The 60,948-nt window shown below is 49.1% G+C and overlaps 1 protein-coding gene across 1 annotated transcript; it reads right to left on the bottom strand.

The window, feature by feature from the left end:
* Positions 1–12,879: 12,879 nt before the first annotated feature.
* Positions 12,880–53,006, bottom strand: eve (homeobox protein even-skipped). The gene is made up of 3 exons (XM_077627207.1): positions 52,606–53,006; positions 17,868–18,082; positions 12,880–14,662 (listed from the first exon to the last, which is right to left on the bottom strand). Exons 1-3 carry the CDS (start codon positions 52,856–52,858, stop codon positions 14,144–14,146), a joined length of 987 nt encoding a protein of 328 aa, XP_077483333.1. The 5' UTR covers positions 52,859–53,006; the 3' UTR covers positions 12,880–14,143.
* Between the last annotated feature and the right edge of the window lie 7,942 nt (positions 53,007–60,948).

The raw sequence follows: 60,948 nt of genomic DNA, 5'->3' as shown, positions 1-60,948 counted from the left end.
CGCATTTCTTTCCGCGCGACTGGAAGCGGGCACCGATCTTGGGTCAAAAAAAAAAAAAAGGAGCTGTAATAGCGAAACGATGCAATAAACAGAAATTTATAAGAAGAGGGTGAACGATTTCGCTTTCAGTGTCTACGGGCATCCGGCGGACGTTCGATCTCCCATCGCTCAACGCCACAACCGTAAGCGACGGCGGAATTCTGCGATGCACTTCTGCGAAAACGCCGCCGTGTATGGGAGCCTGACTGTGCAGCGTTGAAAAAGCTACGAACAAGCGGTTTGTGCTCAGCCGCAGAGAACGTCGACAGGATGCTCTATACATGCATCGTGATTCAGAGTGAAATTGAAAGGCTTGGAGTTGTTCATAGCGCAGATTGAAAAATGCGGCTCAATCTTTCTAAAGGGCTTTCTATTTCACATTTATAGCACTTGTGTGCACTCGTGCATGTATAGTAGACTATACCAACGACGCACCGGTCCGCTGACGTCTTCTCTTAAACTTCTTCACTATTGATAAAGTGCTCTTGATATATGAGTAAGAATTTGCATTTTCTCCGTGTCTGGCGAGCTTCTTAAAGGAGCTTGCGCAACCGTCTGAATATATCACAAGGAGTCTCCGCGGTGGCGTATACTGGTTATGGCGCTCGGCTGCTGACCCGAAAGACGCGGGTTCGATCCCGGCCACGGCGGTCGATTTTCGATGGAGGCGAAATTCTAGAGGCCCGTGTACTGTGCGATGTCAGTGCACGTTAAAGAACCCCAGGTGGTCGAAATTTCCGGAGCCCTTCACTACGGCCTCCCTCATAGCCTGAGTCGCTTTGGGACGTTAAGCCCCCACAAATCAAATCATAAATCAAATCAATATATCACAAGGAAGAAAGCATGGACCCAAACGGGCGTATAGGCAAGTAAGGAAGGAAGAGTTAATTCCAACAGTAAAAACGACTCGAAACAAGTAATTTCTACTTCATTCAATGAACATGGCAAGTGCATATTCATTGTCTCGTGAAAAATGTTCATAAAACAGACGAAGCAGGGTCCAAAGAGAGCTACCCAGTTTCCGCTTTCTATAGCTTGTGAAGACTGGCCTAATCCTGCTATCAATAGGAACTCTCTTTATCGAACAGCAGAAGTTAGAAGGAACTAAGACAGATACTAGGGTAAGTCCCTGAGGGACAAACTGGGTTTCTATAACAACTAGTCGCTCATAAAGAAGCCGTTACGCCACTGCAGTTTAATTGCAAATCGACAATCAGTCACAGTTAGTGTCCCCACGAATAACCGTTCCTCGCCAGCGCAAAGTAATGCAATCAACCTCATTTTGTCATAGGCTTTTTTGTTTTTTTTTAGGACGAGACACATATAAGAGGCATCGGCTTGCAAGTATATATTTTTCCGCATACCTTAACGCATCCACTGCTAACGTTATTCCCGCTTCTCTGTTAAACCCGCAAACGACGTTCAATTTATACTGAACGCGCTTCTCTCCAGGCATGAGACAAGCCCGCATCTCAAGCCGCAAAAGCGCTGTAAGGAGATGCAGGCAGGTACATAACCCGCGCTGAGTGCCGCAACGCGTACGTGTATAGCGCATCGCATCTGTATGCATGGGAACAGCGAGACGCGCTGACCGCTCGGCAGTGGCTGCGGTCCATAACGACTCCGATGAGCGCCTCAGCTGGGCCCCGGGGGTCAAGCGCGCGGGGTCGGGCCGTTTCGACGCCACCGGTAGCCACCCTACATAGATGGATGCGCACACTGGTGCGCGCGCGAAGCCGCGTATGCGCCGTCTACCGGCGGCGCCGGTAGTGCACGCGGAGCACTCACGTGCCACTTTTATGCGCGCGCTCGTAAAAGCGAGCGCCGAAAGCTGCCGCTGCGGCTGCTGCTGCCACCGCGTGGTCAAATCGCCGCCGCCGCCTCCCGAAGGAGTCGGCGGTGCTTTTATTATCATTCCACGGTCGGGTTTAAGGGTGTGTTGAACTTGACCGAGGACGGGGGCCAACGGGGCTATGCTCGGGAACGGCGGCAGCTGCGGCGGCGCGCTCTGTGGCTCTCTGAGACGGCCCGGTCAATGATGCATCGGTCGAGAATCGGAACAATGCGCGGCTGGCGCGCCTTTTGTTCCAAGAAAGGCGCGTCCTCGCAGGAAAAAAGCCAACCTTGGGCGGAGGCGTCTATATTTTGTTGGAAGAGTGCCGAGACACGCGTTGTGGAAAGTATTTCCGCCGCTGTCTCATTCACGTTCGCACACCGTCTCGATGACTTGTAAGAGAGGAAGTCCGTAAACCGCTTTGTGCAACCCGCCGCTGTGGCTCAGTGGTTACGGCGCTCGGCTGCTGACCCGAAAGACGCGGGTTCGATCCTGGCCGTGGCGGCTGAATTTCGATGGAGGCGAAATTCTAGAGGCCCGTGTGCTGTGCGATGTCAGTGCACGTTAAAGAACCCCAGGTGGACGAAATTTCCGGAGCCTTTCACTACGGCGTCTCTCATAGCCTGAGTCGCTTTGGGACGTTAAGCCCCCATAAAACAAACCATAAAAAAAATTCTTTTTTCCGTCTAAAGCAATGCATTTACCCGTATAATGAATGCACGTTTCAGATCTATGCCCCGCCGCGGTGGCTCAGTGGTTAGGGCGCTCGACTACTGATCCGGAGTTCCCGGGTTCGAACCCGACCGCGGCGGCTGCGTTTTTATGGAGGAAAAACGCTAAGGCGCCCGTGTGCTGTGCGATGTAAGTGCACGTTAAAGATCCCCAGGTGGTCGAAATTATTCCGGAGCCCTCCACTACGGCACCTCTTCTTCCTTTCTTCTTTCACTCCCTCCTTTATCCCTTCCCTTATGGCGCGGTTCAGGTGTCCAAAGATACATGAGACAGATACTGCGCCATTTCCTTTCCCCAAAAAACCAATTATTATTATTATTTCAGATCTGTGGAAATATAAAGGATGCGTTCATTTCGCGGAGTAAAATATTCAGGAAAATTGAAAGCCCTAAAATCGGACAAAAATCGTCTGGCGAAATAAACGCTTCATCCGTCAAGGTTCACCTAAATAAAAAAAAACACTGCTAAGCATTTTTTCTGTGTTCGAGAACATTGTCAGCAACATTACTCTTAAATACACATGTATAACTGGTGTAGTGACCTAGCTATAACACTTTCCGCTGAGAGCACACGTAAAGTTCATCATCATCCAGAGCAGGACACAGGCCTCTCCCATATCTCTCCAATTAGCCCTCTCCTGTGCCAGCTGTGGCAACCTTATCCCCGTAGAGTTCATTTTAGCACAATTAGCAGCATTCCCGAGCGAATCCCAGCAGCAACAAAATCCTCAGTATGGCAAATCGAACATAGAACACTTAGTGCCAGGCGCGGTTTCTATTTGTTCTCGGATTCTGCACAGAAAATTCATCTTATAGCTCATCGTACGGTGAGGCCGCCGCGGTGGCTCAGTGGGCTGCTGACCCAAAAGACGCGGGTTCGATTCCGACCGCGGCGGTCGAATTTTGATGGAGGCGAAATTCTAGAGGCCCGTGTACTGTGCGATTTCAGTGCACGTTAAAGAACCCCAGGTGGTCGAAATTTCCGGAGCCCTTCACTACGGCGTCTCTCATAGCCTGAGTCGCTTTGGGACGTTAAGCCCCCATAAAACATAAACCATCTTCCTACGGTGAAGTATTGCGGTAAATGGTAACACTAGTCTTTACATTTAACAGATAACACTTTACACTATATATACTGCGCTCTTCTTTTGGCGTTCAATATAATCATAAGAAGATATATGCGCCAAGGGAGAGGGGTGCGTTCATTTTGCTATTGCGCCTATTACGTGAGTAAACTAGGTAACATCGCTATGCATCTGCGCTGCACCCGCCTGCCTCATCCTGTAAAATGCAAAACACTGCGAAAAAATTACTTCCACATCACAGCCGCCGTTATATAAAGACTAGGGTGTTAAGAGTACGGTGCTGTTAGTATGGGCAGCGCTTGGCACAGTGATGCCACTAAGATGTCACATCAATAACAGCCTTCTGCATGCTCTCTTCGACAGCCATTATCCAGGGGTATTACAGGCAGGGTCGTAATGCGTTAGGCCTCCACCCACTACCCACCCACCTTAGCCCACCACTCAAAAACATACCCTCATCATCCAGAGGCTTCACCCACCCTCACCCTCCAGATGGCCTCCACCTACTACCTAACCACCTTTGCCCCACCCACGTCCACCGTATAGAAGCTGTCACCCTAGACCAACCAACCCACCTCTACACTACAGAAGCTCACGCACTACTAACCACCCACCACCCATCCACTCATCCACCCTCCAGACGCTGTCAATCACAAGAAGCCCACGGAGCACTAACGAAAAGCGACGAGCGTACTATAGTTCGAACACGCAACGGAAAGGCGATCACTGTAGATGCAAAAATGAACAACCATTACTGCGAACGGAACCTTGGTCGCATCACATCATTTCGCCTATGCATTTTTTCTTAACATACCACTAGATGAAGTCATGCTATGTTAACAGGCTTTAAATATTGTTTAAAACCATCTGTAATTAATTTAAAATACTAGCTCTTTACAATAGAATCTAGACATCCTATAGTTTCCGTGAGCTGTCCATAGCGTTTCGCTCTGGTAAAGTACATTTTCTCCGAGTCGTGTTTTCGGGTTGAAATCGGGTTTAACCCAATTCTCACAAAATCTGCTCGGAGTTTAGGAGTCACTTTAATTCGGGTTTTACCGAAAACAAATGACTATAAATACGCACACGGTACCGGGAATCTACGGACCGACTTCGACTACGTGGTGTCTTTCGACGTGAACCAAAATCTCATTACACAGGCGTTTTTGAATTTCGCTCTCATTGAAATGCGACCGCCGTGTTAGGTATGAAACGCTCAAGATTGGGCATGTGCATTTGTGCTAAATCCGGTGGAGTATTTGGCAAGCGTTTTGACCGACATCTCAAGCGCGAATGGTTGACGAATACGCTAAGGCCTTGGACGTAAGTCGGGTGCACCTTTATTAGGTGGTTTTGCTGTTGCATTCTCTACTCGATTACCATGCAACCAAATATCACAGTGCTCATATTTAACATCGTTGTGAAGCTAGTCATTCGAAAATTGATCTTTGTCTTATGTAAAAGAGGCATTCGCCGGTAATACATACCTAAAAAGAACTAAGTTGCTCACGCAATCTTTTCCTGAAACGTGCGGCCCATATAGGTCGTTCAACCCTTTGAAATTCACACAGTGCGAAATATTGTCCACGCGCCTAGTCCTCGTGTTGTAAGGCTATGTTATACGAGCTGTCATCAAACCGTAATTTGCGAAGTAAAATGATTGTCTCATGTTGCAGATCAGCTTCTCATTTTATTTCTCAAGTTGTGTATGCAGTCGTGCCTCGTTAATATGGACGACTCGAATTATGGACAATTTTTCTGGGGACCAAACTTTTTCACTGCATTTCCGCCTCGTTAATATGAAAACTCGCTGTCCGGACAATGGACAGGAGGAAAATGCACAGTGCTCATGGGGTCCATGTATTTTTGTCTCGGTTAAATGGACGGAGATGAGAACAATATTTCTACTTCCCCGACAAGGTGCTTCGGTTCTGCATTTTGGGAGTAGGACATCAGAGGAATGCCATTAATGAAAAAGTGCGGATGGCTGACTGATGGCCCTTTTCTTTGGTCGTGGCTTCATATTTTACAGTGCAAAGCTGCCCAATTGACGCGCCTCGCTATTTTCTGTATTGTAGGAATGACTGCGATGAAAACGCTCTCTCCAGCTTGTATGCCGTAGAAAGCTGCATTCAGCAGTCGGCGGCCGACTGTGTACTGATATATAGTAGCGGTTCGTGAGATGTGAGCAGTCGTAGTAGTAGTTGGGTCATGCAGCCACGAGACGCCTTCAAGGATATCATATAGACCACTAGGCGCGTAATATTCACGACATTATTTCAAGCACAATGGCGACCAGGATAATAAGTCTGCAGATCTGGTTCAACTTCACTGGACACCAGTATGCACGGAAGCAGGCCTTAATCAAAACATGTTTTGCTGGAAATAACAGCGCGTAGACGAGGGACAAAGAAAGAAGACGACAGGACCGGCGCTGACTAACAACTGAAAGTTTATTAGAAAAAACACGCAAAATATACTCATTTGACAACCACGGGCGCGTGCGCAACACCAAAAGCCACAGTGATAAATCAATCACGTAAATCCAGATACATTAGTTCACAGTCATGAACTGTTACAGAGGGGGAGCTCACGCATGAGTCAATGTTTTTATGAATATGAAACGCTTCACTGATTTCTCTTGTTAGTTTATCTTTGTGTTTGTACAGGATTCTAGTTTTATTAAAGATGGGTGTACATGATTTTTCAGAAGAATCAGGCTGGTTATTCCGGGGACAGTTCCTATAATGTAAAGCCAGATTTGAGGACGGAGCCCCTTTCAGAGAAGTGTTGTGGTCTCGTAGGCGGGTATTTAAGCACCTTCCTGTTTGACCTATGTAGGTCTTCCCGCACGTGAACGGCACGTCATACACATCCCCTTCAGCACAAGGGACAAACCTCAGGCCATGCTTTATCTGGCACCCTCTTTTTGTTTTTCTTCGTTTCTTTTCCTCTTCCCTGGCCTTTCTATCTACAATGGCACACAATTTATTTTCGGATATCTTAGAGAGTGCAGCGGTTGTCTAACGCAAGCAATTCTACGTTCCCCGTTTATTTGTATGGGAAAACCTTGTATCGAGCCCGGATACAGCTAACCAGAATGTATCGAATTATTAACGCGATAGCGCTAAAGGCGCCGTTCACCAGAAAATTCGGTGTCGGCGTTATCGATGTCGGCTTTGTGAGCGAAAAATCAGGAGCATGGCTCTGGCAAGTGGTCCCCATAGAGAAACCTAGGAGGCAGGTGTGACGTCTAGGTCACGTGACCTTGCAGCGTCATCGCATCCTGCCCACCGGACAGTGAGCAAACTTCCCGCCATGGCCGTGACGAGTTGAGTACGGAGCATTTGAGAGTGACATGTGCTCTCTTGCACTTATTTTCCACGCCACACCGCAGACATGCGGTGAAGCCAACCTAACTAAGCCCTTGCGGCGGCCCTCATCTGGTATGCTTCGCTGCCAAAGTCGTTGATGAAATCAACCGTACACTAGTTTTAATGAGATTATTTATAGCTTACCAGTAGCAGGATCAAACATCTCATGATAGGGAGGGGCTGGTACCAAATCATTTTCTACTGCAGATTTGGTGCGAAGCAGAACAGGCGTAGAAATGGCTAGCGAGCTGCGCGCTGCCAGCGCCCCATTTCAGACAGACAGGCGGGCAGCACGTCGAGCGCCTCAAGCGTAGGTGCAATGTATTCTTGCTTCCAGGTTAGACAAAAGACTTTCTATTACCATTTTTATATATCGAATTACCGATATATCGAACTATTTTGCGATCTCCTTCGAGTTCGATACATCCGGGTTCGACTATGATGTACTTTTTGTCCGAGCTTTATCTAAAGTAGCTTACTTCCTCCAATGCGCGTTCGCTGTATGCTCTCTTAACTTTTTTGCTCTGTTCATATTTTTATTCTCTTAAAACCTTTCATCGAGCAGAACAAACGGTATCAGCTCGGCTTGACGTTAGAGTTTTTCTTGCCCTAGTTGCAATAGCTTGGTAAATCCATTTTTGTTTCCTTTCATTACATTTTATTGTTTCTATCCAAGCTCTTCTATGGCGCTCAGCCTGCGAGGGAGACCAGCAAAAGCAGAGAGCTACCCCTTTTAGGAAGACCAGTTACAAAGGTAGATGACTGTTATCTGCTGCTGGCTGCGCTTTCAGAAGTGCATAAACTTTTTCAGGGCAAGGTGCCGAGGTCAAATATTTCTGCCATACGGCAAAAGCTACACGCGAGAGCTTTCAATTAGGAGCCTATACGTAGACACGAACAAAGATGCCTCTGTTCGGGCTCCTTTGCTGCCTCGGCGGTTTATTCTGATGGCAAATGGAAGGTTTAGTAAGGTGTGGGATTGGGCTAGTTAGTAATTCATTTTTCGATATCTGTGCCCCAACCACGTGGCAACCTTGTTTTTCGTCCCGATCATGCTCCTATATATTTCGGCCAAAGTTTCGAATGAAATTCAGTTGAACGTTAGGGCTTGTCTTTTCTGCACGCTTTGTTGACAACAAATGTGATGGGTTCGGGGGTCAGTTGATTATGCCGCATTGTCTGTGAGAGGGTAAGCATGATTAACACCGCGCCTGGGCCGCCATGCATATAGTTCGATATTTCTCTCATATATACGGGCATCCGTGTGGGGAAGGATTGCAATTCATGGAATTATTGATAACACAAAACAAAACGATAAAGAGTCGAGGGGGTGGGGATGAAGAGGGATTTTGGTCTGTTAGCCAGCGGTTCGACGACAGGACTTGTCTTCGACTGTTGTATTGAAAGCTGCATACACCTATCAAAGTCCTCTCGTCGAAACGTTAGCTAACAGACCAAGATTCCCCCCCCCCCTCGACTCTTATTCATTTTGTTTTGTGCACATTGCCGCAGTACGTCGTTTGTCGTGCGAGTTCATGATGTAAACGGGGCCGCAATCTTTCCCATTGCAAGTGTATCGCTGCTATTCTCGCGCTGTCCTCCATGTGGCTGACTTTTTCGTCTGAAAATGAAGAGGTCCAATAACTACTGTCATCGAAAAACGAAAAAAAAAAGAGACCTTTAGAACAGGGGGACCCTATCAGTAAAGAGGATAGGGGAATCGCGGGGTGTCATTGCGCAGTTGCAGACAATCACGCCTTCGGGTTATTGCTCTGCGCATGCGCACTGGCACCCCACACAACGGACCGCTCGCCTGCGGCCCGCGCATTACGCGTTCGTGCGTCACCAAATCGAGAGGCGTGCCGTCGGCCCGCGGACTGGACAACCAAGGAAGTTCCAGTGCCTCGCCCCTCGCGGGAATTAGCGGCGGCCCGCGAAGATGCGCGCGCCAGCTCTGGCAACCACCGCTCTTGCCAATATTTCGGCTGCCGCATTTTTTCCGAGTGGCGTTGAGCTGGCGCGCTGTTTTGACAAGCTGCACTGCGTTCTCTACCATGACGAAGTGATCGACTCGGCTAGCAAGACGGCCCAGGCCATTGAGGAATTGGACAAAGGGCCGCACCTGCACCATTCAATTGCAGTCATGGGTCGGGAGGAAAAGCCAGTTTGACCAGCGTTGCCAAACGCTTCAAAATAATCTGGCAACAGTGGTACACCCAGCGCGTCGTCTGCTGTTTTGGTCCGTCGCATCCGCTGACGTCATCGGATCACAGACCAATTTTTAGTGGCGCATGAACACGTGATGCGCGGGCCGCGGGCGAACGGACCGTCGTGTGAATCGGCCATAACCGGCAGGGTCCCCCATTCTAAATGTCCCTAATGGGTAGAAGGCGATGCTCTTGCAGCAGAACCCCGGTGCATCGGAAGGCATCCGCACCTACAAAACGCCTACGCAATAAAAATGACCATGCATCGAAACAGTCGGGCACCATGCAGGCAAACTGCATCAAGATATATGTCACTGTGCAAGACATTTCCGAAGTGCAAGCAGAATGCTCCTGGGCTTCAAAAAAAAAAAATTTTTTTTCTGACATGACGGACACAATGCAGACAAAAACGTATACACAAAGATCAGCGGAAGAAAGAAAACTCCATCTTTCTCTCTTTCTGCCATTATCATTTTTTTTCTGCCTAGAAAGCCACCGAACGACCAACGTGACCAATCTTGTTAAGTGCTTTACCGCCGCCGACTCGAACCCTGGAACTCCGCTCGTCTTTTTCCCAGGCTCCCTCCTCGGGGGCGGAAGAGCGCCATAGCCTTGCTCGGTTCCCTGCTTTCCTTTGTCGTCCGCTGCCTGGAAAGAATGGTCCGGACGGGGAGAAGGCGCCTCTTCGTCCCTCAGACCGCCGCCGCCGCCAATTTCGCGGTCGTAGGCAGACCGCGACACGACGCGTCCAGTCGACGGGACTTCTAACTGGACGACCCCTCAACTTTTCTTCCCATGGATAATGACAGACCGTTTCGAAACAAACACGCCGTGGCTGGCAGGCGCGGGTGCCGTGAGTACCGAGAGGGGGGGATTTTTTGAGCACCGAAGCTGTCCCGTGAAATTGTGTGACAAAGCATTTCAGCTGAGTCGTTGCTACGTGCGCGGTGCTGAAATATGTCGGTGCTTCCTTGACTACGCGCTGGCCCATCGAGGCACCCTATCCTTGACAGCGACGCCGCGCTTGGAAAAGAAACTTGAGAAAGCTGGTTTCTGGGAGGCAAAAAAGACGGCAATTGTGCTTAGAGCTTGCTTGCTTCCACTTCCCTCCTGTAGTTTTTTTTTTCTTTTGCGCGCTGTGTTGTCAGCACTTTACCTGTTTTGCTCCTAAGAAAGGGACGGGGACAGGAAGCGTCCTCGGTCACGGTAGTAATGAAAATGCGCTCCAAGTTAGGCGAGAAACTACGACCTACACACCGGTTTGAGTCGGTGTTTGCAAAAAAAAGGTGGTCTTTGGGGAGCCCTTTAAGTACTTTTAACCACCTGCGACTGTGCTTCCAGAAAGCCCCAGCGCTAGAAGCAAGAGCCGCTCATGCCCTATAGCTTCGGTTGACTGACGGTACTATTGTACTGGAAACCGAAGCTAACCCGCGCAGGAGGCTTCTACTGGAGTAGTGGCACATCCCACGGACACGGGAGAATGTTAATCGCTCCCTGGGGACACTTTTCTCTTCTTACATCCATGGTTTGCGGCCACTGACCCGGAGGTCTTCCACACGAGGGCTTAAAAAAAGCCAAGCTGCGCCTCGCCCGTAGTCGCAACATGAAGAAGGGACCGAGCCGGTCCCGAAACGTCGTGTTTTTTCTGCAAAATTAACTTGGTTGGCGTCAGTCATCTTTCTCCTAAATTGAATTTCCCAGACAGACAGACTTCTGTCAAATGTTTTCTTTTAAGTTTCGGCAACTTACTTTTTGCTCTGCAGTTACTGCATCAAATAGTTGTAGTTGCTGCAGCTGCTTTGTAGTTGTTATAGCTGCTGTATTATCATGTACAGTCGATTTCACTATTCGCGCCTGAATTTCATCGAAACTAAGTTACGTCATCGCACCACGAAAACAACCCTTACCTTACCTTATCAGATGGAGCATCCTCTTCTGCGGCTTTCTTTTCTCGATGTTAAGCCTTACTGTCCCTTAAGATGCAATAATCCAAGGCTTAATGGCGATGCCTTTAAGCTAAACGCTGCGCGAAGTTGACATTTTCCACTGTATTCAGGTGGTTATGCTTGCACGTACGCAGAGCTAGCATTACAGAAGCATAGTACTTAAAACGAAAGCCGTCCACATGCTTCGCCACGTCTACTTCGGCAACAAATGAAACGTGATAACACGAGTGCGTGGTCTTCGGAACACTCATATAGGGTGCCCCAGCTAACTTAAGCTCACTGCAGATGCCCGCGAAACACAAAAAGGTACCACGTGACATGGCCGCTTGGGCGCCACGAATTACTCTCAAAACGTTCCGCCTACAAACCAACATATCATTTAGCCGGATGTGCTGTGACAGGGCATCGACGCAGACGCTGACTGCGATTTACGCCAGTGCCAGCGATAAGGGTCGCCTCTTGCCTGTTGCTATCATGATCCACCGCGAGGGGAGCATACCGCTGGCGTAACTGCGTCGCTGCCCAGTCGCCTTTGAAGCGGCAGCACATCCGGCTAAATGATCTGTACGTTTGTGCGCGGAAAGTGAGATAGCTGCAATGTCACGCGGTAATTTTTTTGTATTTCGCGGGCATCTGCAGTGCGCGGGAAAATACTAGTACGGAACAGATGGATAGTTACAAACTGTTCAGTCGGACTTTTAGCGGAGCGCTAAAATTTTCTGATTGGAATTTTTTCGCCTAACTTTGTTGCTTGCGAAGTTGGTTAATTAATCTTCACTATTTAGCCAATTAAGCAGAATACAAAAAATAGTGCGACTTGCTCCATACAGTAGCCAGCAACATCTATTTGCGCGCGTCGTCTTATACCCCGGTCACACGGGCTCTCTAAAGGCACTTTGAACTAATGCTCCTTTACGCTCCCAAAGGAGCACTACTTCAAGGGAGTTCGTCCGTGCTACACGGTCGCGGAACGACCTTCGCAAGAAGTTTTTAGCGCCCTCATCGGCGAAAAGCGTTATTAAAATTGCAAACCTCACTGCACATGTAAATACAGAAATGTCACATTTTTTTAGTAAATTAGTTTTATAACCGTATTATGTTAAAGCAACGCAATTTTAACTGCAATAATGACATGATTTTCCAAGTACGGAGCATAACATCAAAGTGCTGGCCACACTGAGCCGTGGCTACCGTGACGCTCGTATATCTGGAACGAGAGTATGGTGTGGTGAGACTGCCACAAAACAAATGATCTTATATTTTAAAACACCACTAATCTTATGAAGTGAATTTATAAAATTAAAATTGAACGTTTCTTTTCTCAATTTATTTATGCTGTTAACTCGCTGGGAGAGAGAGTACTCCCTTGAAGCCTCAAAGGACGAACTCGAGCTGCCTTGTTTCGAAGCTCCTTTGAGCTAGGTGTCCTTTGGCGCGTCCGTGTGGCAGCGCGCGTTCGTCCTTAGAGTAATGGAGCATTAGTTCAAAGTACCTTTACTGTGTCCGTGTGACAGGGGTATTAGGGTGTCTCGGCATATTTTTGCACCCTGGCTAAAGTTAGGTGGGACACCATGTATATAGCGCATTACTGATATGATTTACTGCCGGTAGCAGAAACTTTCTAAACAAGCAAGGAATTCCGCACAAAGCAGGCACATACAATGCACTGATTTTACTGCGAGTTGGAACCAGACTTCCACAGGCAGGCGCCAAGGTGGCAAAGAGTCTACGATAACTGTCTTTCCGCGCACTTCACGAATTGTCCTCTTGATTCTGTGCGCTCGTCTTGTCTTTGGAAGCGTGGCGAACAGTTCGCACCGGCTGCAGGCGTAAGAACCAGAGGCGATGTCTATACGCGTGGAGTGGCGTTCGGCGTAAAGTCAGCGCGTATAGCACGGGCTCACGTTGAACACTGTCAAAGCACTGTTCCATTTCGTCCACATAATGAGAAGATTGCACATATCGAGCAGGGCTTGCTGGGCGACGCTCCATCAACGGTGACTGCCTCAGTCTTCATTGACTGGCCAACTGTGTGTGGGAAACTTGTGCCACAACGTTGCATTGCAAGAGCAAGAGCAGACCATTGCAAGAGCATTTCGTGTCGGGTGACCTGTATCTGACAGACACGGGAAGCTCGACGTATCAGGAGAAACGATTTCTGAGAACGATCCTGCGTTTCTGTGCGCGCTCTGCAAAGACTGCCATTCCTGACGGAAAAGCCGAGTTTTGCGTCAGTCGCGGGCCGTTTCTCTCGGCGATAAGATACGTGCAAGGTGTCACATCTTCGCTATATCTCATAAATAGATGTGCGCAACGTCTGGAATAATGCGTGGCTAAGCTAAGGCAAGGCGATCATCTTCGGCGCTTCGCTCTTAAGATGTGGGTCGGGCCGCTGGAACTAGCGCCGTTGCCGATGCATATGTCCATTAGGGCGCTTTGTTTCAACCGGAAACATCCAGAAGAGACCCCAAGGTGAATAATATTGAGGGTGTCAACTTCCGTTCACAGGGTGAGTTCGCGCACATTCGTGACATCACGAGTCAGGGAAACCGGCGCTGCGTCCATAGATGGCACAAGATCCTGTACAAGTCCACTCTGTTTTTCCGCTATGCCTTCACCGGCGCCTTGAAACGGCTACCATTTTCTACATGCGAGACTGCAGGCCACGTTCAGCCAGCACTATCTCGATGCTGGCCGCCCCGCATATTTCATGCAGGCACATCGGGCACCGGTCCTCTGCGCTGTGTTTCACTTGCGGCCCAAGCAAACTACCATCCACCAGTCAGCACAGCAATCTGCGACCGCCCGTCCTCAGTCCAGTCAACGGCCCGCCGTCAGAGCGTCACAGCACGCATCCGTTCACCGTCCGTCCGGTGCTCTCCAAGGCGTGCCTTCGCGATCACCGTAGTTCGACCAGCGGTGACGAGTCAGGCCTTCTCGGAGTCCGTCTTGAATGGCCGGAACAGGCTCGGCTTCACGGCGGAGGTCTCCGTCGTGGCGGTCGTCAAGGTGATCGGTTCGGGAGCCGCGATGACCCGAGACGGCGGAGACCGGCTCGACGTCGTCGTCGCGGCGGTCGTCGTCGGAGGCGGCTGTTGGTTGGGCGGCAGCGGCGTGTACGGTATGTAGGGGCAGGCGCACGGAGTCGCCGCCGCGGCGGGCGAAGCGGCCGACCGGGGGAACGGGGCCCCGGGCGCTCCCAGTTGCATACTCGGTGACGGGGGCCTGGGCGGGCCCGCTGTGTACGGGGGGTAGCGTGCCAGCGGAGATAGCGCCGCTGCCGTGTAGTAGGGAAAGGGCAACGCGTACGGGTAGCCCGCGGCGCCCGAGGCCGCGGCTGCGGCGGCAGCGTTCAACATGTAGGCGGCGAAGTGCGGGTCTGCGTACGGCCACGCCAGAGCCATGCGTTGCCGTTTGTCCTTCATGCGCCTGTTCTGGAACCACACCTGCGGGGGAAAAAAAGAGCATCGCGTTATAATGTGAGGGATCGAGAAATGTAATCCTAAAAAGTGAACACTAGATGAACATCAGGAGAGCTGGGTTGCAACGCAATCAAACAGCATGTTTCCGAGGCAAGAAGGCAACAGCAGTGAGGGAGAACGGAAAGCTCGAGATTGCCGCCTGCTTTTTAGTCTACTGCGATGTAAATTGTACGTTACTCAATACGATGCACCAACGCGCAGGGGCGATTACTCTCAACATTATTTGCATATACAGTACGTGGCAGTGTGAAACATATCTGCGATTACCAATGCACTATGCTGAATTGCTCAAGACGAACGGAAAGCAGCTGCGACCAATGCAGAATTAGCTGGGAATAAGTGAATTACATGAACCGCACACGCAACCCTACATTCCGGTTAATGTAGAGTTCGCCAGTGCTGAGAAAACATGAGGTCGCAGCAACATGCTTTGGGCAGTTTTCATTTGCTATCTGTGGTTTATTCAAGCCCAAGTGACGTTGAAAGGAAAATGAGGCGAGGCTACAAAAGAAAATTTTTCAAAGTGCTCGCATTCACCTAAAATTTATGAAGTCTGTATAAACTAACTCTTGCCATTTCGATCTCGTAAATGAAATGAAATGCACTGTCAAGGCTAATTTAAGACAACGCCCACGTGTTCTACGAGAAAATGAGCCCACATTATATGACACCAATTCAGTTAAATTGGACCTTAATCAACAGCGCATTTTCTCTTGTGCGTGACGCCGTCTTTGTCGTATTACTAGGGCTGACAGCTCCCAAGAAAAAAATTAATAGGCGCCCAAATTCCTTGATGTGTCCATAATTCTCAGTCTCTATACTGAAGTGCTTTACTACTCTAAGAAAAACTTAAATTAGCTCTCTGACAGTGATATGACGTGTCAAGAATTGCAAGAGAAATTCCGTACAGCATCTCCCTGAAACGAAAAGTTAGTCTAAATCCTCTAAAGTATAGTCTTTCAGGGTTCTTATTGTCGTTAGGAAGTCATAAAAGTCCCAGCTTGCACCCTGACGCAGGCAGAAATATCTTCATCGGCTACAGCTTGCCGTAAGTACTCCCGGTGGAAAACAAGACGGGGACACAAACTATAGCGCTGGTGCATGACGTATACTGCTTTGGCTCAGCACCAAGATGACACACACCAGTAAATCATCTCCGTCGCAAAGGGGAGAACCATGATCGTTTGGTGTTCGTTTTTAGCCCTGTCTTAAGTGCGCTGACTCGAGTGTTTTCGGCTGTCCTCTGAAATAGCTCCAGCCCAAGACAGCGCGAAAAAAAACAGGAAACATCTTATACAAACACATTCTCGAAGTTCTTGCCGCGAGCTTAACTTATCGACTAAGTGCACTGCAATTCAGACTTCAAGACTTAAAACATGTTTTTCGGTTAGAAAAACGATGACTAATTCTACGGACAGTTCTACAAGGTAAGTTGTTGGGCGAGTTGGTTTCAATATTCCATGACTACAGCACACCGAACGGGACGTAGAAGAAGGACACAGGCAAGGGACACAACACAGCGCTGTCCTATCAAAACCATGTTAATGCAGAGTGAAGTCACAGGAAGGCGAGTGTAGGCAGAAGAAAAACTTCGAAAAGGCATCGACAAAAACTTCCTTCGACCTCACATATAATAACTGCTGACGCAAGGAAAAAAGCGGATAAATTAAAAGACATCTTCTAGCAACCATGGATAAAATATAACATAATTGGCCAACGTACGGGACATTAAGGATAACCACCTTACCAAGCTAGGTACCAAGGCTCATCTGTTCCAGTGTTATCTCCTGGATAAAAGTCCAACATTCTTGGACAAAAATTTTGAATAGTGGAATACTGTGAGGTACTGTTATGAAAAAGTCGAAGCTAATGGTCCATTCTTCCGATACGTAGCAAAATATTTCATTCAAAGTTGTTGTTTTTTGTCACTTTAACCATAGCAGAACGTTTTTGACGGTACCAAAAACGTTAATAGCAAAAACATACAAGCCTGCCGAAGAGAGATGGGAGGGTATCAGCTGTGTGAGTGATTACCTTATTCAGAATCATAACCGATCACGCCAAATTGCCCACTTTCTCCTCAGATCACTTCTCTGTAAGATATGTCAAAATTGTTCCCCATCGACGACTACGGAGTGCGAATATGTGAGAAGGTAAAGTACAGCCTTCTTCAAAATTCTACAGAGACAAGGGATGACTGAAATCGGGTAGTGGCAATCCTGCTACATCTACAGAGATACAAAGCATTGTAGAGTTCGATCAGGATGGCAGCCCAGCGGAAATTGCCGTGTAATGCTAATTCACACTTGCGATTAAGACTGTGGAGCATCGCGACAGACTGCTTATTCCGGAAACAATGAGTTGCTCCGTCGAGAGCACGCGTTATGTTCCCTAAAAAAAAAAGGAAGAGGAAATTCTTTTTGCGTCACTTGCACTCGTTCGTCTGCACGTCCGTTACTCAGTCTGACTACAGGAATTCAAGTTCTACTCTCCGCGAATAGTCGGGGTGAACAGGATTTTTGTTTGTTATTTAATTCACATAGCGGACAGCGTATACCCAACAGCATCTCGACCGATGTGCGAAGAAATCCGCCAGAGGTGATATCAAGCCCCGTAAAAATATATTTATTAAATACAAACGAAAACAAATTTAAATTTTAAATAACCCTCACTTCGGCGGCTGAACTTCGCTCGCGGAGAAGTGCAGAAACACCCATGTGACGTGCGGAACCCAAGGTGGTCAAAATTAATCCGGAAGCGGAAGGAGGAAAGAGACCGGAAGCGGGCAGAGTGGGTGAGGGAACAAACGCGTGTTAATGACATCCTAGTTGAAATCAAGAGGAATAAATGGACCTGGGCAGGGCATGTAATGCGAAGGCAAGATAACCGCTGGTCCTTAAGGGTAACGGAGTGGATTCCAAGAGAAAGTAAGCGGAGCAGGGGGCGGCAGAAGGTTAGGTGGGCGGATGAGATTAAGAAGTTTGCAGGCAAAGGGTGGATGCAGCTGGCAAAGGATAGGGTTAATTGGAGAGACATGGGAGAGGCCTTTGCCCTGCAGTGGGTGTAGTCAGGCTGATGTGATGGTGACGATGATGATGATGATGATGATAACGAAAGATTGGGCAAATGATACATGAGAGGTATGTGCACGTGTGTAAGTCGTACATACCTTGATGGTGCTCTCGGGCAGGTTGAGTGTGGCTGCCAGCTCGCACCTCCGGGGCCTGGACACGTAGTTCTCGCGGCAGAACTCCTTCTCGAGCCGTGCCAGCTGCTCGCGTGTGAAGGCCGTCCGGTAGCGGCGGATCCCGCTGGCGTCCTGCGCGGCCGCCGCTGCCGCAGCCGCCGCCAGCGCGGGCTCCGTGCCGCCGCCGCCGCCACCTCCTGGGGTCGAACGAGCATGGTTCGGGACGGGAGGGGCAAAAGGGTAAAGAGGGGACAAAAAAAGCCCATTATTTCCCAGGATCGTCATCCAGATTGCCCTTCCACAAGAAACAGAGAAAAAAAAAACAAATTGCAGCACTGTTGGGCCCCGCCGCGGTGGCTCAGTGGTTAGAGCGCTCGACTACTGATCCGGACTTCTCGGGTTCAAACCCGACCGCGGCGGCTGCGTTTTTATGGCGGAAAAACGCTAAGGCGCCCGTGTGCTGTGCGACGTCAGTGCACGTTAAAGATCCCCAGGTGGTCGAAATTATCCCGGAGCCCTCCACTACGGCACCTCTCTCTTCCTTTCTTCTTTCACTCCCTCCTTTACCCTTCTCTTACGGCGCGGTTCAGGTGTCCAACGATATATGAGACAGATACTGCGCCATTTCCTTTCCCCTCAAAACCAATTATTATTAGCACTGTTGGTTCACTGAACAGCGGCATACATGAACATTTTGTCCCATGGTGATCCCTTTAGACAGTGCACACAAAAAGGAAAAATAAGCGCAGTATGAGCAACAAGGGCACGGTGGGTGTAAGTCGTAAACAGTCTCCTCCACGAACGATGCAGCCCAAAGATAGGTTGATAGGGTTTAACGTCCCAAAGCGAACCAGACAATGAGGGAAGCAGTAGTGAAGAGCTCCGGATAATTTCGACCACCTGAGGTTCTTTAACGTGCACTGGCATCGCACAGAAGACGGGCCTCTAGCATTTCGCTTCCATCGAAATGCGACCGCTACGGCCGGAATCGAACCCGCGTCCATCGGGTCAGCATCCGAGCACCATAACCACAAAGCCATCACGGCGGCGATGCTGCCGGAAGAATTAGATCGTAATGGGAAGTAAAAGTGAACGAGATTGATTGATTGATTTATTTATTTATTGATCAAAGCACCAGAAATTATGGAATGAGCGAAAAGTTTCGCCAACCCGACGAGGCACATGGACCACCGGGATACGTTGCCGAAAGAACTCGAAGCTCAGAGCCTAAGTGCTCCGAATAAATGGATCGTGATATACGTTCCGCTGCCGTACCGAAGTATCAAGATAAACTCTCACGCCTCCAGCGTGCGCTTTCTTTAGCCGCGGATGTCGCCACCGCGCGATGCTCCTCCATCCCATCCGCAGCATCGAGGCCCCAACTTGACGCCGCGACGCAGCCAAACAAACACGCCGCCGAAGTGCGCGGCTAGCTATCACGTCCGCGTTAGCCATAGCCGTGCACTCTGCAGCGCCATCGAGGTTGAGGGGGCGAAGGGAAAAGTGCGCTTAATTGCCGCCCAGACGGGGCCCGCTCCCGCCACTGGGACACGGCGGGGCTTTATTTAGACACCGGACCCCAGCGAGCGGCGGCGAGGCCCGCAAGCCGTGCCGCGGGTCCTCAGCGAAAGATTTATCAGGCTTTGACGCCCGGACTCACTTCTCCCCCGCGCCCCCCTTTTGGCCGACGCGCACTTATACGCGTCGTCTGTGTGCATAGACGCGCGTACATATATAAGCGACCTCGGGAGAGAGCCACGGGAGACAGCACCGGTGGCGCGCTGTCGTCGTGCGACTCGAAATGGCTGTTGTCGCAAATCCTGACAGTGTCCAGGCGCGAGCTTTCGCTGTGCGCACAGAAAGAGGAGTCAAGATGGCCTTTTGACACGAGAGGTCTTTGTGGCGCGGGGAACACGCGGATGCTTCTATATCATTCGCCGGACCGCGTTCGCGACGATCCCCGTCTTCCAGTGCGCGCTCGATTTCGTGATGCGGTGGAATATAATCTTCATGGTGCCTAGCTGATACACACGGGGCTCCGTTTCTGCGGTTATGACTAGAGGCAATAGTGAGTGCCAGTCAACGCGCTCAACCTACAAACGCGACGACCAAGAGAGCGCAATGCTATGGGGATGTTACCACAGACAGGTGTTAACGAAAGTGCCAAAATGCGCCTTGTGAGCATGTGGACAATGCGCTGTGCCATTAACCGCTGTATTCAGGCGATGCATTTGGTAGCCGCCACCCCGCTATATACGATATAGTTTCGTTTCTGAATAATAATAATAATTGGTTTTTTGGGGAAAGGAAATGGCGCAGTATCTGTCTCATATATCGTTGGACACCTGAACCGCGCCGTAAGGGAAGGGATAAAGGAGGGAGTTAAAGAAGAAAGGAAGAATAGGTGCCGTAGTGGAGGGCTCCGGAATAATTTCGACCACCTGGGGATCTTTAACGTGCACTGACATCGCACAGCACACGGGCGCCTTAGCGTTTTTCCTCCATAAAAACGCAGCCGCCGCGGTCGGGTTCGAACCCGGGAACTCCGGATCAGTAGTCGAGCGCCCTAACCACTGAGCCACCGCGGCGGGGCTCGTTTCTGCGCAAACCGCTCATTTTTGCTAAACTGCAGGCGGCGCTTTCGCATCTTCCCTACTTTTTTTTCTTTTTTCAGCAATCTCCGCACATTACAATTAGGTTTCTAGGTTTTTGGGGAAAGGAAATGGTGCAGTATCTGTCTCACATTGTTGGACACCTGAACCACGCCGTAAGGAAAGGAATAAAGGAGGGAGTGAAAGAAGAAAAAAAGAAAGAGGTGCCGTAGTGGAGGGCTCCGGAATGATTCCGACCACCTGGGGATCTTTAACGTGCACTGACATCGCACAGCTCACGGGCACCTTTTTCGTTTCGCCTCCATCGAAACGCGGCCGCCGCGGTCGGGTTCGAACCCGGGTACTCCGGCTCAGACGACGAGCGCCTTAACTACTGAGCGTTCAGAATGTGCTCTCGCGTTTGGTGCGGCCCAAGCGGTTGACGGCAGCAGTTTTTAGTCGCCCAATGTAACAAGTTAAATGCCACATGTGCAGCGCAGGTTCCCTACCGGTAGTGGAGGGTTCCGGAATAATTTCTACCAGCCGGGCATCTTTAACGTGTATTAACATCTTACAGCATACGGGCGCCTTTGTGTTCTCTGTTTGAGCGCCCGGCACCCGTTCGTAGTCGCCTTCGCACGTGCGCTTTGCCAGTGCTTGTAGTAGCCGTATTCGCCTTCTCTTCGTGTGCGATTGCATTTCTGTGTGGTTGGCTCGTCGTGTGCCGAAAATCCCATAAATATGACAATGCCAACGTTAGTGAGCTCGTTTCTCGCATTCGCCTGACCGACCTCACCTGTAAATCGTGACAACTTTAGAAAATCAATGAAATCAAAAACAAATTCTTGCGCCGAGACGCAAAGAAGAGGCGAGGATTCTAAATAGACGCCATCATTGCTGCCACGTGGGCGCTTACAACTGACGTAGCGAAAAGGGTGTATAAAAGGTCTCTCTAGTCACAACCTTGTATTGTCGTTGGTGTGGTGATGTGACCGAAACATTGAGCAGCACGCATGCATTCCTTTAATGGTGTAGTCTAGGCGTATCGCGGACTGGGGCGCAAATTTTTCTCTTATTTCTCTATTCAGTGGTAATCTGCATCGCCCAAAGGCGCTATGCAATGCCGGACGAACGAAGCTGGGGAATAATATGAAAAAAAAAGCATTTTTCCAACATACACCATAATAGAGTCGAGGATGGTCCAATAAAAAAATTATTGTAGATTAGCTCAGCTAATCCAGGATATACAAAGCGAAAGATGTCGGCGTTCACTGTTTATTGGCGTTGACAATGTTCTAGACGGCGATGGCATTGAGCAAAGGAAGGGGGCATAACTGGCTCCCTGGATATGCGGACGCCTCATTCGTGCTTTGATACATGCGGCGGTGGTGAGAGAGATGTGGCCTGAATGCATTAGCGCTCACAGTGTTGTGGCTGATATTGCGGCACTGCAGCAATAGCTGGGCCACAGCGTTCATTTTGTGATCAATCTCTCGCGATCAACCATTAACTGCATGCCACCTCGCAGGGTGGCAGGGAGGGGGCGCTGCCTATCCAGTGTGCGGAACGCAATCAAGGCAGGCTTTTGCAGTTGGACACCAATGCCACGTACATGAAAGCGAGATTGAGGTCTCCACTGACCCACGGAGCCGGTTGAGCGCCTTTCCTTTCGTGAAAAGGAGCGGCCTTTGAAGTTGTCAACGCCAATGAACTCTATGAACGCCGTCGGTTCGCTTGTTTTGTTTGGTTTTTGCGGAAAGGAAATGGCACAGTAACCATCTCACATATCTCGGTGGACACCCGACACGCGCCGTAAAGGAAGGGATAAAGGAGGGAGGGAAAGAAGAAAGAGAAAACGGAAAATTGAAAATTGCATTCCCTTACGGATCCGGAGTTTCCGGGTTCGAACCCGACCGCGGCGGCTGCGTTTTTATGGAGGCAAAACGCTAAGGCACCCGTGCTGTGCGATGTCAGCGCACGCTAAAGATCCCCAGGTGGTCGGAATTAATACGGAGCTCTCCACCACGGCACCTCTTTCTTCCTTTCTTCTTTCACTCCCTCCTTTATCCCTTCTCTTACGACGCGGTTCAGGTGTCCGCGATATGCGAGACAAATACTGCGCCATTTCCTTTCCCCCAAAACCAATTATTATTATTTCCTCGTTGCCGCATCTACGGGCACTGGCGCTCGCTCCCTGCGGTGTCAAAACACGCAGACTCCCTCACATTCCTGACCAGGGGATGCAGAGACCTGGAGCAGCTGGATGTCCGCGCGGAGCGTGATTCGAACAGGGACCGCCTGTGCGGATTCTGCAATGTACCTCTCTGGTTCAGCGAAGCGTGCTTCAAGGAGCTGCACGAGAGGACCAAGCTTCGGCGGCTGAGTCTGGACGACGCGGCTAAGCTGGAATCGCTGGATTTCCTGCGTGAGTATCGCGTCGTCGAGTTGAGATTCAGCCTGAGCAGCCCCGAGGAGGAGGCGACGGACACTGCCAGCTTTCTGTGTGGTCTGAGCTGGCTGCTGCGAACTAACCCCAGGCTCAGCTTCCTGACGGTCGAGATCCGCGGTATGCAAATAAGGCACAACGAATTCGCGGAGGGCCTCGCAGCCATTTCCACCCTGCGGCATCTCTGCGTCCTCACGGAGGTGGTGATCTCAGAGGACCGCGTCACCTACTTCTTCAGGTAAGTGACTTTAAGTAGTTATATGCATGCGTATACGCATGCTCCCTTTGTCCATGTCATCTCCGATCATCACACCCAGTCATAACTCGGCACTATGAGACTTGGCTGACTAAAATTCACACTGATATTCACATCTGCTCATTCAAAGTCATATCCACTCGCAGAAAGACCCATGTCCCCACAGATTCAGTAACATCCACTCATGCGTTTGCTCACCGTGAGGTTTGCAGGGCATGTCTTAGTGCAGACCGCATTCTTCCGGACTTTTCTTGTTTTATTGATAGCGGTGGGGGGATGAGAATTTACTCCCGCGGCCGACGATGCCCGTGGGCGAGGTGGCCTTTGTTCCGGTCCCCTCCCCTAGCCTACAGCCTGACGCTTATGCATTGCTCCGCACTCTTGCAATGCTGAGCTACCAGAGGCTTCGCCAAGCTCGCTGCTTGAAAGAAGGGGTTTCCCGTCGCGCCTCTTGCGCATCCTGGACCCATGTTACGCACGTGTGCTCCCACGCTTGCTGATGCTGAATCTTGCTGTTGGCACTCCGGGTGTTCTGTGTGCGGGACCGGGTGCACAGTAGTGAGCGCTTCTAAATGGTTACTCTGCGAGACGATTTTGCAATAACTACGGAGGGCACTTCAGACTACTTACGTGCTGTGAATGCGAAAGCATGCACGCGGAGTGTTCGGCTGCGGTGATGGCATACTACTCTCATGCAGTGGTCAGATAAGCTGATCAGGTGGCGGCGCCTGAATGGAAGTTGATGAAGAAAACGATAGCTATACCCAGCGCTAGAGGCCGGCAGTTTAGCCCGCGGGGTGTTGTGCTGCGGTGATGGCGCAGTGATATAAAGAAGTGGCCAGCGAAGCTGATCTGTTCGCGCTGGCCTGGGTTCGAACGCCAGTCCGGAAGAAATATTATGCTTCTTTCTTAACTGATGATGCAGGCACTGTTGACGACGTCAAGAGGTCACGCGGGTTTTCGGACTGTCTGGCGTGGACAACGCCGGAATGCCTGTCTCATGAGCCATTTAATGTTCTCGCATTAATGACGGGGCAGCGTCTAGGAATCAATGATCAGTTTAATACGTTGACAATGACGTGTCAGCGTGTCTGCCTGAACACATTGGACGCATGTGGCAACTATTAATAGGCACCTTTAGAAAACCGTGTTACCGTTACCGGCGTACCGGTAGCCGGCGCGCCATCAGTGCGCATGAGCAGGTCTCCTTGAGGGCGCCAGGTACCCGGCAGCTGCGCGGACGCTTGCGGCACCGGGACCAGTCAGCGCAAGCACTGGAAGTGGGCGCGCTGCCGGTACTTAGCGGTAACGGTAACACGGTATGCTAACGTTTTCTAATAGGAGGCAGTAGTTGGCGCGAGGACATTATCTTTGGCGGTGTGGCTGTATCTTACCGGTACTCACCTATGGCGCATAAACGTGGAGGCTAACGAAAAGGGTTCGACTTAAGGACATAATGGGTCAAGGGTTTGACCTGTGTTAATGACATCCAGGCCGAAATCAGGAAGTAGTGGGCATGTGAAGTTCACGAGGGTGTTGTTGAGGGCTAGTTGGTTTAACATTAAAAGGGAACAGCGCAAACACAGGACGGAGAGAGGAACGTACAAGACACGTACAGCGCCTGTTAAAGTCACGTAATGCAAAGGCAAGACAGTTGATCGTCGTTAAGGGCAACAGACAGGATTCCAAGGGAAGGAAGCGTAGCAGGGGGCGGCAGAAAGTTAGGTGGGGGGATGAGACTTGGAAGCTTGCGAGGTTACTGTGGCGTCAGCTGGCTCAGGACAAGGTTAATGGGAGAGATGTGCGAGACGCCTTTGTCCTGCAGTGGGTGCAGTCAGGCTGATGATGACGATGATAAAAGCAGGGCTGGCTTTGTCTAGCCAGAGCAGGTCTGCGTGATCGATCACGGTCTATAGGGGGCGCCACTGGAAATCCAATATGACTGCCCGAGCAATGATCCGGCCGCCGCGCTAGCCCTGTGCTGCGATGCTTGAAGCTGCATTGTAACGATCGCGCAAGACTGCTGCTTTCGGCGAAGCAGCTCTCAATATAGGCCATGTTGTCTGGTTTGGAGTGAAGATATTGAGGGTATCGTATGTAAGCCCTCTGTACGCAGGCAACACAGGTGCGATAGAAGCCACACCGCAGGTGTGGCTGGTATGGCGCGCAAAGAATTCGGTGCCGACGATGTGGTGCGGCAGGTGCGACACGTACCGAGGTGGCTCTAATAAAGCCAAGAAGAAAAAAGGGCGGCGGGGAAACGTTCGTCACGTGCGCGATGAGCAAATACGAACACCGAGAAAACGTTCCACTCTAATCCGATTCATGGTACTCGCGGACTAGAATTTCAATATGTCGCAGTGTCCATTAACGCATGCAGAATTCGTAGCCATTGGCTCAGTTTTCCACCTCACTCCAGTGGATATATCGCGGCATATGATTACCGAGATAAAGTGCGCGCGGGGAACAGCAAAATGGTTTTAGAAGGGGACACTTAATTATCATTACTTGTGTCAACGTGACAGCATAGCGCCTTCGTGCGACTGTTTCTCCACTGCCAATGTGCGACACGACGCACAACGGCAGTGCACACATACTGGCGCCCTCTCCGCCTCCGGGGCCCTAGTTGTGGCTTCATGCTAACGAAGAGCTTGGCAACCGCATGGCGAACAGTCGATAAGCGACCAGTCGTCGTCTCAGCAGCAAGCCCTGAAACTCTGCAGCGTAACAAGGGCTCGAGCCATGTAGGAGGCGCCACAGGAGAGAGACTTTGTTGGCAATGCAGCGGAAGCTAGGCAACAAAGGGAGAGAGACGGGCCTTCGTCTTCGTGCATTGGGGGTAGGTTTTTCGTTGGTTGGGCGAGGGGCATGCGAAGGGGTGAAAAAAAGGTAGATTAGAGAAACGCTGCGGGGAGGGCTGAGGAGCCCACTCCTCACGACAGGGGGACAGAGTCAAAGACCCGCCCCTTTCTGTCCTTTCCTTTCCTTCCTAGCCTCTTATGATGATGATGATGATGATAATGAAGCAGCAGTAAACTGCGAAATTCGATCAAGGGGCCCGCCGTATCCTGTAGCGGCTCATTAAACGCGCGAAGGGCCTGCACCAATACCAACTGTAGGTTAACAGAGGGAACGGGGACAAAAGGTCGAAATTCATGCGCCACCACGATCCTCAGCTTCCATCGTCCAGACGCCAGCATGCTGCCGCTCGCTGGAGTGCCCTCTGCAGTAAATGTTTGTTCCCCTCAGCTCTTCTCAACATGAAGAAATAATAAAAACTAAGCGGACACCTTCGCTGGGACACACACGCATATTCATCTTCTCACAACTCAGGTCCACTCACAGTCATCTCCAATCACACCCACTTTTGCGAATGTGAGTGGACGCGAGTGCACTGACCAGTGCCTATCACAATCCTCACTTTCCTCTCTCCTTACCCTCGTGCAGCGTAGCATGCCGGAAGTTAGTGATTTTTTTAAAGATATGAAATGGGGTAGTAAATGTCTCATTTCTCGCTGGACATCTCAACCACGCCGTGAGGGTAGATAGAAAGGTCATGAGCGTGAAGAAGAAGAAGAGAGAGAAAGAAGTGCCGCAGTGGAGGCTTCCTGATTAATTTTGACTACCCGGGGATCTTTAACGCGCACTGACGTCGCGCAGCACACGGGCGCCTTTTGCGTATATATACGTCTATCTTTAGACTTATGCAGGCTGAACTTCCAATGCTGGAGGCGCTTCGCGTACACTACATGGACACGCTACGTGAAGCCGGTGGTCACATGGATTCGTCAGCGATATCCCGGCACCACTCGGCTGGACAACGGAAGACAGCGGCGCCTAGGAGGCGGCGTTTATCTCGTCAACCGGCCATGCCTCGGCTGCTACCGGAGGATTTTCATCGGTCTAGCGAAGCCACGCAACCGCGTCTGAAATGACATCTCAAGCGCCCTTCTTGAAGCTCTAGCGCTTGCGGCCAACGGCCCCGGTTTCTACTTTTCATGATTGTTGTCTTTGCACTGTGTACATGTATCATGCTGCTCGAGATGGCAGCAATAAATCCATTTTTCAGTCTCTGCTGTATTAATGCGAAAGCTTTACTGGCCGCGAACTTGCGATTTCACCGTGGCGGTACTCCGAGGAGGCACATGACGTCACAACGCGTGCCTCGCCACGGAGCCGAACCGGTCTGGCCGGGCCGACGGCGGCTGGCGCACTCGGCGCGAAATAGACATGCTCCAGGTATCTGCCAATGCGGTCAGAGTGCGTCGAAGCCGCTGAACGCGTCGGCGGTCAAGCGCAGTTGGAGTATAGAGGGTCTCGCTTTGGCCAACGTGACGTCGCCGTGCAGCGCGCGCGCGTTACGCCGGAGTGTAAACGCGCCTTAACCATGAATAAAGGCGCATCTAGTGAATGCACCCTTCCGATGCAGAAGTCGCCGCGCTTTCGCTACGTATATCCTGGCCTAACAGAGCTAGGCCATCCGCAATTTTTTCTCTCCGCGTGCGTTGAAAACTATTGAATGCGCGAATGCTCGGTTTTGTTTTGTAGCGATAGCTACATTACGCTAGCATTTCGAGCCTTCAGAATGGTGGCACCGTGGCCGCCGTGGCGACGCCGTGGCTAGTCACGTGGTGCGGAGCAGCTACCGGTAACATTACTAGAACAAACAGCTTCACAGCTCCGCCCGGAGAGCTGTTCCCAGTGGCGGTCGCGCGAACTAGTGGCGCTGCGGTCGAGACTTGCTCCCTCGCCGCCTCTCGCTGCCCACGGCCCGTGCAGTGGCCGCTGCCGCGCCCTTGTTAACTGTGCGCTCGCGACCACCGCTTCGCATCGTCTGCTCCTCAGATTAATTTTTAAAGCGAAAGCTTTACTGGCACCGAACTTGCGATTTCGCATTGGCGGTACTTCGAGGAGGCACATGACGTCACAACTCGCGCCTCGGCGCCGATATTTCTCTCTCTCGCGCTCCCTAGTCACTACTGCGCATGCGCCACTAGTAGCCCCAAGCCACAGGTGTTCCGCCGCTGCGCAGCGCCGCGCCTTTCCTCAAAATCCAACTTTCAATTTTCTCTTTCTTCTTTCCCTCCCTCTTTTAACCCTTCCTTTACGGCGCGGTTCGGGTGTCCACCGAGATATGTGAGACGGTTACTGCGCCATTTCCTTTCCTTAAAAATCAAACAAAACAAGTGAGCCGACGGCGTTCATAGAGTTCATTGTCGTTTACAACTTTACAAGGCCGTTCATTTTCACGAAAAGAAAGGCGCACAACCGGCTCCGTAAGTCAGTGGAAACATCAATCTCGCTTTCATGTACGTGGCGTTGGTGTCCAACTGCAAAAGCCTGCTTTGATTGCGTTCCGCACACTTAAAGCTTGAGCCGTTGTGGCCGAGTGGTAGCATCTCCCCCTCATACGCCATAAGCCGCGGTTCGATTCCGAGCCTGGGCGCAGTTTTTTTTATTATTCGCTGAGTGTGCGGGGAGTTTCAGTGGCTCCCATAGATGCCGCCACCGAATACGTTGGTTAGCGGTTAAGCGCAGGCTCTGTTAATAGGCAGCGCGCCCTCCCTGCCACCCTGGGAGGTGGCATGCAGTTAATGGTTGATCGCGAGAGATTGATCACCAAATGAACGCTGCGGCCTAGCTATTGCTGCAGTGCCGCATGTCAGCCACAACGCTGCCAGAGCTAAGGCATTCAGGCCACATCTCTTTCTCACCACCGACATATGTATCAAAGCACGAATGAGGCGTGCGCATATCCAGGGAGCCAGTTATGCGCCCTTCCTTTCCTCAAAGCTATCGCCGTCTAGAACATTGTCAACGCCAATGAACACAGTTAACGACGATATCTTTCGCTTTGTATATCCTGGATTAGCTGAGCTAATCTACATTAATTTTGTTTCGCTCACAGCAACGCCGACGACACCGGCTTTTTTGCGGCACGAGCTCCTTAACGCTGTCGCGTTAAAAGTGACAAACAAATCTATTGGCGCTGCACGACAGCTATACGAAAGTTTCAAGTAAATGCCATCGGCGGCAGCTTTCTGACTTCGCTTGAATGAGGTCGTGCTTAGCGGGGTGTTCACTACATCAAATAAACTTGGTCTGTGCCTGCAGCGCCAAGCCAGCTGAAGAATGGCATTGTGTGCGTATTGGGGAGCAAACCTCACCGCGGGATGCCCAAGAGTACGGAGCAGCTGTCCCTACAGAACGAAAGGGTTCGGTTCTCCCGGCGTGGATGACGAATGAGGGCCGCCCGAGTACACGGTGATCTCGAGTGAGATGTGACTCTCCCCCTGGAGACACGCACCTGCCTTGCCACGTGACCGCGCGCGCCTTGAGGATAGGGCCTTCTTGTTCATGGACATCACACATTTCTTGCATACCTTACCGAGCGTTTACTCCTTGTGTATTTCCTTGAAGCAGACGTATTTCGTTTCACAACCACGTACTAAAATTTTCAATGAACAGTGGGGTGACAGCGCATGTAGGGCTGATTTCAAAATGATCGAAGGTTTCTTAGTTAAATTATGAAAAAAAATAGAACAAAAGAACTTAAGACAGTAATAAGCACAGTATTAGTAGTAGTAGTGGTGGTTAATAAAATAATATTAAAAAGGAAGGATAATATTTTTGCTAGCCCCGGCATCTGCCATCGATACCGAAGCAACTGAGCTGGGACAGCGGAAATAAAGGATAGCAGGCAGAATGGAGAAATGAAATGAAAGAGGTGAGGGAACAGGAAGAGAGGATAGGGGGAGAGTTAATATACGCAAACTGTTTACACAATAAGAAATGTGTACAGGTTGCGCGCGTGATTAGTAACACAGTATTCAGCAAAACGTAACATTACGGCGAGTTTAGGGATCGGCCCCGTGTCATGGCATTTTGGAGCCATCCTTTGCTTCTTCGTTTGCTACAGAAATTATTGTGCAAGTAATGATGTCTCACTTCTTTGATTTGTTAGCAACTTTTGTTTTATTTCAATGTGCGCAGCTTGCTGCAGCGCCTGTCACTCAGAAATTTTGCACTCAACAAATTTGTCTCAGTTTTAAAGCGAAAGCTTTACTGGCCGCGAACATGCGATTTCGCCGTGGCGGTGCTCCGAGGAGGCACATGACGTCATAACGCGCGCCTCGCCGCGAATATTAAAGCGAAAACTTTACTGGCCGCGAATTTGAGATTTCGCATTGGCGGTGCTCCGAGGAGGCACATGACTTTGCAAAGGCCGTTCATTTTCACGAAAGGAAAGGCGCACAACCGGCTCTGACGGTCAATGGAGACCTCAATCTCGCTTTCATGTACGTGGCGTTGGTGTCCAACTGCAAAAGCCTGCTTTGATTGCGTTCCGCACACTGGATAGGCAGCGCCCCCTCCCTGCCACCCTGGGAGGTGACATGCAGTTAATGGTTGATCGCGAGAGATTAGTAATAATAATAATAATAATAATAATAATAATAATAATAATAATAATAATAATAATAATTTGTTTTGGGGGTAAGGAAATGGCGCAGTATCTGTCTCATATCGGCAGACACCTGAACAGCGCCGTAAGGGAAGGGATAAAGGAGGGAGTGAAAGAATAAAGGAAGAAAGAGGTGGCGTAGTGGAGGACTCCGGATAATTTCGACCACCTGGGGATCTTTAACGTGCACTGACATCGCACAGCACACGGGCGCTTTAGCGTTTCGCCAAATGAACGCTGCGGCCTAGCTATTTCTGCAGTGCCGCATGTCAGCCACAACGCTGTCAACGCTAATGCATTCAGGCCACATCTCTCTCACCACCGCACGAATGAGGCGTCCGCATATCCAGGGAGCCAGTTATGCGCCCTTCCTTTCGTCAAAGCCATCGCTGTCTAGAACATTGTCAACGTCAACGCCAATGAACACAGTGAACGCCGACATCTTTCGCTTTGTATACCCTGGATTAGCCGGGCTAATCCACATTAATTCTTTTTCCTCCATTTGATACAAATGCACGCCGAGTGTTTATGACATATCTGAGCGGAGCTAATTAATGCATTTCGTACGGCGTTTCCAAAAACCGCAACGTACGGCATTAGCTGATGCAGCGGAGGGGTAAAATAAGAAAACGGGCGTAATTCGCGCTCTTTGGTTGTGCAATCCGATTACACTGCATTGTAGTGTGTTGCAAGCAAAACATGGTGTTCTACACTGTGATGAACCACGAAGAGGATCAGTTTCCGCCTCACAAACTTGGCCAATCCCTCCCCCCCCCCCCCCCCCGGGTACGTGCCATTAAGCCTGAGGACATCATCATCATCACATACCGTTAATGCAGCGATAACTCTTGCGATGCCCAAGCTATACAGAACATGTTTCTCTGTACTAAATGAGATAGAGAACAGAGAGGAAAACAGCGTTTCTGCGTCCAGAGCACATATTTACTGGCAAGAATGTTTCAACAAACAGCATAAAAAGGATGTGCCTAACGACGCTACGGAACGCGGTCGGGAAGCACGTGCCAAGAGGAAGCCGCAGGGGCACCTTTGCAACTTTCTCAGATTCACTTCACCTTAGTTCGAGCTGCTCTATAGCACTATAAAGCGTGCACGCGTTCGTGTGCTTCCCACAATGCCGAGGTTCTAAGCACCGTACTGAGAAGCCAGCAGCGCATTCGCGGACGTCCCCGGAAAACAGCAGCGAGCGCTCAGGGTGGCACGCGCAGCAGAGACGCGACATCACCGCACACGTATAGACGACACACACGAAGACATGGCCTCCGCGAGCTTTTTAAGAAGGAGATGGCCGATTGAAACGCGTCCGCGCAGTCAATGGTGGCTCCGGCGTCTGGCGGCGCCTGTTCCCCAATGGTGATGGATGAGGAGCCCGCCCACCCACGCGCTGCTGCCTGCTCCTCCGCGCTTCCCGAACGGCTGCTCCTCCGGAGTTCGCCGGCTGCGTGGGGAGGCATGGGGAAAGAGGGAATCGCTTCCGAGAATCTGCGCCGCCGCTTGGCGCCTTGCGCGCCGTTTGGGCTACGCAGAGCTTCCGACCGCGAAGGGTGCTGCTGTCGCTGTGCGGGAGTCGTTGTGCGTGCCTTGAGTGTTGTTGCCATCGCTGCGGCTCCTATGTTTTTGTAGGGACAACTGTTAATAGCTTATTCCGCTGGATATCGGGAAGTAAACCGGCACACGAAGAAATTGTACTTTGACCGCACCAAGCGCTCTCAGGTTAATGTGTCTCAGGTTGGCGTGTTCCAGTTTCAGACACAAGAATGCTATGAGTCATTAAATATTGAGACCCAAAGCAGCCAGACGTCGTACACCGTTTTGTCAAGAGTATTCAGGTCATAGAATTTGATGTTGAGTTGTGTAATGAGGCGTTTAGAGTGCTAGAAATTTCCGGAGAGTTGGGGGTCTCGCCCTTACCTCCCCAAAGATATATGGACCTTCATGGGTGCTGTAAATGCACCCCTGCACGGCTGAACACCAAGTCCCGTGGCCTGGGCGCTTTCGAACAAGGCTGTACGCAAACCAATCTGAACACATTCCGTGTGCAATACTGACAGTCAAAAAGTAATCTCGGGCCTCGCGTATTGATGCATTAGACGACCACCGCTGGTCTCGCCGCACAAACTGAGCGGCACGCCTCCGCATTGTGCAGAGGCACGACGCCCACCATGTTGTGCGCCCACTGTGTACGCGTGTGCGAGGCCGTGCCCAGCTGGGCAACTCGCCGCAGGGTCGCGAGCAAGCGCGGCGCCATTGTTGCCCGCCTCGCCTCCTGCGGCGGCCAGGAGGGGCGCACGAGAGGCCGGCGCACTGCGAAACACACGCAGTGCGGAGCACTTGTTGCTTTTTTTTTGTTTGCGCCTGTTTTTTCCCCCTTCTTTTTAGAAGCGTAAAAAAATGCCGAAACTATTCCCCGCACGTTTTTTTCTTCTTTTTTCTGCTTTCGGAGCAGCCGGTTTCACCCGCACAGTGGCATACAGCTTTTTATCGCCGCGGTCGTGCGGAAGATGTTAGGCTCGTGATGAGGACATCACTGTGAAGGGGCCCGCGGCGGTACCCATTGCGATCCACGCTGTGGTCTGCCATATAGGCTGATGGTTTTTTTTTCCTTTCCTGTTACAGGTTTGACGAAGGTTGCAGGTTCGCGTTCTCACTTTTTCCCTCCTTGTTATCCCGCTCGTTGAAATGAATCGGATTTATTTATGGCTGTTTGCTTTTTTCTCTTCCGCGGGGAAATGTGCGAGTTGCACAGCCGCACCATAACGATGAACTCGTTACATGCAGCATTCAGGCTTTCCGAGTTAAATCTCTATTACAGCTGTCTTCGTTTGCTTTCCAAGCGCAATGTCTTGGAGGTACCAGACCACGAATAGCTGCAAATTTATGATTAAGACGCAACGGAATTTGTCGCATTAGCGTTTAGATGAGTGCGGTGAGGAGCTAGTTAGTACGATATTATGGAAACAATGAATAACTGCGCAAAAAGGACGGGACCAGAGAGAAGAATCACACGAGAGAAGCGCAGACTAACAACTGGTTTATTGCACCAACGCCTTTTTCCTTCGACAACAAAGCGCATGCGCACCAATCACAAAGACAAAAGCCAAAATCATCTCGTCAATCCAAGAAACTCCAGCTCCTTGCGGTACAGGTGTATGGAAGCCTCGCTAACACATTTCTCAAGCCCTAATCTCGCGATTTCCAAGGATTCGATAACTTCACGTTCTTTTTTATCCCTCGCGCGTCCGATAATCTTATTCCTACCGACCAACCACAGGAACAAGCTTATGCACTGCAGATCGAATGTAATTTATCAGATTACGCTGAGCTGTGGTAAGGTGTACGTCGGGCAAATTGGCCGCTGCATCAACATTAGATTGTTAGAGCATGCCAATTCCTTAGCTGATTCTAGAGGGCAGCATCTGCCTAAGCACTGTAAGACCTGCAAGCATGCAGTCTGTAGCATGTATACTCTGCATGTAGTCTGCAAGCATGTAGTCTGCGCTTGTCTCGCGTGATTCTTCTCTCTTGTCCCGTCCTTTTTGCGCAGTTATTCATTGTTTCCATAAAGACCATTTATAGAATTGTGTCAGCCACAACGAATAATTGTTACAAACTATATATTATCTACGGCGCTGCTCTCTGCTCTGTCAACGCATTGGAAATCTGAATTCATTTTTCATTATCACGCAAAGCAATGCCTTAGTATGATATCGGTGAAGATTCAAACGCTATCTTCACCGCACAGCATCTGCTTCCACATGCTAGACAAATCTCTCTGCACATCGCGTGCTTATATGCGTACAAACCACTTGAGCGGATTCACCGAAATATCGTTCATTACGAGCCTGTGTTCGACAGCGATTATAGACTTCATCCAGTTTCCTCAGTGTTGTCCCATATACGTGAACACACACACAAAAAAAATTGTTTACAGAAACCGATGACGAAACAGCAAGCCGACGAGAAGAAAGTATGTGTAGGCCCTGCATGCTGCAGCCAGCAGTGTATAGACATTTCCACGGGGCGAGGCAGATTCAAAAACACATCATCTCTGGTCAGTTGCAAGCCGGTTCCGCTGCCGCTTCCACTACGCTGACGTCACGTGCGCAAAACGGCCCAGCGAACAATATGGCGATGCCTAGGAAGCCTTTATATGAAAAGGTGCATACACGTCTCCACGAACACGCTGCTCTCATCTACACTTTTCGCTCTCACGCTTTTCCATTTGCGGAGAAAAAATGATTATGACCTGCCTGAGCTTTTAGCTCGCAAACTAAATTGCGGGAGGAAGTGCAAGCTGTTGTTTTCGCGGTCGCAAGTGCGCAGCAGTATACTTCTGGGTCGACGACGCTGCACCACGCACAGACGAACGCTCGCATGGAGAACAGCACACGCTCAACAGCTGCGCCACAGCTATGCACGATGTGCACGAGGTCGGGGTGAGATTGGTGGAGGGTAGATGAACACGCGCTTGCAAAAACTAGGGAAAGAAATATGCAGCACAAACAGACATGCGCGGGAAAAAAACATCAGAAGCACCTTGATGACACGGCCATAATGGGAGATGATGACGAAGTGGGGCAGTATGGAACTGGGGCGAATTTTGTAATTGACTTCGCAGAGTTTCAGCAAGTCGTCATAATAGCGTGAGCTCGCGCTGTTGGCGACGCAGCGAGGCCGTCACTGCAGCAGCTTTGTTTGCAGTGCTGTGAGCGTGTAAAGTGCGCCGTAAGTCGTGATGGGATAACCATATAGTACGAAAAAAAGAGGTATGAAGAAGAATCAACAGGGGACGCTGACATGCCGACCATATGTATATAGCTAGCAATGCTGACAAAAGTTTTACGCAAGGTATCAGAAACAACTTATTACAGCTTAGCCGAAAAATGGAAACCAACTATGTCTCGACTGCCGTAATTCCCTACCTCCTCCAGTTTGCCTACTTTCAAACTGCTGCATTGGTTCGTGCTTCCTGGAAAATAAAATTTTATATAATTGGTTTTTGAGGAAAGGAAATGGCGCAATATCTGTCTCATATATCAGTTGGACACCGGAACCGTGCCGTAAGGGAAGGGATAAAGGAGGGAGTGAAAGAAGAAGGGAAGAAAAAGGCGCCGTAGTGGAGGGCTCCGGAATAATTTCGACCACCTGGGCATTTTTAACGTGCGCTGACATCGCACAGCACACGGGCGCCTTAGCGTTTTTCCTCCATAAAAACGCAGCCGCCGCTGTCGGGTTCGAACCCGGGAACTCCGGATCAGTAGTCGAGCGCCGTAACCACTGAGCCACCGCGGCGGGTACAGTAATAAAATTGCATAGATAAAAAAAAAACCTTATCGCTACACCTGTGATTGAGCGAAGCGTGGTGGCTCCGTTCTACGATTCGTAGGTTATACATTTTCCCAAATAGACTTCATGTAACATACTTGTTGCCAAATCTACCATGTACGCAATACACATAATATATCTGATCTGCGCGCCAATATGTGGACATTTTGTTACGTTGAAAGAATAGCAACAATGCTGAGTCCACTCTTCCTAAAGAACACGTGACAGTACATGAAGATGTTCAATTTTGAACAACAATGCACAGCCGAATGCGCGGCTGTGGCAAGACCTGCAATATTACGAATGCAGATGGCATGGTTATGACGAACGCAGGTATAGACCATCTTGCTTGCTCTCGAGGCATGTATTTACATATGACTAGGACGCGCAAAGCTCCCGGGCTGGCCATATTTGTCAATGTTATTCGCGCAAAATTCTTTGCAAATCGCATGTTCTAAGGGCTGACGCTGCTTAAATATTCACTTCGAAGCTGGGCTAGGTAAAAGATTGACTTTAAGCGTGAAAATCATTTGCAGAAAGAGCGTCTCTTCAAGTAACTAATGATAACTTTTCGTGCTTCGTATAGAACACGACAAGAACTGGGGTATTAACTTTTTGCATTCACAATTCTGTCAAGTAAAAAGAGAAAAAATAATATAACTGTCCAGCAACCTGTCGCTGCCTTCTGCATACATATGGCACGGACTGGTCGTGACAGTCATTAAAAAAATTTTAGTCCAAATCGCCTCATATTCATCCTGAGCTATATATAACAGTACACACCATCAGTAATTATGACACGATGAACTCGCCTTTACAGAAATAGACAGCATATAACGACAGAGAGAACGAAGATCAGATTTTAGCAGCTGTACAAACTACTTTAAAGACTCACATCTGCTTTGGGCAATGCAAAGTACCCGTCAGGCCCTTTCTGGCTGAACCGCTTGTCTCAACCACTAAGAAGCATTCACACGTGAAGAACTAAGAGCCTGCAAGAAATTTCAATAGCTAAGAGGGTACTCCTATTAAAAGGCCCACAAAGCAGGTATTAATAAGGCCACGTATGATATAGTATACGCACCGTTGCTAGTGCACATCAGGAAGATGAAGCTGGTAGACTGTTCCGCATGCCTCGACAAAGTGGAACTCGGCACGCTACCGGGCTGTTTGCCAGAGTGCAGTAGAAAAAAAAATCAGAAACAGGAGAGAACACAGCCTGGGTACAGAGATAACGATCTGAGCGCATATGGAGATGCCTCCCGGCAGCGAGGCTGTGTGCTTTGCAGGGACATATAGGTTTTGCGCGCGTCACCGAGCTTGTCGTATACTGCCCGTGGTTTCAAAAAACAAAAACAAGAAAGAATAACGCAAAAGTGGGACAAGCAGGAACAAACGAAGAAAGAAGAAAACGCCCGGAAACATGGTACACGAGCAATGTATACAGCCTGTGCCCGAGCGACAGGCGCTACATTAATGCTATTCTTTTGTCTTTCAACGGTTTGAAAGTGTACGCAGTCGCTCGCTTATTTCATCACTCTTCAGATGTGTTGCGCGGTACTTTATGTATCCACCCTCCGTCCCTCTGCAAGGCGCATTGTACATAGAGAGATGATATCATTCACGGCTCTAGATTTATGATGGGTCGCACATGCGACGTTGCTGACAGCGGCGGATATTCTGATCTGGGACTTCGCGGAAAAAGGATCGCAGTGTCCTCGGCACAAGGCATGATTAAGGAGAATGAGGCGAGCGTAAATTTAGGCCTTTCAGAAACATGCAGTTGTTCTCTTCAGCGAGTGTGTATACGAAGCGAACGGTGAAAGATGCGTATCGCATCAGAGCGATCCAGCACAGGTCCTTGTCAGGGCCTGTCACACGGATGCTGGACGCTCGTTCGTAGCTTTTAGTGTTGTTTTGTCGTTTATCCTGCTACCGACACGTGTAAGGCAATGAATGCCGACCAACGAACATCCGGCCGTTGCGAGTGCTTTCGGTTTCCACGAATTTCGAATGGCCGAAGCGAATGGGGAAATGTCGCAGTTAACCTCAGCCACACAGGCAGTAAAAAGCTGGGATTAACGGCTTATAGAGCTAAGTCTTCATCCTCCGAATGCGTTGATATGTGATAAACATACCAAATTGAAATTCTCATGCCACTAAAACGAGGCAATAAAACGAGTCAGCCGCAGCCAGCTTACTGCAACTAGCACTGCAGCACAAGTGCGTTTCGTTGTCATGGGTGGATGAAAAAGGATTAGCGCTTGTTGCGACGCATGCCTATCGAAGCTCGACCGACGTTACTATTGGGTAGCGTGGCGTCGTCGGCGGGCTGCAGATATCCGGTAGACCATGGCGACAGAGCAAGGACGAGACGATTTCTAGCGCGAAACTTGCACAGTTTATTCCAAGGTTGGTGAAAGATGAAGAGAACAGAATGAATTCGCCAAAAGTACATTTAGGAGCCCCTTAAATAGGCTCTCTACAATCGTCGGAGGGATTTTGCTTCCGTCGACGTCACGTGACCGGCACAGAGTCTGATTGGCGGAAAGAAGTCACGCCTCATTTCGACGAGGCATGGTGAGAGAAGGTCGGGCGAAATCCCTTTCTGCACGTGGTAGGGCGAAATCCCTTTCTGCACGTGGTACCATACTGATCCGGAGTTCCCGGGTTCGAACCCGACCGCGGCGGCTGCGTTTTTATGGAGGAAAAACGCTAAGGCGCCCGTGTGCTGTGCGATGTCAGTGCACGTTAAAGATCCCCAGGTGGTCGAAATTATTCCGGAGCCCTCCACTACGGCACCTCTTCTTCCTTTCTTCTTTCACTCCCTCCTTTATCCCTTTCCTTACGGCGCGGTTCAGGTGTCCAACGATATATGAGACGGATACTGCGCCATTTCCTTTCCCCAAAAACCAATTATTATTATTATTACGTGGTACCAGACGCCAACCCTAGCAGGAGAAGTCACGCCTCATTTCGACGAGGCATGTTGAGAGAAGGTCGGGCGAAATCCCTTTCTGCACGTGGTACCGGACGCCAACCCTAGCAGGAGAAGTCACGCCTCAATTCGACGAAGCATGAAGAGAGACGGTCGGGTGAAATTCCTTTCTGCACATGGTGTCAGATGCCAACCGTAACACGCTGCGGATTTAAATATTTTGCAGTCACTTCAAGTATCTATTATTCAAGACATTTTGGAGTGCGGTCTATATTGCTGGAGTCCACCTCTCTTTTCAAGGAAGAATTTCATCTCGACTTTTTAAAAAAGAAAGTGGACTTGCGAGATTCAAGATATGTTGGCGATGTGATAAGACATTTTGCAAGTGGTCTCAGTTTTACTTCCAGACCACCACCTGACATCGCAAAATATATGAGTCCTCAAACATTTGGCAGTAAAATTGCATGCACTGTTGTACTTTGCGCAGTTTAGTGCGACGTAGACAGCCACGCTCATAATAATGCATTTAGTATATGATCTCTTCTTTGACACTAATGCTCGCGGATATGTTCCCCCCTTTTTTTTCCGTTTTTGTGTGCATGCGATGCGCGATAACGCAGCCTTGATTTCAACGACCTCCGACACTGATTTAGAAGTGAATGTGGTCACTTCAAGAATGCCGCCATTGGTAAGGATTAAACCGAGGCCGCCGTATTTCTATGGAGGAGAAATATAAGTTTTTGTATTTGCTGTGCGATTGCAGCGCACATTCAAGAACCCCAGGTGCTCTAAATTAATCCGGAGCCCTCCACAATGACGTATACCTCAAATAGCTGACGTGTACGTCGCTTCGAGACTTCAAACACCGCAATTTATAATTACTAGGAAATTAGCAAGACAAAGTGATAATGTTGTTTCTCCTTCCTGCATAATAGAAACATTGCAGATTTTTCCCCGCGATATCTCATGGCTTCGGGTTGTGTTTCTGACGGTAAATCAAAAACCTCTGAAGCATTAATTGGGGCACTGGATGCCTCAATCGGTGGCTGGATATTACTTTTTTTGTTTTTGCTCTAAGAGGCATAGGCAGAGCAAGTGCCCATAAATTTATTGTAGCATCACTATCCCCTTAGCAATGCCACCGCCTCTTTTACTACTGATGTGTACACCTGACTGATTTACAAGTGAGACTTTCCTATTTCATCTATCGTCTTGATTCGAATACAAGTGGCGTATATTATTTATGACCAGCTGGGCATACCTTTGTCGTATATATATATATATATATATATATATATAAAGTTCAAGTACCATACGTTTGCAGCTAAGCTGTGATCAGACTTCTATGCAGAATGCTTGCTAGTACACAGTTCAGTTTGCAGTATACTTTTGTACTCCTGTTTCCCGATTCAGCATGCATCTTATCACATAATCCACAGTGGACACGACCTATATCGAACAAAAACAACATTATAGTCAAAGTACCAGCACCGATCGCATGTGTAATGCTATGCAAAGGATAACTGCGAGAATTTAAGTTGGATGCAACCAGATCTTGGAGCTGGCGCCACCCGATTCCAACCAGGAGCGTGAAAACGGCATAAGCACGCGATTGCTAACCCAACGCGTGCAAAGAATGAGCTGAAGCTGCTAAAAAAAGCCCCGTGAACATCTTTAGTCAACTATACTTCATCGAACAGCTAAACAATGTCGTCATATGTACAGTCGCGCCGGAATGAAATGCGAACAGCGCATGTGAACAAAGCAAAACACTGCGTGCTTTTAGCTCTATAATGTGCAGTTGGCGTGATTTATGTTTCCAGGTAAAGGATCTACCAAAGTACGTGTTCATAAACAGACTGCGAAGGAATATCTAGCTGCAAAGTAGAAAAGTACGGCATATGCGTGTTCGCGTTTCATTCCAGTGTTTTATTCCAGTTTCATTCCAATAAGAATTTCATGATTATAGTGTTTCTTTCAGCATCAATACAACATCAGTTTTATGCCGCAGGAAATGCTTCGTATTGCATGTAATGTCCAATGACTTGAAAAGAGAAATTACGCAAATATTCATTAATGCTCAAGCCAGTTTCCCTCTCCTGCTACCCCCCCCCCCCCCCCCCCCGTTCCCCTTCCTGTTGGCTGTTATATCTGGTCGGCGCCTGTAAAAATATGCACAGAGACCAAAATACTACTTGTCGTGACCGGTTCACTGCATGGAAATTGACAACAAAACCAAAAAGCCATTCTCCTGCCTCCCACATTGGTTGCATCGCTCATGAATATACGCAGTTCGCTTTAAACGATGGGTTCGCAAGCCGCAGGTCGTACACGTGGGTTCAAACGCCGCGTCGGGTTAACACTCACCACTTATACGCGTAAACAGGAACGCGCCCGCCCCATGCAGAGACCTCGCAGTCAGAGACGATATATGTATAGAGACGCGAACGTGTCACTAGCATTTGCGTCCTTCATGTATATTCATGTCCTGCAAAAACATTTTAAATTGCACCTATTTATACTTGGAGCTACGTGGAATCCAGCTAGAATCCATACAGTGCCCTGGGGGCAAAGTGAAGCTTGGCTCATTAAACACAAATGGTTACCGCGTTATAACGAAAAGCACTGCAGGTAACTTTCGCTGAAGACAGAGCTTTATGAGCCAGGAAGAATAACCGGTTTGCTACCCTGCACGGGGGAAAAGGGGTGAGGGGAGGAAAAGATGAAGGAGAAAAGAGAGTAGCAGGTAATTGAAGTCACTATGAAAAGTTGGCAAGCGTTCGTTAAGGTCACAGGCTATCGTGCAATCCAGAAGTCATCAAGATGCGGAGCAGTGCCTTGGAGGCCTTCACCGCCAACGACCGCCGCGGCAAGTGGTCGAGAATCTTCATTTCCGTCAGTGGGCGCGGATCTAGACGCTGCAGTGCACGGCAGAGTCTTTCGGCGCTGTAGGCAGGGCATTCACAAAGAACGTGGGCTATTTAGTCTCATCACACCCGCAGATGGCACATGCAGGGCTGTCAGCCATACCTATTAAGAAGGAGTAGTGTTTGGTGAAAGCTACACCAAGCCACAGGCGACACAACAAAGTCACTTCAGGTCGTGGTAGGTCGGATGGAAGCCGAAGCTTCAGATCTGGGTCCAAAGTGTTTAAACGCGAATTCGAAAATTGGCCTGAATTCCACGCGGCAAGCGTGATGTCACGCGCCAGTGGTCTAAGCCTACCCGCTGCGTCGGCTCTCGAGATGGGGATGGACACACAGTCGCCCTCATGGTGAGCATGGTGGTGATGTTTTCAATTTCTTGTGATCCAGAATACACGTTAAAAGTGGGCACAGGTACCATCGACACTGGCTGTTTGCGCAGCATTGGGTAACGTCAATGCATTTTCCTTTTGTTGGTGTTGTCGCTGATCTCTGAGGCTAAGCCACAACGCCATCCACTTCCTGTAGGTGATCACAGAGTACTTATCACCAATATTATGAGTTTGCATCGAAAGGTGAGGAAAGAAAATGTTCCAGGCCGTAATGCCTTAAACACAAGATGTTATAACGTACTGTTTGCAAGTAAGCGCTAAGATTACGCCCAGGTTTAAATATAAGCAGCACAGTTAGAAGACGTCGTGTAAAACTGGAATAAATAAATAGTTTGTTATTGTCTGTTACTTAAAATGCTTCTGATGTAATTCAATGTCGCCATGAAATTTACAAGTTTCTTTGCATGAAGTGAGTCACTTGTCAACTATATTTGCTTGATAATGCGTGAAAAAAGGCTGTGTGCTTTTTATATCACTCACCGGTAGAACAAGAAGATCCCTGTTGTTTATCGCTTAAGCTACTATCGCTACTCCAGCTATTAACATTAACAGTATCAGCTGTAGTAAGAGTTAAGATAAGAAGAGGTAAAGCAAAGAATTCACATGAGACCTGTCAAGCACAGAACGGAAGGCGAACCCTAGAATGTACATAATGTGAGGGAAACGAAATGCAACATAGTGAACGGCTGTTATCGAAACCACGACCTCCGCATGCCGTGCTCGGTGTTTTGCGAGGTAATGGTGATGTCCTCGCGTGTTTCACTTTTGTGGATGTTTACTTTTTCGCATGAAGTCATAACCGAAGTTCGAAACTGTTGTAACCACCTTTATACAGCGCTGGATGCGAAACGTCCTGTTTACCACTGAGGTAACGCAAAATGTCTTCGACGGTTTGAGCTGCGAATGGCTGGTATTGCTTTGATGATGACTGCACATGCACTAGTAGTTCATGCCTCTGATAATGAATTACACAAAAAATGTGCCAGGCTACTCGGCGTCGGACGCCAATAAAAAAGTTACGGTGGCCACATAAGGCCTTTATGTGTTGGGAATACGAAAGCATGCTTTGACCTAAAGACCTTTACACTAATTCCTTAACCTAAATGCCTTTGACCGAAAGGCCATTACGCGGAAGGCCTTCACCTAAAGACCTTTAACATAAAGACTTCACCCTAGAGACCTTTACGCCAAGTCATTAACCCCAAAGGCCTTTGCGCGGAAGGCCTTCACATAAAGACCGTTACCATAAGGCCTTTACCCTAAAGGCATTTGACCTAAATAAATTTGAACTAAAGGCATTATCCTGAAGCCATTTGCCTTGGAGGCCGTCACCATAAAGGGCGTTGACCTAAAGACATTTATCATAAAGGCCTTCAACTTAAAGGCCTTTATTATTGCCATTGTCAATTATGACACATCATTATTTAGTAACGACCTATATAATTTCAAAACTACCACTATCACTACATCTAACTGCCATTATCACTAACTCCTACTGTCTGTTTTAATGTCTGTTTCATTGTCTATGATCACCCACTGCTATATTATGTCTTCAAGAGGCCAATGGCATGCGAGACCATGGTGACGTCATGAGGTTCTGGTACCACTTTTCTTGGTCAACGCCGCCAGCTTTCGTTGTTGATGAGCCATATAATGCTTTCGCATTAGAACATCAAAGCCAGCGCCCCGTCTATAGGAAGCGACAGCATGGCGCCAGCCCTGGCATCGAGCGGAGACGGCGGCAGCCTGTTGCCCCATTCAATCAGCGGAAAATTACCCTTCCTTTTTCGCCGAATGGCGCTGAAGGCGGACGACCAAGCCGAGACCAATGGGCGCAACAGGGGCAGTCCGCATCCCGGCAATAATGCCCCTCACTAATTGGCCCATCGTGGGACAAGAGCAACGGAGGGGTCTCGAAGGTCGTGGCTGGGCCAGCAAAGGCACCGTCCAGACAGGGAGACAATGCGTCCTTCCTTTTGACCGAGGCCGCCGTGGTACGCGGAACGAGCTGGCCCGACTCACGGCCGCACTGCAGCGGCAGCGACCCCAGAAAGCATTCACCCCGGCCGTGCCCGACAAAGCGGCGCTGTTCCATGAAACGGGGGGTGCCTCGATGGCCAGGATACTTTGCGAAGGAGAGGCGTCGCCTTCGCCCTCTTCAACATAAGGATTGCGAGGAGGTGTGTTGGTGACGTCTTGACGTCTTCTGATGTGGGCAGTGGGCCACTTGGCGATAACTTGGCTGCCTGACTGGACAATGGCCGACGAGGTGAAATCCCTAACTTTGGTGAACCCTTGGTCAAGAGTAAAGAGGCCGGAAGGGTTTGCTTCTGAGCAGTGTAATGAGTATCTTATGGCATCCTTTGAAGTCCTAACTATCGCAGGAGTGAAAAAGAAATTGAAGCGCTGGCGATGCATACCGAGCCGCACAACATGGCCCACAAGAGCTAACTCATTGGGCTCTAAATTTTTCACAAAGGCCCGAGCACTTACGGGATAAGAGCTCCTAAAAACATGCGCCCGGCCTGCATAGCCATATTCTATTATCTGCAGCCAGATTACATTCGCTGTAGTTTCTTCAACTGTAAGGAACAAGTCCCCCATTGTCGTGTGATTAACAGTCCGTGTCCTTGCTTTGGTGGTAAGGTGTTCATTGCGTATCCCTGTTTTCCTTTGTTTATCACTTTCCTTTTAAACCTACTGTGCCTTCCCAACAGAATAGGCGACAGCCGAACGAAGCATCTTTGGGTTAGAGCGACGCTGAGCGTAGCCCGATCGAATTTTTGTTTCCCATAAAATTTTACACACAATTTTGTGTCTGATGGGGATTATTCGGCAGCGAAAGATGCTTTCATTGATGAAAAATTTGGAGTTGACGTCAACATTTTTCCTCGTTGCTTTGGTAGTCCGTGGTCACCGATCTGGATGGAAGTGGCTGGCGGGGTGGTACGTCAAGCAACACAGGTACGAGACAAAAATGTATACTTGACGCCACTGTTTGTGATGACAGAATGTATGATGATAGGTGCATTTCACTGTTTGGTCTTTTCTTGCTTATATAGTCTTAAAGTATAGCTTCAGCGATGTTCCAAGCAAAACCGAAAATTTCCTCACTTCTACAGGCTTCTACAGCTTCCAGTCCTGTTTTCTTTCTTTTTTAAATGGGACAGGATTTCGGTTCTGTCGAACAATGGCATGCATTTGTCGCAGCGGTTGCAATGCGAGGCCTACTTTCCTGGGTGGCTGACAGAGCTGCAGTAGATGGCATGCTCACCCAGCCGTTTGTTTATGCGACGACCGGTTTGCCCAACCTATACTTCATTCCGCAGGACAGCGGTATGCAGCATACACCACCTGTGTCACAACCAACATGTTTTGTCACGTGCTTGATGTGTAAGGAGGGGCTCTGGGGTCCCACCGTGATCATTCCCTGCTGAGTTTTTTTTTTGTTTTTTTTGGGGGGGGGGGGGGGGGCCGTAGACCACTGGAATGTCGTGCCTGTCCGCAATAGAGACCAGCCGCGTCTTTTTCTTTGTGTCTTGTGAATATCTTCGTTTTTCGCCAGTTAATGCTCGTATACCACCTTTCCCGATATCGAGGCCAAGAGGATATTGCAGGGTAGCTGCTCTCCTTTAATCTCGCAATTTGCTGATTAATCTGATTAATCTTCACGCAGTGCATGTTATTTGCATTGGCTCCTCTTTGGCTCCAGTCTTGTCACCTGTACATGGCAAAAAGAAAAAGGGCTCTCAAGCACCAGTTGGAATCTCTTGCAGTGCTGGCTTGTTTCCGCTATGTTGACGATTTTTGGCTTAGTCTCCCCGCGGTGACGTTTTCAGTCTTGTCAACCTCAGCTTGGTAGTTAGTCCATTTAAAACGGCATTCAAGGGACTAAATTTTACTTCTGAACTGCCAGAGCAAGCGGCCATCGGTTTTTTGAATATCAAAATTCATGAGAGCAAGAATCACACCTGCTGCGTTTACAAGACAATTAAAATATATATATATATATATATATATATATATAGTGATTATTTATTTAAAATAACAAAAAGGAAGGTAAAAGATGTTTGCTCACCCCGGCATCTGCCATCACTAAACGGCGGCACCTGAGCTGGGGTAGCGGAAATATAGGATAGCAGGCAGTTTGAAGAAGTGAAACAAAAGAGGTGAGGGGGAACAATTAAAAGGGGCGAAAGGAGTTTTGAGACGTGATTCTGGACACTCCAAGTTAACAAAACGATTCGTATCGCATGTCTGCATGACCCAAAGCATCAGGAAATCGTGTGTACAAAGTAGAACAGGGGCTTAATCAGCAGATGGCGACGTTAAAGGATAGCGGCTACCGTGATATCCTCTTGGCCTCGATATCGGGAATGTGGTATACGAGCATTAACTGGCAAAAAACGAAAATATTGACAAGAAACAAAGAAAAGGCGGCTGGTCTTTATTGCAGGCAGGCAAAACGTTCCAGCGGTCCTCGCGGCCCCCCGGAAAAGCTATCTGGTTCATGTGCAGCAGCGAATGATCACGGTGGGAACCCCAGAGCCCGTCCTTGCACCATCAAGCGCGTGACAAAACATGTTGATTGTGACACAGGTGCTGTATACTGCATACCGCTGTGCTGCGGAATGAAGTACGTTGGACAAACCGGTCGTTGCATAAAAAAAAACGGCTGTAGGTGAGTATGCCATCAACTGCAGCTCTGTCAGCCACCCAGGAAAGTAGGCCTCGCGTTGCAACCGCTGCCACAAACGCATGCCATTGTTGGACAGAACCGCAATCCTTTTCCATTCAAACAAAAAAAAAAAAAACAGAACTAGAAGCTGTAGAAGCCTTCGAAATCAACTATGCAGGGGCTGAGAAGTGCATCAGAAACGCGTCGTTGTCGCTGTCATGCAGAGAAAGAAGTGGAACTGCTTAGGTTATCTATATGTGAGTTTTTACCGATGTGTATAGATCTGCTTGCGACCACTGTCGGTTCAGTTTTTTTTCCTATAGTTTTTTATATCCCATCGGTGGCACTTGTGTACCCCCTGTGTAAACGAAAACCTGCACCATCCATTAAAAAATCAGTTGGCAATTGGCGCTCTTTGTTGTTTCTTCGTTTGGTTTTTGTCCGTAAAAATTTTAGTGCGTTTCACCACGATGAACAGCCAACTAGGCCCAGTTCTCGCACTGTTCGCGCTGTCGTTCAAGTAGCTGGAAACTTGAGCAATAACTTACTGCGCGTAAAAAAAAAAACATTAGTCATGTCAGAAAAAAAAAAAGATATTGTGTGCAGTTGCGCAGGGAGGAGATTTTTCTGAAGAGTTTTTCTTTGTTCTGGTCATTCTCAAGTTCACGACCCGTTTCTAGACTACAATATCTTCTGTTCTTAATCTCAGGTTCACAACCCATTTCTAGGCTATGATATTCCCTGTTCTTGACCTCACCTTCACAACCCATTCCTATAGGCTGCGATATCTTCTGTTCTTAATCTCACGTTCACAACCCATTTCAAGGCTATGATATTCCCTGCTCTTAATCTCACCTTCACAACCCATTTAAAGGCTACGATATCTTCCTTTCTTAACTTCGGTTCATGATATCGAAGATGCAGTATTCAGCTTCTTCGACCTGTTCTCAGGTAACTGATTTAAGGTATTCGTGTCTGTACAATGTCCAGCTGTCATGCGAACAACCACTCGTCGCTCACCGTCACCACGCGAAGGTCAACCAGCTTCATTCAATGCGTATTTTTAATTGAAGCGACAGCATAGCCGTATGTTTTTATGCTCTGAAGTTCGAAGGGCCTTGTATTGCAACGAATGTCAGACGGAAGATGAAAGGCGGCATAGTATGCAAGAAAAAATTATTTCATCTATTGCTCCTGAGCAACGCTGGGCATTAAATGGTTATAAGACACAGGCGGGATTAGCCTTACAGTCCGTGAGTCGACAAATGCCCCCTGTGTTTCACAGTCAAGCACGCGCACAGCTCCTCGTGCCAATGATTACGGATCGCACATTGTTCAGAGCACCCACTATACCGAGCCTACTGGTTGAGTTTCCCCTTCAAGGTGGCGATGAGAGGAAACACCTTGTTGATGATGAAATCGGGGTTTCTTGATGACCCGGTGGTTCTAGCTCACAAACATTCACGTTACTCGAAGAAAGGGGAATGTTAATTATTTATTTACAACATAAATAAAAGAAGAAACGAGCAAGGAGAAAACTATTTACAGCATGACTAAACCGTTGAACAGACGAATTCAGCCTCGGTTCAACCCAGAGCGCTTACTTTTAGCACCTCTGTCCCCGCCCTTAGCGGGGACAGCAACCAATAATATAACAAGCGACCCTCCTCACCAATCAATGGTTAGGGAAAGGAAAATAAGGTTTCCGCCAACTAATCACAGATTGGGGAAAGAATATCGACTAAACAATGGTCGGGGAAAGGAAAGCCAAAACTCTGCACTTCCCTCGACCAGCCAAACATTTGGCAAAGGAAGTGTTGCATCCAAACACACAAACAGCACAAACACCACTACCATTTCCCACCGCACAGAAGTTACTGCATTCCCGACCTTGACATTTGTTTTCTCTTTCGCACACGTGCATGCAAGACAAACGTATAACGAAGGAACGATCATTCAAGACGTTGCGTTCTTTACATAACAACAGAAGACAGTCGTCAAGGGAAGAATGCGCTTCATGGTCACTTGATCCCACCCAGACGTGTCTCCTGCATTCTTACACCGTGCTCCTGCATGCCCAAAGTCTCGGCAACCCTTTGGTGCCGCGCACATGTCGACCGCCGTACCTGTCTTTTCTTCAAGACGGGTTATTCCCTTGACGGCACGAGGGACACAAAGACATCTGTTGCCAGAAGGGGAGACGGGGACGGGACGGGTCTCTTTGTTGGCGACACACTGACCACACTGTATACAGCCACCGCCGAGTCCCCGTCGGGTGTCCCTCTCAGGCCAAGTGGCTCACAAACGCGGCATTCCACAGAAAGTTCAGCGAACTTCACACCGCTGGTTCCTTATACCCCTTGCAAAACTTTCTTTAAACAATCAGTATACTCTGTATTGAAAATTTCCTCTAGGTCGAAATTCACTTCGGACAGTAGGTGAACTCAGGAGTTTTTGGTTACGACGTAGCACGACACAATTTGATCTGAAGAACACACTGTGAATGCTTTTCTATGCCGTTCGCTAAGGCAAAGCTCATAGTCCCAAGAACTTGCGCTCAAGGACACAGTTGCCGTTCAATGTGCGCTCAACAGAAATGCCCGGACAGCGTAGCGTTGTTAAACGTGCGATGAAATCTCAGAAATTGTATTGTGCACAAGAGCAGAGCAGAGCATTCGTCTGTGACGGGAAGTTTCTAATTACTGAAAGTTTTCGAGTGCATCAATTTTATATAACCCGGTTCTCCATACACAGTCGATTGATTGTCCTTCGACTGTCTCTTATATAAGAGGAACCTGTGGGCACGGCATGGAGAAAATATGAAACGTCTGAGAACAGGGGGAGGTGGGATTTAAAGGGGGAGGGGGGCTACGGCAAAGCGAGAAATTTCTGATAGAAAAACTGCATTGTTCGCTAATTTTTTTTCACCACAAAGTTTCAGAAATCCACTGTGCAAATAAGGCACCCCCGCCCCCCCCTCCTTTCCCCCAATTCATCAAATGCAGATAAGTTGCTTACAGAAAAGATAGGTTTTTGTGGAAATGAAATGGCGCAGGAACTGTCTCGCTCCTCAGCTGGCACCACCACTACGCCGTGAAGGAAGGGATGAAGGAAGGAGTGAAAGAAGAAAAAAGACAAGAAAAGGATTGGCAAGCAATTTACCCGGTCATATAACGCTCGATTGGGCGTACTGCGCTTTAGGCAGAAGGGCATAAAGCGAGCGAAAGATTGGATCATGGTTTATGGGCGTTTTAACGTCCCAAAGCGACTCGGGCTATGAGGGACGCCGTAGTGAAGGGCTCCGGAAATTTCGACCACCTGGGGTACTTCAACGTGCACTGACATCGCACATTACACGGGCCTCTAGAATTTCGCCTCCATCGAAATTCGACCACGTGCGGCCGGGATCGAACCCGCGTCTTTTTTTTTAATTCAATTCAATTCAATTCTTTATTCACCATAAAACTGGACGGTCTCCAGGGCTAAAAGTTGCTGCCTATAACTTGACTGGGGCCCTGGAGCCGTTTACAAAGCGGCAGCAGACATTGGTGGCAGAGTACGCTAACATTAATTACAAACACTGAGTAGCAGAAGGCATCAGAAAGTACAGACCTGCTGCATGATTTATCACAACAATAGATTCTTATCAATTACAATTGAGAAAAGTGTACTCGTAGCTCGGGCCAGCAGCCGAGCGCCATAACCACTCAGCCACCGCGGCGGCTCCCGAGCGAAAGAACTGAAGGCGACAAGAAGTCGAACACTGCCGTGTGAAGAAGCCATGCGCAGCGCGCCAAAACGCAATGGAAAGAGTCACAGCGCACATTTGTAGGTGACTATACTAAAGTCAGTATACTTTCAACCTTTCAGGTTTCTTTCTATCACTCCTACATTCCCTCTCAATCTCCTCTCCCTGTCCTTTTACTCACGCTGGTGGCAGGCCATAATAATAATAATAATAATAATAATTGGTTTTGGGGGAAAGGAAATGGCGCAGTATCTGTCTCATATATCGTTGGACACCTGAACCGCGCCGTAAGGGAAGGGGTAAAGGAGGGAGTGAAAGAAGAAAGGAAGAATAGGTGCCGTAGTGGAGGGCTCCGGCATAATTTCGACCACCTGGGGATCTTTAACGTGCACTGACATCGCACAGCACACGGGCGCCTTAGCGTTTTTCCTCCATAAAAACGCAGCCGCCGCGGTCGGGTTCGAACCCGGGAACTCCGGCTCAGTAGTCGAGCACCCTAACCACTGAGCCACCGCGGCGGGGCGGCAGGCCATGGGTGATTCACGTTCGATGACAGATGCCGCGGCTAGCAACATCTTTTCCTTCCATTTTTATTTTATTAACAAAGGGTCACTAATAATAATACTAAAATTAACATAAGCGCTTATTTAGCCCTCCGCAGGAATTAAGAACGAAGAAAGCATCCGAGAATCTTGACCTCCGTGGTGGGAATTGAACTGAATTGCCTTTTATTTCCGTAAGTATACAATTTATAGGGGCTCTCAGAAAAATAGTTACTCAGAGCAACCTGCCGGAGAGCCCGATCCGCGCAGCGTTGTGATCAAGAGCCGCCTGACCGCGTGCGCCTTGCTCAATACCGAGCCAGCATTTTGCAAGCCAACTTCCCGTAGTTGCTGCTGCCATATGGCGCAGCAGGTATTGCTGCCACATGCACCCCGGAAGGAGCAGGTCTCGATGTTCTTCTTTATCCAAAGCGCGTGCAAAAAAGCAGTTTTCCTTCAGAATCTCTATCTCAGATCGCGTCTCTTCGTTTGGCGATCTCTATACATCTCTATTTCGAAGCTCTTGAGATGCCTTGCGTAAATTGCAGCACCAGCCTTATAGTTCGATGCAAGACCGCAGACTAGCCGACCGCCATTCACGCTGCATCAACCCCGACATGGTCGTTTATGCACCTCAAGCTTGTTCTGGGGTTCAGCTTTTATCATTCTTCACGCGTACATCTAAGGACTGAACTCTATGCCTTCCGGTCAATGTTGTGTCGCACATTTATAACATAAGCATTTCGAGTGACTTCACATAATAAATCCGTTCCCTGGTGCACTGAAGATATGTACTTACAATAAATCTTACAGGAACTATGGAACATATTTGGCCGTATCTTCTCCTTTTACATGACACAAGGTATAAAACTAACCAGCCTGCGGTAGCTACGCAGTGTTTCACCTAAGATTTTACACAATTTTTAAAAATAGGCTTTCTGAGTTAGAAGAGCGTTTTTTTTTTTTGGCATATTATTTTCAGCGGTGTAGTACATCAGAATACAGCTAAGACATCCTGACTAGCAGGCTAGTTAACTAATATTGAATAGTTAACTTTTAACTATTACTGTTAGGCTCCTTAATTATCGAGAGGCGTGTAGCCCGCCGTAATTTTTGCTACATGGTGCCAGAAAACACGCGCTTTCGAGAAGCCTGCAGGCAAAGCAACATCTCCAGTGCACGCAACTTTTAGTCTATTCCAATTCGATTCTTTTCGCCATACGTCACTGGTTTCAGCCCTCCGCGATCGGCCACTGGGCTCGATGAATGTAAGAATGATACACAGCCGAAATAGAAAGAATCCTTCCATTATTCCGGTCATGCACGCGTTGAAAACACATGTAATCTCGGCGTAACTTGAGCCAGCGTTGCCCACTCAGAGAAGGAACTGGTCAACTCACCCTTCTTAGACTTCTCCTTGGGGTCTGTATTGAGCAGTATGCACTTGTCGGTAGCCGTCTTGTAGGCACTGGACGTCGTGTCCGCGGCGCCCCTCACGCCTCCTGCCTTCCCGTAGCCGGAGCCATCACTCTTGCCATAGCCGTCAACGTAGCCTCCGGAGTGCAGAGCCGAGTCGTGCAGCAGCGCTTTGGAGCCGTAGCCTTTCATGGCTTCTTCGTGATGATGCTCCAACATCAGCCGGTACGACTGCATAACGTCCTCGATGCCAGCGGGAGAACAGAGTCCAAGGTGAAGGAAATGGAACCAATGACCCGCGGAATCAAATCGCACCGAAGCACACACGCCCCCCCTTCGTGCTCTGCTATGCTACGCCACGAGAGAGGGAGCCGTCAGGCGAGGTCCCCCCTGAAAACTGCTCGCTGCCTGGCTGCTCGTGAGTGGCGCGACTGACCGCGGGCGCCTCGGCGGCTCACTCACTCGGCGGGGGCAACACGGGCTCATCAAAAAACATCAAAAGCCGCCAGGCCAGCGCGCTCAGCGAGCCCATGAACGAAAGGCGGTCCGTGCCGCCTCCCTCACGCGATGCCCTGCGGGGAAGTCGAGGCAGGCGAGCGCGGAGCGGCAACGCGATCGGGCGCCATTGGTCCGCCCCGCCCCGCCGCGTCACCCGCGCGTCGGCCAATCACGACTCGTGCACGGGCCAGCTCATGGAGGCCATCATTTTGGGCATAAGGAGGTTAAGGAGAGCCGCCGCCGCCTCCGGGCAGCGGGAGCAACGAGGGCGAGAGAAGATATAACAAGGCCCGAAGCGCGAAGCGTCGAGGAAACAAGAGGCGGAAAGACACGCAGTGCCGACGCTTCCCTTTGAATAGCGGGTGGGGAGAAAAATGGCCTCCGCCATTTGGCGTGTTAACTAATTGCTTTACAATCGGGAAAGGGAGACGCACCACCCCTACTCACTCTCCCCACCTGCCTGCGCGCTCGCCCGTTTGGTGAGAATCATGCGGCTGCAGCCCGAAAACCTGGCGGCGCGAGGAAAAAAACGGGCCGTGGAAGTGTTGTCGGCCGTGCCTGTTAGGGCCGAGGCGGCGCTAATGCCCGCGTTTTATGGCACCTCCAAGGTCTGCCTCGTCTCTCGCTCATTTTTTTTTCCCCCTCTTCGTCTGCCGATGCCTCTTTGTACGGCGAGGGCGATGCGGCTCCTCCGACCCTCCTCTGCTACCTCTGCGGGCAACCTTCTGGTGCGAGCTCGCTATACGCTTCGCGCCCATCGGTGCCTTTGTTCTGGGCTTCCCTCCCTCTCCGCCGCGGCGGTGCTCATCCTCTGCCGCGAACGACCAGCGGCGGCCGCTTTCATGTCGCCCCAAACAATGCCGACGTCAAAGCCGCAGCGGCAGCCCGCAAGCCAGCCGCAGGCGACCTGTTCTTTCCCCTGAGCGATCCTACCACCATGCTACAACCAACCGCTCACCCCCGACCCGTCTTTCCCACCCTTATCCATCCTCAAGTGCGTGCACGGAGTTACAACGTGCGGTACGCGTACGCAGCAACTGCAAAGCACCTATTGCCTCGCAAACTGCCTGTGCCATTTGTGTACTTAGTGCGCCGCGCACAGGTGCGTCATTAAGAAAAAGGGAGATGAATTTCAATTGGTGCCGTTAAACTCGGCGCCCATAATGCATACTTCTCGCCTTCTGAATTATTCATGAGTCGGGCAGTGCACTCTGCAGACGCCGTTTCCTGCGGATGCATGCATGCATCAAAGAGAACTATAAATAAGGAATGAGCGCATCAGTGGCAATGCGCTGAGAACGCAGGCTTTCGTACAGTACTGGTTAAAAGCTGTTTATTGCACTCACGCTAAAGTATGACCAATAAAAAAAAAATCCCTGACGCGGGATTATTGCTGCTGGCTGTTTGCGTTCCATATCTTGTGTTTGCGCTCTATTATAGAGCGATACCTGCGTTTCATCCTTAATCACGCGTGTAGCCTGCCAAGCCTACACTATTATTGCGAACGCTTATTTACGGCCCATATCAATATTTTTCAGAACAGCAGCCACACAAATGTAGACTCTGTTCCGCTTGAAACACTGTGACCTCTGGTGGAAATGACGTATACTGTTTATATCTAAGATATATACTCTGTTTACCCGAGCTCTACACTGAAGAGCAAGCATTTTTAACCTTTCACTAAAGGCACGCGGGAGGAATGTTTCGAAAATGCGTTTCGCTCTACGCCACGGCCCCAGAGATGGCGCGGTACACGTCGTCATAAATAACCAAGCTGGTTTTTTGGTCTTTCGTTCAAACTTAATCGTCAGAAGGCTTCAGAATTAGCCGCTGCACATGCTAATGAATTACTAAGTTGCGAAGTAAAAAAAAATCAAATCATTTTGTTGCTGATCCCCGCAAGAACAGTTAGCGATTTAAATTGTGTTTGCTATGAACATCACCTGACTGTGAGAAGTTTAAGGGAAACGTGTAGCCTTCTCTCGTTTGTTTTAATCAAAACGAGAAGTAAGAAATTACGTTTCCGCTTTGGTCATTTGCATATCAGCATGCGCAACACCCAGGGCGTCCATCAGGAGAGTCATTTGCACTGAGAGAGAGAGAATGAAAAGGAAACGCAGGGAGGTTAACCAGATGTGAGTTTCCGGTTTGCTACCCTACACTGGGGATGGGGGATAGGGGTTAGAAAGATGACAGAGAGGAAAACGAAAAAAAAAAAAGGAACGTGCACACATGGAGACACACACACACAAGGCGTTCCAGTTAAAGTCTTTCACACAGGCCGGTAGATTGTAAGAAGCGCAAAAGCGCTTGCACGGCCTTCTTCTGCGACGGTAGGTCCTTTCGATGTTGTAGAATTCTTTTTTCGGATAGCGGTTGGTCGTCCAGTTGGTCAAGTTCGTGGCTAAGGCATGCCCTCTGTGGACTGTACTGCGGGAAGGAGCACAATATATGGCCAATTGATTCTTCATGGCCGCAGTGGTCACAGGTTGGGGTGTCGGTCATCCCTATGCGGAAGGCATAGGCTTTAGTAAAGGCAACACCCAACCAAAGTCGATATAAAAGCGTGGCGTCTCTACGGCGAAGCTGTGATGGCGCTCGAAGACTTAATGTTGGATCAAGTAATGCCGGCCATGAAATAAGGTTCCAGTTGCTTCCAAGTCACTGCGGGATTATCGGCAATGAACGGGCGGATCACGCTGCCCGCTCAGCCCATACTGAGGAGGGCCACGTCCCAATTCCTCTTTCTAGAACTGACGCGGCACGGAAGCTCCGCCTACTTGCTCGGCAGTGCACCGAGTCGCAATGGAATGAGCCACATTTAAGAAATACGCGACTGTACTCATTTGCACTGAGTGTTTCGTATTACCCATTGAGGTGAATAGAAATGTGCGAATGGCTACGAGGTCCAAGGCAGTATGTTTAAACGCAAAAAAAAAAGACAATCTTTCTAGCCGAAACGAATTGTCTATGAAGACATAGAGAATTAGGGGACCTTAGGAAGCTGCGAATTTTAATAAGCAGCATGAGTACTGCAATCAGTTATAACTAAGAGAGTTGTTAGCGCTGTGTGTGTGCGTGTCTCCTATATTCTCGCTCCTGCCTTTCGTTTTCGCCGAAATCATGTTCCAACTGGCCCGGCAACTTTCGATAATGCAATCAGTTATAGTTGCTGCAATAGCCACACAGAAATGGATATTCGCCGTAATCTCATCTAATCTATCACCTTAGAATCAGCAGCACGTCAAAGTAACGCAAAAATCACGGCCGATATCAGGACCATAAAAATAACTCCCCTCTTCGAAAAATCGGCGAACCATATATAAGCATAAGTATACAGACAGAAAGGTAAGAAGATATTCAGACAAGAACAAGTGTCTAGGAGGTTGGAGAAAAATCACTGAGATGCCTGTCAAAGTGCCCCCTCCCCCTTCTTACCCGACTCCAGAATTTGACACTTGCTTAAAATGTAACAGAACAGAAAGAGCATCGATAAGGCACACACAACCCAATTCATGAAGCACTTCCAACGTGTATAGGCCTACTTCAAACCAACACAATGCAAAGATGAGGAACTCTGAAAAAAAAAAAAAACTTACAACACAACCGCCACCTTTAAATTGGTATTGACAATAGGTAATGAAATATTTTGTTTTCCATACCTGCAGTAAAATGCGTTTTCTTCTATTGCAGTTCATGCTTTGATTGCCTTTATCCGCGGCACAGGAATTAGGATTATGTCTAAGGAACGTCCTTGAATTAAAGTTGTACAGAGAAAATCATCTTTGCCTTTGAAGCGATAAAAAATAAATGAGTAAGAACTAAGGCGCTGTGGACATCTGTTGACGAAGCAGCCTTCGCCGTCGCTTCGGTGGTCGAGGTTGCTGCATGCGACGCGCGTCTTTTATTTCCGTCTTTCCTTTCACATACTTCTTTCATCTCCCTTCTGTCTGCGCGCGGCAGTGAACCGATCCACTCGACAGGCCCGTGCGCTTTTTCCTTTCTCCGTTGGGTCATATAGCAAGAGATATATAAGACCCGCGGATTATGACACATCTAAACCACATGCCACACGGCTCTCTAAATTCATCTCTTAGTCTGATTGTGAATTTCCTTCGTATCTTTTTTTTTTCTTATCACCTGATCAAAGTACGTTTCAGTTCCAAGACTCCAGCGGCTGCAGCTTGTGTAAAAAAAAAGTTTATCTTTCATCATTCATCAGCCTCTTTTGCATTTGGTCAGTGCCGCCCTTGATAGCTGAACCCACGAATGGAATTTCTTAACCGGGCAGTTGCCAACGATAAATAAGAATGAATATCGAAACGGATCGTTAAAAAACAGTCGCTCCTACAGTTAAATAAAAGTGTGACTGGTAAAAGCTTCGATATATATATATATATATATATATATATATATATATATATATATATATATATATATATATATATATATATATATATATATATATATATATATATATATATATATATATATATATATATATATATATATATATATATATATATATATATATCGAGTCTCGATTCGCACCCAACCTTTCGGGTATCGATAAAGTGCGATTCGAGACTCGCAAGGCTGGGTTATTGCCTCAACTTTACTGGCAAGTTTTGTCTGTTTACGACTACCACACGTGCACTTCGCAAAAGAAGTTCTTGGCACGGCGACTTTCTTTCTTTATTTATTTTTTCTTAGACATTTGCCTAAGAGAGGGCTGGGACTAAAGGCTTGGCATGCATGGCAAGCATGGACTTCATGCATGGCAAGTGTGTATATACTGAGCTCTGAGGGCGTGCGTGTTATACAGGTGTTCAACTGCTGCAGCTGTTCAAAGGGTCTTTCGGGGCTGCAGTGCTGTATACGTGCTGTAAATACAAACAGCATTCCTCAAAAAAAAAAGGAAGTGGCGGAAGGGAGGGGGGGGGGGGGGAGAAACAGGTTATCGCAAAAGTGGCGAGAGGCATGTGTAGCCCAGAAACGGTTGTTCTGTGGATATGTCGTGACAAAGGTGAGTTTGAGAAGGAAAAAAAATGATTGGAGGAGGGCACGTATAAGAACGCGAACAATGTTCGACAAGAACTTTCACGCATCACGACTGTTCGCTGTTGTTAAACAGCAGGCGCAAAAAGCGTGCGAAAGCCTGGAGGGATTCCAGAGTGACTCTGTTAACTTGAACAGGATTCTGCAAGCACGAAAGAGTGGGACAACAAAACAACCATGGAGGACTTGAACAGCAGCCAGGTATCTCCAGAACCCCAGTCTTGTGCTGTAGCCTTTTCGTATACTTGTTTGCTGTAAGGCCTCTGGCAAAGCGACCCAAGCTGCACCGCTGACTGAATGTGCCTGCATGCCACAACTACTCACTGAAACACGCATGCTAAAGCGAAGCGTCTACCGGCCTCGCGGTCGCAGTCTGAAGAAGGCCAACTGCAAAAACACTCGTGTACTGTGCGATTTCATCGCACGTTAAAGATGTCCATGTGGTCTAAATTGATCCGGATACTTCCACTGTCTTCATAATGTCGGAAGTGTCGCTTCGAGACTGTAGACCCCACATGTCATCCACGTACCTAGGATTTTTTTTTTTTTCAGGAGGGCCAGGGGTGGGGAGGGGTACATATCCAACAAGAGCACCACAGAGAGAATAGGGGGGTGGGGGCGAGGCCAGGTCTTTTCATACCATCTCTTGGATACATGCCCACATGTGCGCTACTAAAGTGAAGTGTCAAGGAAGTTCGACTTAACGATTCGCCACGGAGAAAGAATGTTCGGCTGGTCCTAATATTTCGCTGCTCCGTGGTGGCTTCTGCGTAATAACTTGTCTGGTCATGCAACGAATAGGAGGCATTCACGTGACGTCATCCGCAAGGGGCGCTAGTGGCCGGCGCGGCATTCGCCATGTTGGTGGTCGCGCCAAGGCGGATTTACATCTACCTTGGTCGCGCGCGCGGCAGCCGCAGCATTTACCTCGCTTGTGATGTGTGAAATGTGAGTGTATTTAGCGTCTCGCCGCAAATCATTTCTGTCCGACCGGTAACACCGTGTGACTGAGTGGATACGCCGTGAACTGCGCGAAGCAGAAAAGAGCGGGCACGCTGAAAATGTTGCACTTTGTGAAAACGTCGACGCGTATAGGAATGTGCAGGTGCCGGCGTGGTGTGCGACGTACTACAAGACGGCTGTCGTGCGTTGAATTCACCCATATTAAGGTCTGCCTTGTGCACGGCGTAATTTTGCCGACAGGTCGAGGAATTAAAGCATGCAAATCTATGAGAGTGTGCAATTGCTTGACAAGCGGTCGACCCGGGCCCCACATCCGTGCTGAGGGTGCCGACGGCCGAAGTGCCGTTTTTCACCTAGGTGAGTAGTTAAACGTGTCTGTTTGTTTAGCTAGCTTAACTTGTCATCTCTGTCTTCTGAAAGCGACGTGTTACTACTGAATGTAGCGGAATCTGCACATCGCGTTGCTGCGAACCGGCCTACAGATTCCAGGTCGTGTGCACTGGAAGCAACGCTACGTTTCTACAATAAAACCTGCAAAACATTCTTGTTATGTCAGCCATTCGTGCTGCGAGTGCATGACAGTATTTGCTCGACCATTTTATCGTGTAAATAAAGCAGCTATGACGCAATATGCGTTTTTGCTGAAACAATGAGGCTTCGGCAGTTCGCGGACTACAGCCGCTGGAAATATGATTTTCTGCAGCGTCCGTTTAGGAATATGGGTAATCAATCATGTGCTGTGTTATCCACCATGTGTCCTGCATGAGTAGCTGACAGTTATGAACTGATATTAAAAGCGGCAAGTCGTGTACATTCTTGCGTGCAATGCAGCCGGCCAGTTTTGCTGCCGAGTTGCGGCGCGCAGCTCGGTTAAGTTACGGCACAGGATTCTGCTGCATACTTGATGCACAATAAGCGTTCCACAAAGAAAAGTGGACGTTGTCGCATTTAACAACGTGCAAAGACGTTACGGTTCACTAACAATTCAGGCCGGATACCTCACGGCGTACCGTGACACTGCGCGAGCTTTCGTGAAACGACCGCAAACATGGCGCGTTCGCCGCGGCGACGCTCGCGCCGTCTGGTAGCGCGGCCTCAGTGAATACCTCCTATATTCTGCAAAACTACATATATTTGCACAGCTCCCTGTAAAAGTGTACCTACGGCATGCAGCTTTCTACGGGTTGTTCGCAGCCGGGGCTCCATCTGCGAAATTGGTAGATCTATAACACCGATGAAGTTGAGCGTGTGACGGAATCCCGTCTGGCCGGGAGCGTACATTTGAAAAATAAGAGACGCCGACCAGTGAAGAAAGGTTCGTTATTGACGTTTCGGCTTCCACACGGAAGCCTTGTTCACAATGAATTCATCACCAAAGCCGTGGAAGCCGAAACGTCAATAACGAACCTTTCTTCACTGGTCGGCGTCTCTTGCTTTTCAGATCTATAACACCGTGCTCAACTGGAATTGTTGAATGGGAATCAGCTTGCCATCGTGGACCATCCGCGAAAGTGAATTTCGACCGCGCTCGTGTATTGATGTTTCCAGATGCCACGAAACAGCCTGCTCCTAGCGCCGACTTCGTGACCACGTGGTTTGGACTGCGTACCTGTCTACAGTAGCCCGACCACCTTTTCGGTCCCATCGTCCCAGAGGCAACACTTTCCTCCCGGGTCGAGCCCAGCTCACGCGCAAATCACCGTGGCCCTTTGCTTTTCAAGAGGCTATGACGGTGATCGATCCGCAACGACCCGAATAGCACGAGCCATATTCGCAGCACAGGTATAGGCAGCCCCCGTTTCTACCTG

The sequence above is a fragment of the Amblyomma americanum genome, chromosome 6, assembly GCF_052857255.1.
Source record: "Amblyomma americanum isolate KBUSLIRL-KWMA chromosome 6, ASM5285725v1, whole genome shotgun sequence".
NCBI lineage: Eukaryota > Metazoa > Arthropoda > Arachnida > Ixodida > Ixodidae > Amblyomma > Amblyomma americanum.
The sequence above is the reverse complement of the archived record's forward strand: the minus strand, read 5'-3'. Positions and strand labels throughout refer to the sequence as shown.

What these genes read in the sequence shown, in the direction of transcription:
- eve (XM_077627207.1), bottom strand. Translation starts at nt 52,858, where the DNA reads ATGCAGTCGTACCGGCTGATGTTGGAGCATCATCACGAAGAAGCCATG. An exon ending in CAAGGAGAAGTCTAAGAAGG is followed by an intron (nt 18,083 to 52,605) that starts GTGAGTTGACCA and finishes GTTCGACCCCAG; the next exon opens with GAGGTGGCGGCGGCGGCGGC. An exon ending in TGCCCGAGAGCACCATCAAG is followed by an intron (nt 14,663 to 17,867) that starts GTATGTACGACT and finishes TTTCCCCCGCAG; the next exon opens with GTGTGGTTCCAGAACAGGCG.